The sequence below is a fragment of the Vulpes lagopus genome, chromosome 5 (assembly GCF_018345385.1).
Source record: "Vulpes lagopus strain Blue_001 chromosome 5, ASM1834538v1, whole genome shotgun sequence".
In the NCBI taxonomy this organism is placed as follows: Eukaryota; Metazoa; Chordata; class Mammalia; order Carnivora; family Canidae; genus Vulpes; species Vulpes lagopus.
The window spans coordinates 52,757,194-52,812,207 of NC_054828.1; the positions used below are offsets into that span (position 1 = coordinate 52,757,194).

General features: G+C 51.1%; 1 protein-coding gene and 1 long non-coding RNA gene across 12 annotated transcripts; both read right to left on the reverse strand.

Moving 5' to 3' along the window:
* Positions 1-15,322: 15,322 nt before the first annotated feature.
* Positions 15,323-24,070, reverse strand: LOC121491979. The gene is made up of 3 exons (XR_005988089.1): positions 18,792-24,070; positions 17,406-17,511; positions 15,323-15,660 (listed from the first exon to the last, which is right to left on the reverse strand). It is a non-coding gene; the product is annotated as an uncharacterized LOC121491979 (long non-coding RNA).
* A 2,328-nt stretch (positions 24,071-26,398) lies between these two features.
* C5H2orf42 (chromosome 5 C2orf42 homolog) lies at positions 26,399-53,189 on the reverse strand. 11 transcript variants are annotated; one of them, XM_041756430.1, is made up of 11 exons: positions 53,131-53,145; positions 51,634-51,731; positions 43,121-43,399; positions 41,867-42,701; positions 41,036-41,146; positions 38,511-38,615; positions 36,193-36,297; positions 33,616-33,723; positions 32,085-32,185; positions 30,543-30,705; positions 26,399-27,080 (listed from the first exon to the last, which is right to left on the reverse strand). In XM_041756430.1, exons 4-11 carry the CDS (start codon positions 42,687-42,689, stop codon positions 26,872-26,874), a joined length of 1,725 nt encoding a protein of 574 aa, XP_041612364.1. In that variant the 5' UTR covers positions 42,690-42,701; positions 43,121-43,399; positions 51,634-51,731; positions 53,131-53,145; the 3' UTR covers positions 26,399-26,871. The 11 variants fall into 11 exon arrangements, with proteins under 11 accessions (XP_041612364.1, XP_041612360.1, XP_041612358.1 ...); XM_041756426.1 differs by lacking the exon at positions 53,131-53,145 and adding an exon at positions 52,904-53,101; XM_041756424.1 differs by lacking the exon at positions 53,131-53,145 and adding an exon at positions 52,585-52,861.
* Between the last annotated feature and the right edge of the window lie 1,825 nt (positions 53,190-55,014).

Consider the following 55,014-nt stretch of genomic DNA (forward strand, 5'->3'; position numbering starts at 1 on the left):
CCGCTATTTCAATCGCATTTCTCTGCATCCCTGAGGAAGTTGCTATTATTGTAATCACTTATGGATAAGAAAACTGAGGCACGGAAAAGTTCTGACTTGACCTAGAACAGAATATTGGGAAATCCCAGACAGAGTGGGGACTTGATTTCCGGTCTTCTGACCCAAATCCCAAGCTGATGCATCTTATGATCACTTTCTAACGGATTCATTGTGTCTTTTTCCCCTTTATGTTATCAGCCTTGTCAGAGCAGATTACTGAATGACCTTCTACCTTTACCTGCAGGGGCTGGCTCCTCCACACAGTCTAAATGCTCTTGCAAAGAATGCTCTGGATTAGCTTCTCTGCCCAAGAAAATTGTGTCACTCTTTTCTTGGGCTCTAATTGCAAGAACAGCTGAGCTGGAGCAGATCCAGTTGACCATTTGTTGCCAAATCCCGGATTACACGGCAGACCAGAAGCGTTTTCTAGGACTACATCGAGTGGAGTGTAGTTAGGGTGAGGATTCGGGGACCAAGGTACTAGAAAGAATCTCATTCTAAACCTCAGGATTGAAACCCCAAACCAGAGTTTTTGCTTTTGCCTGTGAGATGTCAATCAGAGCTTAGTTCAGCCTCAGTGCTGATCCACGGGTCCTCGATGTTCCTCTCTGCTCAACATGGGCCTCTCCATCAACCCCCCAGAGGAGGAGATGAATGCAAGGGGCATCGGAGTGGCCACAATTTGAGGAGAGAGAAAATCAGCCTTTTCACGGTTTGGATCTGTGTTTTGCTAACTCTGAGTCAAGATTCCCATTAATGTGTTGTTAAATCAATTTACTGGGTCAAGATCAACACTTTATTTGTTTTATTTTTTTACTTTTTAAGATTTCATTCATTTATTTGAAAGAGAGTGAGTGAGCAAGAGAACACAAGCAAGGGGAGGAGCAGAGGGAGAATAAGAAGCTGAGCAGGGAGCCCCGTGTGGGACCCTGGGATTGTGACCTGAGCCAAAGGGAGCTGCTTAACCCACTGAGCCACCCAGGTGCTCCAATACCTTCTTTCTTTCTTTTCTTTCTTTCTTTCTTTCTTTCTTTCTTTCTTTCTTCTTTCTTCTTTCTTCTTCCTTCTTCTTCTTCTTTTTTTTTTTTTTTATTAAATAAAATAGAGGGATGCCCAGGTGGCTCAGTGGTTCAGCATCTGCCTTTGTACTGGGATCGAGTCCCACATTGGGCCCCCTGCATGGAGCCTGCTTCTCCCTCTGCCTGTGTCTCTGCCTCTCTCTCTGTGTGTCTCTCATGAATAAATAAATAAACTATTTTTAAAAATAAAATAGAATTAATCAAGCAGGAAATATCAAACTATTTCACATAGTTAAGGTAACATAAACTGTATTTTTTACTACAAATCACAGAGAGAGAGTTGGAATGAGAGCTGGAATGTCTAGGTTTATAATCCTCTCCAGTTAAAACAAGGTCTCAGCTGTCAGGGAATATCATGAGGGCTATTTAAAACTTGCCACCTAGAAGCATGAAACCAAAACCAAAAGCTACAGAGGAAAAAATTGAGAAACCTATAAATATTTCTCATTTTTTAAAAAAATATTTTAGTTATTCATTTATTTATTTTAGAAAAAGAGTGAGCAAGCAAGCATGCACATAAGCAGAGGAAGGGGCCGGGGGGGGCATGCTGAGCCCCATGTGGGGATCAATCCCAGGACCCCAAGATCACAACCTGAGCTGAAACTGAGTCAAATGCTTAAACAACTGAGCTACCCAGTCTCCCCTATTTCTAAATTTTCTATGCTAGAACGTGCAAAACAGAATTGAAAGGTAAGAAACAAACTGGAAAAAAAAATACTCCCACAGACATTTCTTTTCTTTTTAATTTTTTTAAATTTTTATTTATTTATGATAGTCACAGAGAGAGAGAGAGAGAGAGAGAGAGAGAGAGAGGCAGAGACACAGGCAAGAGGGAGAAGCAGGCTCCATGCACCAGGAGCCCAATGTGGGATTTGATCCCGGGTCTCCAGGATCGCGCCCTGGGCCAAAGGCAGGCACCAAACCGCTGGGCCACCCAGGGATCCCCCTACAGACATTTCAAATAGTGAATTTGGTTTTTCATTATTTTATTATTTTTTTAATCATTATTTTATTTTTAAGTTATTTCTACACCCAACATGGGGCTCACACTCCCAAGCCCAAGATCAAGAGCTGCATGTGCCACCAGCTGAACCAGCCAGGTGTCCCATAAATATTCTTTCTTTGCAAGGGAGGGGCAGAGGGAGACAGAAAGAGAGACTCTCAAGCAGACTCCCCACTGAGCACGGAGCACGATCTCTTGACCCCGAGATCATGACCTGAGCCAAGATCAAGAGTTGGACGCGCAACCGACTGAGCTACCCAGGTGCCCCCCATAAATACTCTTAATATAAAAATAAGGATTATAAATCAGGAGAAAAACCTAACATCCCGATAGAAAAGGACAGAGGAAAAGGGAAATTAATTATGAATTAACAAAAGAGGGAAACAAAAAAAAATGTCCAACTTCACCGATGTCAAGACAAGATGTAACTTTTTCACCTCCCAGTGTTTTTTAAATCCCCAGTTTTGCTAAGGATGTAAAAAAAGACAAAGGGCATCACACACCAGCTGAGGGGACTATAATTAGATAAACAGGAGGAAAAGTTGGCAACGCTCATCGGGAGCCTAGAAAATCACACACCCTTTGGCTCAGTAGTTCCTCTTCAAATAACTTATCTGAAGGAAGCTGCCGTGGGCGCGCCCGGGCGCCTGCAACAGTAAACACTTGGGAACCATCGCGACTGCCCGACACCGGGACCTTGCGACCTCCTTTGCGCAAGAAGCATGAGGGATAAACGAGCAGGGCAGCCCGGGCAGCCGGCAGAGTCCAGCCTGGGCCTGAGCGGGGCTCCTGGGGAGCTCGTGGGGAGCGGCGGGCGATGGAAGCGTTTGGGGGACGCGGGCTGGGGGGGAAGGGCAGGCAATGGGACTGGTGAATATGGACAGACAGGTTGAGACAGACCTGGAAAAGCTGTTTTCAAGAGAGATTTTGTGAGGTTTTAAATCTGGTAGGAGGGATGGCCATCCTGGCCCAGGATGACAGATATGGGGGGTGGGGAGAAGGGTTCTGGGGAGAAGTAAGGCAGGTAAGAGGGTACGGCGAATGTGGGACATAGGGGAACTGTGCAGGTTCATTTAGGGCGGTCAGGAAAGACCCCTCTGACGAGTGGCCATTTCTCAAAGACCGGAAGGAAAAGTGAGGACTGCCAAGGGCTGCGGGTGGAGGGACATCAAGAGCAAAGGCCCTGAGGCAGCTACATGCTTGGTGTGTTGGAAGAGCAGCAAAGCGGCAGTACGGTTGCAGTCTGGTGAGCCTGGGAGAGCAGGGGCAGGGTCAAGGGCATCAGGTCACGCAGGGCATTGGGACCACTCTAAGGATTTGCCTTTTACGCTGATCGGGATGGGGAGCCACGGGGGGATTTGGGGTAGAGAAAAGATGTGACCTAATTTATGCTTTTAAAGGATCACTCTGGGAAGTGCAGTATAGAGAAGGGACTTGAGAGTCGGTGTAGGGCCTGAAGACAGAAGCTGGGGGCGAGGCGGGAGGCTGCAGCCATAATCCAGGCACAGGCTCCCTGGGGGGCTCAGGTGCTTGAGCATTCGACTCTTGTGGTTGGGGCTCAGGTCATGATCTCATGGGTCCGGGGATCGAGCCGTGCATCAGGCTCTGCACTCAGCGTGGAGTCGGCTGGAAATTCTCTCTCCCTCTCCCTCTGCTCCGCCCCTGCTGCTCACTCTCAAATAAATCAAATCCCACAGGCACACAAAGGGACACCTGGGGGCTCAGCGGTTGAGCACCTGCCTTTGGCCCCGGGCGTGATCCTGGGGTCCCGGGATCGAGTCCCACGTCGGGCTCCCTGCATGGAGCCTGCTTCTCCCTCTGCCTCTCTGTGTCTCTCATGAATAAATAAATAACATCTTTTTTTTTTTTTAATAAATAAAATCTTAAAAAAAAATCCAGGTAGAAGGCAGTGGCTGGGACCGGAATGACAGCCGAGGAGGTGGCAAGAGGGGGTCAGACGCCGGATGTATTCTACGGTAAACAGGTCGGCCTGCTGATGGGCGGGGTGCTGGTGGTGTGTGGGCACCGGGCCCCCCTCATTCCAAGCGCCTCCCACCCGCGGACGGTCCACGGGACTTGCTGCAGCTCCGCAGGCACGAGGCCCCGCTGCTCAGTCAGCGGACCGCGCGGCTCTTGACCTCGGGGCCGTGGGTCTGAACCTGGGATGTGAAACGGGCGGAAATGAGTGAGAGCAGCGCGCAAGGCCGGACCTCAGGACCCGCCGTGGCCGCCCTCGCGCTGCCCTCTGCAGCCCCGGAGCTTCCCAGCCTCCGCGATGGCTCATCGGGCCCCCTCCGTGGCCCAGGCCCCTCATCTGTGCTCCGACGCCTCTTGCTGGCGCGCGGGCCTTCCTCTAAGCTGCCTGGGGCTCGTCCACGCGGGCCCTGGAGGCTCCCGTTCTCTAAAGCCCGAGTTCAGGTGGGAGAAATGGTGCAGAAAACCTTGGAACATGAGGCCACAGGGACATGGAGGCAGACCTGGATCTGGGGCAGGCTGCGGCTCCCCGGAGGCACCAACCTTCTGGTTCCTCCGTCCTGAATCCCCTACTCTTGGGAGGCAAGGACTGAGCTATTTGTGTAAGAGTCAGGCCCTGGAATGTGTCCCGAGTTCTCTGGCCCCAGGTGCCCTGTGTGCAGGCCTAATAAGCTGTGAGGAGCGCTGGAAAAGTCCCTTCCCCTCTCACGTCCCTCTGCACGTACACTACTGAGCATCCAGCTTAAAAAAAAAAGAAAAACAACAAAAAACCTTTTATGTTATAGGGACGCCGGGCTGGCTGGGTCAGTGGAGCATGTGACTCTTGATCTTGGGATTGTGAGTTCCTTTTTTTTTTTTTTTTAACATTTTTATTTACTTTTAAGATTTTATTTATTTATTAATGAGAGATATACAGAGAGAGAGAGAGGCAGACACTCAGGCAGAGGGAGAAGCAGGCTCCATGCAGGGAGCCCTACACGGGACTCGATCCCGGGACTCCAGGATCAGGTGGGATTGTGAGTTCTTTCACTACTACCTGTAATATTACCTGGTAACTGATCCAAAATGAATAATTAGAATCCAGTTTAATTCTAATGCAGCTGACACTGCAGCTAAGAGGAAAAACTCATTTTCCATATATATATATATATATTTTTTTTTTTAATTTTGCTTTGGAAAGGCATCACTGTCTCCAGCATCTGAGTAACATTTATCTTTCTTATTTGGATCTACAGCAGGAGACAGCCTTGCAGCCCACAACGCACTTTCTCACACATTATCTAAGCAACACAGCATGTGATGATAAAGTAGGTTCTTATTCCCATTTTACATTTGGGGAAATTGAGGCTGAGGAAGGGTGTGCGACATGTCCAAGGTAACACAATTATTCGGTGTCAGAGCTGGGACTTGGGCACAGGTCCTGGGCCTTAGGCAGCGGCCCTCCAGCGTGCCTGTCCCCTGCTGGGGTCTGGGAGGGGGTGAGGCCCGGGCCGGGGAGCCAGGGAACTGGCTTCGAGGCCCAGCGGGGAAGCGAGCCGATGTCACTGGGGTGCGCAGCTCAACGCTTTTCAAGAGAAATGACTGAAGTCAGGTCCACATAGGTCAGATGTGGACCCCCAGGAGCGGGACTGTCTCGGCACCGTGAGTGGGAAGGGCGGGGGTGGGCAGGCTGGGAGAGGGCCAGGGGGTGAGGGCAGAACAGGTAGCGGTGCCCCCCCCACTGCAGCCCCAAGGGCCTGGGAGAGCAGCCACGGTGTAGACGGACACGATCTGCAAGAAAGGGCGGGGGCCTGATGCTGCCCGGACCTGGGTCAGGGGGGCCTGATGCTGCCCGGACCTGGGTCACGGGGGCCTGATGCTGCCCGGACCTGGGTCAGGGGGGCCTGATGCTGCCCGGACCTGGGTCAGGGGGGCCTGATGCTGCCCGGACCTGGGTCACGGGGGCCTGATGCTGCCCGGACCTGGGTCACGGGGGCCTGATGCTGCCCGGACCTGGGTCAGGGGGGCCTGATGCTGCCCCACCTGGGTCACGGTGTCCTGATGCTGCCCCACCTGGGTCAGGGGGGCCTGATGCTGCCCGGACCTGGGTCACGGGGGCCTGATGCTGCCCCACCTGGGTCAGGGGGGCCTGATGCTGCCCGGACCTGGGTCACGGGGGCCTGATGCTGCCCCACCTGGGTCAGGGGGGCCTGATGCTGCCCGGACCTGGGTCACGGTGTCCTGATGCTGCCCCACCTGGGCCACCGGGCGCAGCGCTCCCTCCACGCAGCATCCGATACCACGAGGCCCTCGCGGGGGCTTTGCAGGGGTGCGGGGTCAGCAGGCGGGGCGGCCGCGGGGTCGCCGGAGGCCACTGCGGCAAGGTGACCCCCGAGGCCCAGCGCGCAGAGCCGGGGGCAGGGGCGGGGCGGGGGGGACGGGCTGGGCCTCGGGGCCAAGGTCGCGGGTCCCCAGTTGGCAGGTTCAGGGCGAGAAGGGCCGGGCGGGGGGGGGATAGTTGGGGGGACGTGGGGGGCGGCGAAGCAGGCGGATCCGCAGATCTGCGCCCCCACACACCCGTCCCCGAAAGACCCCCCAGTGGCCTCGGTGGTGCCCTGGGGCCGCCCCCTCCCTGCGCCGCATCGTCCACGTGCAAGGGCCGCGGGAGAACGTGCGGGAGCAAGGGGGGGGGCGGAGGGGCGCGGGGGGCGGTCGGGGTCGGTGCAGGGAAGGGGGGGTCGGCGCGCGGGGGCGGGGGGCACAGCCACGCAGGCCCGGGCCGCGACCGGGTGGTCGGGGGCGCCCGTCCTCGCTGTGGGTCGCGACAGGGAGACGCGGGGCGGGAGAACAATAGGACCCGGCGAGGGCGGGGGGAGGGGGGAGGGGGGGGGGGAGGGGGAGGGGCGGGGGCTCGGCCCAGCTGCCCAGGTCGGGGACCCCGTGGCCCGCGTCCGGCCTGGCTCCCGCCCCCCCGCGCCCCCCCCGCGCCCCCCCCCGCTCCCCCTGCCCCCCCCGCGCCCCCCCCGCTCCCCCTGCCCCCCCCGCGCCTCCCCCCGCTCCCCCCTGCCCCCCCCGCGCCTCCCCCCCGCTCCCCCGGGCTCCCCCCCCGCTCCCCCTGCCTCCCCCGCGCCCCCTCCGCAGCGGGGCGCCCCCACTTCCCACCCCCACGAGGCTGCCCGCCGCGTCACCTCCTGGAGCTGGGATCCCCGCGGCCTTCTCCAGGCCCAATCACCTGTGAAGGTTCCTCCGCTGTAAGGCGGGACCTTCCCACTGTTGTCCGTAAACTGCCCCCGCGCTCCGGCGCACCAGGCTCCAGTGCACACTTCGCGGGCCTAAGCACCTCCCCGTGGGCTGCAACCTGCCACTAGGCCAGTATGACCGGGCAATGCTTCCCACAGCCACACCCAAACCATGTCCCCCCTAAACTGCCCCAGGCCCTGGCAACCCCCACTCCACTTTCTGTGAATTTGGAGGCATCACCTTTGTCTCTGCAAAGGCCGGATTCCCCCTTTAGGAGGTTGGGGCCCTGGCCAGGCCCTGGCCCCGAGAAGAGCCAGTTACCAGCTGTGGGTGTCCAGGTGGAGAAACCTGGTCCAGTGAGAAAGACGGAAGGGAACGGAGAATGCTCAAGTGAGTGAGGTGCCGGGATGATGTTAGGTCATGTTAGAAGAAAAAAAAAGACAAAACCGGGACGCCTGGGTGGCTCAGCAGTGCAGCGTCTGCCTTTGGCTCAGGGCGTGATCCTGGAGTCCAGGGATCGAGTCCCACATCGGGCTCCCTGAATGGAGCCTGCTTCTCCCTCTGCCTGTGTCTCTGCCTCTCTCTGTCTCTCATGAATAAATAAAATCTTTAAAAAAAAAAAGACAAAACCCCAAACTGGAGGTTTTAGTTTAACAACAAATTTAAAGGAAACAACAACAATCATGAAAGGCTCAAAGGACCACAAAGCCTGCCTTCACCCACGTAGAGAATGCAGGGCTGGAAAGTGGCTAGAACTGTCCTGGCTCGCATTCAGAGGGTTCTACCAGCTACATGAAAAAAAAAAAAAAAAAAAAAAAAACTAAAACGCTCAGCCGAATTTATCAAAAATACTGTTTCAACATGTAATCCACTTAAAATTGATGGTCTCTCTCTCCCACCCTTTCCTTCCTACCTGGTCTTTCCGTCAGGCTAGCCACAGGCGAGTGCACAACAGCCATTTAGGGCTACGGTGTTGGAACACGGCGCAGGTGTCAGGTTTGGGATCAAGACCCACATTCCAGGGCGCCTGGGGGGCTCAGTTGGTTAAGTGTCTGCCTTCAGCTCAGGATGGGGCCCCTGAGCCCCGAGTTGGGCTCCCTGCTCAGTGGGGAGCCTGCTTCTCCCTCTCGTCCTTGCTTGTGCTCGCTCCGTCACTACGTCTGTCTCTCAAATAAATAAAACCTTTAAATAAATAAATAAGACCCATATTCAGTTCCTTTCTGGCTGTGTGGTTCCCTCATCTCTGTTCCCGCGCCCGCCCTGTAGGCTGCGAGGGTCGCGACAGGTTCAGCACATGTGATCACTATTAGTGGCAAATAAGGTGATTATTAATGTGAGATGAGATTTCGGCATTACTGTCGGCACGACCTCGACCTCACTCATTTCCATCAGATAATGTGGCTTGGAGACGTCGCGGAGGGACGAAAGTCAAAGACAAACCGGGGAAACCTCTGCGGCACGCGGGTAACGCGTCATTCTGACGAGCAGGAGGGCTTGCAAGTGAGAACGTGGGGAACACGGATGGGACATTCACAGAAGACGAGCATCTGAGTGACTTTTCCCCTAAAGGCCCATTTGAAGTTCAACTCTCCTCAGAATCGAGTGAAAATAAACCGAAGACGGTTGCTGAGTAGTAAATTGCCAACAAGCAGGTTTTTGTCGCATCTAATACTGAGGAAGCGTGAAGGGGCAGATCTGGTCAAATCCAGACACCTGGGGCCCGACGGCCGGGGAGCGGGCGATCGGGCGCCAGGCTGAGCTCCAGCCGCAGGGGCACCAGCCGGCAGCCTCCCCCCGTTTCCCCTCCAGATGCGGCTGGACGGCGCCGCGCACCAGCAGCTCTGATGTTCTTATCCCAGGTGCAGTCACCTCGTTTTTGCTTTGCTCATCGTCCCTCGCCACTAGTGTTGACATTTCTCGTGGCTTCAAGTAGCCCCAACATTGCTGCAGATCTGGGCAGGCCTAACGCCCACTCACTGGAGCCGTAACCGTCCGGATCATTCTCAGAGCTCTGCTAACTCCTTCGAGAAGGCCCTGCCTGCCAGCGCACGAATGGAAACGTGGGGCCCCTTTTCCATAAAACAAGGGAAGTGGCTTTTCCTTTTCTTCTGCAATGTCTCAGTCTCAGGGTTTTCCATTTGCTATTTACTGCTGTGCCCTCAGGTATGGGGACACCGGGGCGGCAGGTGTAGACCCTCGCAGGTGCGGGGTGCCGGGTGCCGCCCTCAGACCGCCCATTTCCCAGTCTGGGAAGCTTCGTCCCGTGGGGGGAACAGTCAGGGTGACCTAGGTGCTGGGCTCCTGCTCCCTGCGCCCGAGGCGAGGATGCCCGCACAGCGGCTGCGGGACGGGGTGGGGCAACGGGGCAGCAGAGCACAGTACTGTCCCCTGTCCCCGGGGCCGCGGAGCCGATCGGGCCTCGCTGCTAATAACCTGGGTCTTTTTTTTTTTTTTTAAGACTTTATTTATTTATCCATGAGAGACACAGAGAGAGGCAGAGACACAGGCCAAGGGAGAAGCAGGCTCCATGCAAGGAGCCCGACGTGGGCCTCCATCCCGGGACTCCAGGGTCACACCCCGCCCGAAGGCAGGTGGCAAACCATTGAGCCACCCAGGGATCCCCCATAACCCGGGTCTTGAGCCAGGGGGCGTGGGGCCAGTCAGACCCACTCGAGGGGAGCTGACTGTGTGGGATCTCTGTCTCGGCCTCTCTCTCTGTGTCTCTCATGAATAGATAAATAAAATCTTTTTTAAAAAAGAAGAATTTGTTATGTCTCTGCCATGGTATGCTGAAAAGAGCCCCCGAGGGATGGGATCTCCTAATCCCCAGGACCTGTGACTATGTTACCTTCTAGAGCAAAAGTGACTTTGCAGTTTATTTAATTTATTAATGAGAGGGATATACAGAGAGAGAGAGAGGCAGACACTCAGGCAGAGGAGAGAAGCAGGCTCCATGCAGGGAGCCCTACACGGGACTCGATCCCGGGACTCCAGGATCAGGTGGGATTGTGAGTTCTTTCACTACTACCTGTAATATTACCTGGTAAACTGATCCAAAATGAATAATTAGAATCCAGTTTAATTCTAATGCAGCTGACACTGCAGCTAAGAGGAAAAACTCATTTTCCATATATATATATATATATATTTTTTTTTAATTTTGCTTTGGAAAGGCATCACTGTCTCCAGCATCTGAGTAACATTTATCTTTCTTATTTGGATCTACAGCAGGAGACAGCCTTGCAGCCCACAACGCACTTTCTCACACATTATCTAAGCAACACAGCATGTGATGATAAAGTAGGTTCTTATTCCCATTTTACATTTGGGGAAATTGAGGCTGAGGAAGGGTGTGCGACATGTCCAAGGTAACACAATTATTCGGTGTCAGAGCTGGGACTTGGGCACAGGTCCTGGGCCTTAGGCAGCGGCCCTCCAGCGTGCCTGTCCCCTGCTGGGGTCTGGGAGGGGGTGAGGCCCGGGCCGGGGAGCCAGGGAACTGGCTTCGAGGCCCAGCAGGGAAGCGAGCCGATGTCACTGGGTGTGCGCAGCTCAACGCTTTTCAAGAGAAATGACTGAAGTCAGGTCCACATAGGTCAGATGTGGACCCCCAGGAGCGGGACTGTCTCGGCACCGTGAGTGGGAAGGGCGGGGGTGGGCAGGCTGGGAGAGGGCCAAGGGGGTGAGGGCAGAACAGGTAGCGGTGCCCCCCCCACTGCAGCCCCAAGGGCCTGGGAGAGCAGCCACGGTGTAGACGGACACGATCTGCAAGAAAGGGCGGGGGCCTGATGCTGCCCGGACCTGGGTCACGGGGGCCTGATGCTGCCCGGACCTGGGTCAGGGGGGCCTGATGCTGCCCGGACCTGGGTCAGGGGGGCCTGATGCTGCACCGGACCTGGGTCAGGGGGGCCTGATGCTGCCGGACCTGGGTCACGGGGGCCTGATGCTGCCCGGACCTGGGTCACGGGGGCCTGATGCTGCCCGGACTGGGTCAGGGGGGCCTGATGCTGCCCCACCTGGGTCACGGTGTCCTGATGCTGCCCCCACCTGGGTCAGGGGGCCTGATGCTGCCCGGACCTGGGTCACGGGGGCCTGATGCTGCCCCACCTGGGTCAGGGGGGCCTGATGCTGCCCGGACCTGGGTCACCGGGGGCCTGATGCTGCCCCACCTGGGTCAGGGGGCTGATGCTGCCCGGACCTGGGTCACGGGGGGCCTGATGCTGCCCCACCTGGGCCACCGGGCGCAGCGCTCCCTCCACGCAGCATCCGATACACGAGGCCCTCGCGGGGACTTTGCAGGGGTGCGGGTCAGCAGGCGGGGCGGCCGCGGGGTCGCCGGAGGCCACTGCGGCAAGGTGACCCCCGAGGCCCAGCGCGCAGAGCCGGGGGCAGGGGCGGGGGGGGGGGGGGGACGGGCTGGGCCTCGGGGCCAAGGTCGCGGGTCCCCAGTTGGCAGGTTCAGGGCGAGAAGGGCCGGGCGGGGGGGGGGGGGGGATAGTTGGGGGGACGTGGGGGGCGGCGAAGCAGGCGGATCCGCAGATCTGCGCCCCCACACACCCGTCCCCGAAAGACCCCCCAGTGGCCTCGGTGGTGCCCTGGGGCCGCCCCCTCCCTGCGCCGCATCGTCCACGTGCAAGGGCCGCGGGAGAACGTGCGGGAGCAACGGGGGGGGGGGGGCGGTCGGGGTCGGTGCAGGGAAGGGGGGTCGGCGCGCGGGGCGGGGGGCACAGCCACGCAGGCCCGGGCCGCATCGCCGGGTGGTCGGGGGCGCCCGTCCTCGCCGTGGGTCGCGACAGGGAGACGCGGGCGGGAGAACAATAGGACCCGGCGAGGGCGGGGGGAGGGGGCGGGGGGAGGGGGAGGGGCGGGGGCTCGGCCCAGCTGCCCAGGTCGGGGACCCCGCGGCCCGCGTCCGGCCTGGCTCCCGCCCCCCCCCCCGCGCCCCCCCCCCCCCGCCCCCCCCCCGCTCCCCCTGCCCCCCCCCGCGCCCCCCCCCCGCTCCCCCTGCCCCCCCCCGCGCCCCCCCCGCTCCCCCTGCCCCCCCCGCGCCTCCCCCCGCTCCCCCGGGCTCCCCCCCGCTCCCCCTGCCTCCCCCGCGCCCCCTCCGCAGCGGGGCGCCCCCACTTCCCACCCCCACGAGGCTGCCCGCCGCGTCACCTCCTGGAGCTGGGATCCCCGCGGCCTTCTCCAGGCCCAATCACCTGTGAAGGTTCCTCCGCTGTAAGGCGGGACCTTCCCACTGTTGTCCGTAAACTGCCCCCGCGCTCCGGCGCACCAGGCTCCAGTGCACACTTCGCGGGCCTAAGCACCTCCCCGTGGGCTGCAACCTGCCACTAGGCCAGTATGACCGGGCAATGCTTCCCACAGCCACACCCAAACCATGTCCCCCCTAAACTGCCCCAGGCCCTGGCAACCCCCACTCCACTTTCTGTGAATTTGGAGGCATCACCTTTGTCTCTGCAAAGGCCGGATTCCCCCTTTAGGAGGTTGGGGCCCTGGCCAGGCCCTGGCCCCGAGAAGAGCCAGTTACCAGCTGTGGGTGTCCAGGTGGAGAAACCTGGTCCAGTGAGAAAGACGGAAGGGAACGGAGAATGCTCAAGTGAGTGAGGTGCCGGGATGATGTTAGGTCATGTTAGAAGAAAAAAAAAGACAAAACCGGGACGCCTGGGTGGCTCAGCAGTGCAGCGTCTGCCTTTGGCTCAGGGCGTGATCCTGGAGTCCAGGGATCGAGTCCCACATCGGGCTCCCTGAATGGAGCCTGCTTCTCCCTCTGCCTGTGTCTCTGCCTCTCTCTGTCTCTCATGAATAAATAAAATCTTTAAAAAAAAAAAAGACAAAACCCCAAACTGGAGGTTTTAGTTTAACAACAAATTTAAAGGAAACAACAACAATCATGAAAGGCTCAAAGGACCACAAAGCCTGCCTTCACCCACGTAGAGAATGCAGGGCTGGAAAGTGGCTAGAACTGTCCTGGCTCGCATTCAGAGGGTTCTACCAGCTACATGAAAAAAAAAAAAAAAAAAAAACACTAAAACGCTCAGCCGAATTTATCAAAAATACTGTTTCAACATGTAATCCACTTAAAATTGATGGTCTCTCTCTCCCACCCTTTCCTTCCTACCTGGTCTTTCCGTCAGGCTAGCCACAGGCGAGTGCACAACAGCCATTTAGGGCTACGGTGTTGGAACACGGCGCAGGTGTCAGGTTTGGGATCAAGACCCACATTCCAGGGCGCCTGGGGGGCTCAGTTGGTTAAGTGTCTGCCTTCAGCTCAGGATGGGGCCCCTGAGCCCCGAGTTGGGCTCCCTGCTCAGTGGGGAGCCTGCTTCTCCCTCTCGTCCTTGCTTGTGCTCGCTCCGTCACTACGTCTGTCTCTCAAATAAATAAAACCTTTAAATAAATAAATAAGACCCATATTCAGTTCCTTTCTGGCTGTGTGGTTCCCTCATCTCTGTTCCCGCGCCCGCCCTGTAGGCTGCGAGGGTCGCGACAGGTTCAGCACATGTGATCACTATTAGTGGCAAATAAGGTGATTATTAATGTGAGATGAGATTTCGGCATTACTGTCGGCACGACCTCGACCTCACTCATTTCCATCAGATAATGTGGCTTGGAGACGTCGCGGAGGGACGAAAGTCAAAGACAAACCGGGGAAACCTCTGCGGCACGCGGGTAACGCGTCATTCTGACGAGCAGGAGGGCTTGCAAGTGAGAACGTGGGGAACACGGATGGGACATTCACAGAAGACGAGCATCTGAGTGACTTTTCCCCTAAAGGCCCATTTGAAGTTCAACTCTCCTCAGAATCGAGTGAAAATAAACCGAAGACGGTTGCTGAGTAGTAAATTGCCAACAAGCAGGTTTTTGTCGCATCTAATACTGAGGAAGCGTGAAGGGGCAGATCTGGTCAAATCCAGACACCTGGGGCCCTGACGGCCGGGGAGCGGGCGATCGGGCGCCAGGCTGAGCTCCAGCCGCAGGGGCACCAGCCGGCAGCCTCCCCCCGTTTCCCCTCCAGATGCGGCTGGACGGCGCCGCGCACCAGCAGCTCTGATGTTCTTATCCCAGGTGCAGTCACCTCGTTTTTGCTTTGCTCATCGTCCCTCGCCACTAGTGTTGACATTTCTCGTGGCTTCAAGTAGCCCCAACATTGCTGCAGATCTGGGCAGGCCTAACGCCCACTCACTGGAGCCGTAACCGTCCGGATCATTCTCAGAGCTCTGCTAACTCCTTCGAGAAGGCCCTGCCTGCCAGCGCACGAATGGAAACGTGGGGCCCCTTTTCCATAAAACAAGGGAAGTGGCTTTTCCTTTTCTTCTGCAATGTCTCAGTCTCAGGGTTTTCCATTTGCTATTTACTGCTGTGCCCTCAGGTATGGGGACACCGGGGCGGCAGGTGTAGACCCTCGCAGGTGCGGGGTGCCGGGTGCCGCCCTCAGACCGCCCATTTCCCAGTCTGGGAAGCTTCGTCCCGTGGGGGGAACAGTCAGGGTGACCTAGGTGCTGGGCTCCTGCTCCCTGCGCCCGAGGCGAGGATGCCCGCACAGCGGCTGCGGGACGGGGTGGGGCAACGGGGCAGCAGAGCACAGTACTGTCCCCTGTCCCCGGGGCCGCGGAGCCGATCGGGCCTCGCTGCTAATAACCTGGGTCTTTTTTTTTTTTTTTTAAGACTTTATTTATTTATCCATGAGAGACACAGAGAGAGGCAGAGACACAGGCCAAGGGAGAAGCAGGCTCCATGCAAGGAGCCCGACGTGGGCCTCCATCCCGGGACTCCAGGGTCACACCCCGCCCGAAGGCAGGTGGCAAACCATTGAGCCACCCAGGGATCCCCCATAACCCGGGTCTTGAGCCAGGGGGCGTGGGGCCAGTCAGACCCACTCGAGGGGAGCTGACTGTGTGGGATCTCTGTCTCGGCCTCTCTCTCTGTGTCTCTCATGAATAGATAAATAAAATCTTTTTTAAAGAAGAAGAATTTGTTATGTCTCTGCCATGGTATGCTGAAAAGAGCCCCCGAGGGATGGGATCTCCTAATCCCCAGGACCTGTGACTATGTTACCTTCTAGAGCAAAAGTGACTTTGCAGGTGGGATTAAGGATCTTTATTTATTTTAGAACATTTTATTTATTTACTCATTAGAGACAGAGACACAGGCAGAGGGAGAAGCAGGCTCCATGCAGGGAGCCCGATTCGGGACTCCACCCCGGGACCCCGGGGTCACGCCGTGAGCCGAAGGCAGATGCTCTCAACCGCTGAGCCACGCAGGTGCCCTGTGATTAGGATCTTTAAATGAGGATATCCGTGTGGCCAATGTAATCACAAGGGGCTGACGAGGAAGGGAAGAAGGCTGGAGAGAGAAAAAGTGACTGGAAGATGCTATGTCACTGGCTTTGAAGACGGAGGATGGGGCTAAGGAATACAAGTGGCCCCTAGGAGCTAGAAAAGGCAAGGAAGCAGGTTCTCCCCCGGACTTCCGGAAGGAATGCAGACCTGCCGGCACCTTGATTTTTAGACTTCTGGTCTCCAGAACTGTCAGATAATACATCTGTGTTCTTTTAAGCCACTAAATTTATGGTTACGGCAGCAATAGGGAACTAATACATCTGCTGAGAATTATTATTATTTTATATGTTTGTGATATGTGGAGCCCTGTAAAATACAAGTTCCAGAGCAGGGAGCTCTCTTGCTTGGGTCTAAGCCCTAAAAAATATCAGGGCAGTACGTAGGGCAAAAATAAAGCAGGAAAGAGTGAATTAATTGTTTTATTTTTTTAAGCAGTGATCTAATTTCAAATGTAGAATCAAAGGCAATTGATAGAAAACCTCTTTTATCTTTTTCTGTAGGGGAGTGAGAGGCCAAGGGAGAGGGAAAGAAAATCTCAAGCTGACTCTGCATGGAGGTGGGGCTTGATCTCGTGACCCTGAGATCATGGTCTGAGCTGAAATCAAGAGTCAGATGCTTAAACGGCAGAGCCACCCAGGCATCCTCAAACTTTTTTTTAAGGTTAGAAAATCACATAATTTCTTGTTGGAAAAGTTTGCAAACTGATAGCCTGATTAGACTTAATGGAGTAACTCTAGAGCTAGTCCTTTGAAGTCAAGTCCAGAACAAAGAAAGAATGCTCACTGTTTATTTATTGTTTAGTATTTTATTTTTAGGTACTCTCCACACCCAACAAAGGCCTTGAACTTATAACCCTCCCCCCCCCAGATCAAGAGCTACATGCTCTACCAACTGAGCCAGCCAAGTGCCCCAGAATGCTATTTTTTTTTTTTTACTATTTTTATTTCTTATTATTTTTAAAGATTTTATTTACGTATTCATGAGACACAGAGAGAACAAGAGGCAGAGACCCAGGCAGAGGGAGAAGCAGGCTCCATGCAGGGAGCCCGAGAGAGGACTCTGACCCAGGACCCCAGGATCAGGCCCCGGGCTGAAGGTGGCACTAACCCACTGAGCCACCCGGGGCTGCCCTGAATGCTCACTATTTTAAAACATCGGTGGGCTCCATGCTAGGCATAAGAGCCTAGTTAAAAAAAATAAAAATAAAACATTGTTCTAGGAATTTTAGCTACGTAAGACAAGAAAGAGAAATGAGGGATCCCTGGGTGGCGCAGCGGTTTAGCGCCTGCCTTTGGCCCAGGGCACGATCCTGGAGACCCGGGATCGGGTCCCATGTCGGGCTCCCTGCATGGAGCCTGCTTCTCCCTCTGCCTGTGTCTCTGCCTCTCTCTCTCTGCGTGTCTCTCATTAATAAATAAAATCTTAAAAAAAATATGTGCCCTAATTTGTAATTTGAAATAACCTCAGTATCCCTCAGTGGAAACCAGTTAAATTATGGCATAACCATACACTGTAAAGGTGTGTAGCCATAAAAATAACAAGGACAGTGCTCTCTACGTTACTGATAAGGCCAAGTTTCAAAAATATAGTGTTAATTGTGGGGGGGGGGCGACCCCAACAAGGTGTAGAAGATGTGTAGGATACGGTACCTTAGAGTTAAAGTGGAATAAAGAGGAATATATCTTTGTTTTAGCTTGTATATATGTACAAACATTAGAAGGATAAACAAAAACCTAAACACAGGCTCACCCATCTGAGGCGGGAGCAGTGGGCAGGGGGGCATAGGAACCGGCAGCGGCTCTTCATCCTATACCTCTTTGCATTTTTTCAGTTTTGAGTCATGTAGATGAATTACCTGTTTAAGAAGTAAACACATATAAAAGCAAAGTAGGGCAGCCTGGGTGGCTCAGCGGTTTGGCGCCTGCCTTGGGCCCAGGGCGTGACCCCGGGGTCCCTGGATCAAGTCCCACGTCGGGCCCCCTGCGTGGAGCCTGCTTCTCCCTCTGCCTGGGTCTCTGCCTCTCTCCGTGTCTCTCATGAATAAATAAATAAAATCTTAAAAAAAAAAAAAAAAAAAAGCAAAACAAAGTAGAGCGAGGCTCCTGCGCCCTCTCTTCTCCCAGACCCTCGGACGCCCTGCGGGGAGCCTGCGCGCCCTCTTCACCGAGCCCCCCGGTCCGAGGACGGCGTCGGCGCCAGATCGGGGCCCGCCTCCCGGCCAGCAGCAGCAGGCCAGCCGCTCTCTCTCCTCATCCCTGACTTAGAAAAATAAAACCAGGCAAATCCACTCGTCAGCATTTCTGAAGCCAGCTGTTAACCAATCCTCTTGTTGCCCTTTACTTCCTTCCCTCCTTTTTCCAGAAAAACCTGGAAAGCTCTGCTAAACTTTGCAAAATGCTTTAGCAGAGCTGGCGGCCTTGTTTTCCTTCTCCCCTTTGGCCTGTGCCATCCCCACGGGCAAGGACCGCGGTCTGCGTGCTCGCCAGCTCGCCCTGCGGGGCTCATCTCGTGCCTGAAAAAAAAAGATCTGTATTTTCCTGAACCTACAAACCTCAAATTAGAGGTAATTTTGTACAACTCCCGACCCAAAGTGGCACATTCCATGTGTAAAATTCAGCAGAGTAAATGTATCTGGTTTGAGGGCGCACTTGGTTCCTCCGTGGAGCCATTCACCCGGGTGACAGCTCTCAGGAGCGACCTGCTCTTGCTCCGGGTCCACGGGCAGCTCCGCGCTGGAGCCTGAGGCGCGGGGGGCCTGGGACGCCCCGGTCCGGTCGTTCCCCGGCTGTGGGTCGGCACCACCACGCGTCCGTGGCCGTGGCCGAGGGGGCCCTGCGCTGGGGACGGAAAGCCACGCGCAGCCGAGCGCCCGCCTCCAGCCTCCAACAACCCGGTCGGACGCGGACAGCTCAGAAACGTGTCTGGGCTCATTAGTTTTATTCCTTAAATCCACTTGCAAGGTCTCAGCTGCACCACTGACTTGGGGACTTTTTCGTGGCTGAGTCAGAAGTAACATTTACAGCAACGGCTTTCTCCTGTCTCCCCCCCCCCCTTTTTTTAAAGTTCTGGGGAAATCGCTTTTGTGTCGCAAAGACCGCAGCAGCCAGGGGTCGAACTGTAGGTGATGAGACCCACCTAAGACCTTCCAGGGCGTTCGCTCAGCCCCGCGCTGTGCTGGCTTCCGGTTCCCAGCTCTCACCCGCCACGATTCTCTTGCTAACGTGCAGGCAACGGGAGGTGCAGGCAGGCCCGCGTGCTCCACGACACGCTCTGCTTAAGTCACGCGGGAGCCTAAGCGCAAGTCACTCCCGGCGACGCTGAGCCTGGCTGGGGTCCAGGTGCCAGAACCGCAGCACACGGGGGGCTGGGCCCCAACTCCGCCGCTGGGCATGTTGAGTCTGCTAGCACGGAGCCTGCGGGCCGCCCCTCCACGCGTGCACGGGGTCAGCGGGGCCATTCCGCGAATGTATCAGGGGACAGTGGCTGGCGGGGCAGGGCGCTAGCACGTGGCCCGTCGGGGAGAAGAGGCTGCTGCACCCCGGGGCCACCCGAGTCCCCCGGGAAGGAGGAGCCTCCCTGCTCAGTCGCCCGTCGGGACATCCTGGCCCTAACACAGGGTCTTTAACCGAACAGAAGATCACGGACAGGTGCAAACCGCCAGCCCCGGCCTCGAGGAGAGCGTCGAGCGCTTGCAGAGGGCGGCAGGGCAGGTGTGCAGGTGGCCCCTGCGCCCGGGGAGCTCGGCGGGATCGGGCCAGCCCCCGGCGGGGATTCGGGCCCCACGGGCGGCACCCGGCCTGTGACAAGGGGTAGGCTCAGGCTCGGCGCTGCCACCGCAGGGGGAGGCGAACAGGCAGGCAGGTCCTGAGCGTGGGTCACCCGGCCCCAGGGAGACGATCGGGGACAGGCTCCGCGCCGCAGGCGCACCCGTGCCCGGCGCCCGTGCTGTCCCAGCGGCCACGCTTCCCCCTGCACCCCAGGGCCCGCACCGTCAGGGGACGCCAGCCCCCTCGGGCGCCAGGCGGTGCGGTGACCGCGGTGACCTTGGCAGCCCCGAGCGCCTGGCCCAGACGCCGAGCGCAGGTGGGCCCCGCAGGCCTGCAGCACAGCGACCTCCTAGGGCGCCAGAGGCCCGGCCTCCCCTCCTCCGCCGCGGCCCAGCCGCCCCCCGCCACCCCCGGCCCTCGCAGGGGGACGCTCTGCCCCGGCCTCGGCTCCGTCTTCCCGGCCACGAGGCCTGTTCACAGGCCAAGTCTCTCCTGGGCCATAACCACCAACCTCAAGCCACAGAAAAAGACCAAACTCTGTCCTTGCGCCTCTAGGTTACGGGGCCGTAATTCATCTAAAATCGGGAGGATGGGGGCGCCCAGGGGCTCGGCGGTGGAGCGTCCGCCCTGGGCCCAGTGACCCCGGGGTCCCGGGATCGAGTCCCGCGTCGGGCTCCGCGCAGGGAGCCTGCTTCTCTCTCGGTCTAGGCCTCCCTCTCTGGGTCTCTCAGGAATAAATAAAATCTTTTAAAAAAAATTGGTAGTTCAACACCTCAGCACATCCTCCGACTCCCACCCTTTGCTCTAACTTCTCCGTAGCACGTGCCCCCCCCCCCCCCGCCCGGACCGTGACCCTTCCCAGGGAGGGCTCCCACGCCGCGCCCGTTTCTGGACCCGCGGGGCCTCGCCCGCCGCCTGCACGTGGGACTCAATAACTGTCGAATAAACAAACGGTGAATCGAGGCTTGATTTTTCCTTCCTTCCCTCTGGAGCCTGCCACGCCCTCTCCCCCCACGACAGTGTTTTCCCTTTGGCTTAACAGATAAGGGACCGGGCGGCGGGCGGCCCCGGGGCACGATCCGGGGTCCTGGGCCGGAGCCCCCGGTCGGGCTCCCTGCTCCGCGGGCCCTGCTGGTCTTCCTCTCCCTCTGCCCTCCCACCACTCGCACTGCCTCTGTCAGATAAATGCGTAAAATCTTTAAAAAAAAAAAAAATTAAAAGAAACAAAACCAACGAAGGGATCAGCTGACCGCATACTTCCCATCGGCTCTGGAGGGGAACTTCGGTCCGGGGCAGCGGCACGGGTCCCCGACAGCTCCATGTGCTCCAGCCTTCCGGGGGCACCATCCTTGGACCTCCCGCCCCCACCTCACCTTCCTCCAAATCCACGCATGCGATGCCTGTATCACCCAACCACAGCCTGGCACTTTCGGCCTTGGGCTGATGACACAATTTTCCTGGACGTGACAACAGGAAAGCCAACAATGAGACCAGGACAGCATTTCCTTGGAAAGCTGCCGGCCCGGCCCTGCGCCCCTGCCGCCCGCCGGCCCCACCGGCCCCACCGGCCCCACCGGCTCGCAGGCCCCGCGAGGCAGAGCTTACCCTGTGAATCAAAGCAAGGACCCGGACCCGGACCCGAGCCCTGCACCTTCAGGCGGGCCCATCGTCCCACCGCGAGGGGACCCACCCCTCGAACCCCGTTAACTAAGCCCGCGCGGAGGCCGAGGGCCATACAGTGTGGGGTTCCCACGAAGGGCAGCAGACGCTCAAGGGACTGGACCCCTTTAACCGCCCTGACTGGCTCGTCTCCTCCTCAGGTCTCGACTGCTCGCTGAATGTGCAACTTGGAAGGAAAGTGCGGAGCCGAGGTCGCCGCTCGCTTAGGGCACGGCCGCTGTGCCCCTTCAAGAACCGTGTGACCAAGGGAATTCCGGGGCCCAAGTCCCGAGTCAAGGCCTTCGGGTGCTGGGCCTTGCTTCTGTGCCCCAAGGACGGCCAGACCCTGGTGTTCAGGTCTCCGGAACGCAATCCGTCGGGCCCGACCTAGATGGTTTTAAGATTTTATTTACTTATTCATGAGAGACAGAGAGAGAGAGAGAGAGAGAGAGAGAGAGAGAGGGACACAGGCAGAGGGAGGAGCAGGTTCCAGGCAGGGAGCCCGATGCGGGACTCGATCCCTGGACTCCGGGGTCACGCCCTGGGTCACGCCCTGGGCCGAAAGCAGGTGCTCGCCGCTGAGCCCCCAGGGGCCCCACAGACCCAGCCTAAATACAAGGGCTTTCTGGCCCCGAGCCCTGAGACCGCTCTCGGTCGTCCCGTCAGTGGTCGGGGTGTCCTCAAACTTTGGCGACGCGTTTACAACCCGAAGCTTGCGTCCCGGGTAGCTAATCGGCCCGCGCGGATGTCCCCGGCCAGCGAGGAGTCTGTTCCCGGCACCGAGGCGCGCGGCCGCACCGGCCCAGACAGGGGCGGTCCTGGCGGTCCTGCGACTGCAGGCGGGCAGGCGGGCAGGGGGCGGCCGTCTAGCCCGGCCCGGAGATCCGCCCTGAGGCAGCAGCTCGGACGTGCCCTGGCAGCAAGGGGAAGGGAAAGCCAACGAAGGCGCCCACGCAGCGGCCCCTCCTGCGCCGGTGGCTCGCTCCAGCAGCAACCACCTGCCTCGCTCTGAGCCGCGGCACTGACGACAAACCCCGGGGTCTTGGTCCTTGTTGGCCCGCCTCAGCCTGGAGCTCTCTCTTGCACTGGCCGAGCTCAAGATTAAAAAGAAAAAAAACCCACATGGAAACGGACACGGACATGGCATTTCTGCCTTCGTAGCCTTCCTCCGGGTCTTGCAGTGCCGCCTCCCCCCGCAGCAGCGGTGCGGCCGCCGTCCCTGTCGGAGAACAGGCCACCCCAGGACGTCAGCGCCGGAGGCCACGGGCGCCCGTTTCTGCCTTCTGCGTTGCAGACTGCGAATGAGCAGCGCTTGCGGCGGCAGCAGGTGCAGGGGGAGGTGGCTCCTGCCAGACGGAGGGTCCACAGTCCTCCCCTGGACATCCCCGGGACGGGCCAGGCGGGGAGGCTGCCCTGCTTCCTTCGGCCTTCGGAGCCACAGATGCTGCCCTTTGTCCGTCCCTCAACCCGGTTTAGCTTTGATGGCCAGGGAGGGGGGTTTCCAAGGTGAGGCGGGGGGGGGGGTGTGTGTGTGTGCCAACCTCACCTGTGCCCCGAGGGTGTCCCAGGGCCCCAAGCGTCCCTAGCCCAGGGGAGAGCCCAGCACGTGGCCCTGGGGCGCCCGGACACCGGCTCGTCCCCTTGCTGGGGGGCACGCAGCTCCCCCCCAGGTGCAGGCGGGACCTCCCCTAGCGGCACCGCGGGGGAAACCAAGACGGTGACTTGTGAAAACCCTAACACAGCGGGTGGCACATGCTGCAGAAGCATCCGGGGACACGTCAGGTGCGCTCCTTCCACGTCAGGTGTGCTCCTTCCACGAGACGCCGCGTCTTTACTCGGTTAGGAGGTTAGGACGAGGCTAGGACGGCCTCGCGGAAGCTGCGGGGGCTCCCCGGCCCGGCCTCCCGCCTAACACGCGGGACTCTGAGAAGGCACCGGGGCAGGGCTGCCCTCCCGGCGGCTGCCTTCACGGTCCCGGCAGGTGCCTTCACGGGGCTCCCGGCAGGTGCCTTCACGGGGGGTGCGCAGGTGCCTTCACCGGGGGTGCGCAGGTGCCTTCCCGGGGTCCCGGCAGGTGCCTTCACCGGGGGTGCGCAGGTGCCTTCACGGGGCCCCGGCAGGTGCCTTCACCGGGGGTGCGCAGGTGCCTTCACGGGGTCCCGGCAGGTGCCTTCCCGGGGTCCCGGCAGGTGCCTTCACCGGGGGTCGGGCCGCGGAAAACCCCAGTACACACCCCCTTCTCAGGAGGCCCCGGGTTCCACCGACTGGGTCATGGGTGACCCCTGGCCGGGGTCTTCCTCCAAAGCCGGGCAGGCCGTGAGCTCCGCCTCCTAAAGACCTGCACGCGGGGCCACCCGGTCCTTACGGGCCCGGGGATTAGGGCCAGAGCCGGGCAGAGCGTGGAGACCGACTTGCACGTTTCGACGGACCATCACCTGCCCCGCGCCGGGCCGACCGCCGTATCCGGGGCGGGGCGGGGCGGGGCGGCCCGTATTTTACAGGAAAACACCGACGTTGCAGATAAGCGAACGCCTCGCCCCCGGCACACGGGCAGCCGCCGAGCCGCGGCCGGGCCTGGAACCCGCGCCCTCCCCGCGCCCGCCTCTCCCTCCCGCGCCGCGGGGCCCGCAGGCCGGGGGCGGGGCCATCGGGGCGGGGGCGGGGCCAGCGCCGTCTGGGGGCGGGGCCAGCGCGGCCGAGGAGCCGCCCGACCCCACGTGCCCGCGCCCCCGCCGCCGTCCCCAGGACGCGCCGCCGCAGCGCGGGCTCCGACCCGACGGTGCCCGGAAGTCGGGGCCCAGCCCGCGGCGGGTCGGGAGGCGCCGGGCTCCCCGGAGCCCGTCCGAGGGCGGCGGGGGCAAAGGACGGTGTCGGAGCGGCCGCGCCCGGCGACGCCCCCCGCCCCCCGCCCGCCCCGTCAGCGCGTCTGCCGCGTCCGGCCCCGCGGCGGGTCACGAGGCGGGTGTGGCGCAGTCAGCCCCCGCCCCCGCCGCCACCGCCCTCCCGCGCGCCACGTCCGCGGCCCCGCCCCGCCCCGCCCCGCCCCGCCCCCCGCGCGGGGAACCCCGCTGTCGTCACCCCGCCGCGCGCTCGCCTTCCCGCGCGCTCCAGAAAGGACGCGAAGCCGGTGACGTGTCGCGGGCGCCCGAGGCTGCGCACACGGCGTGGACGCAGGATGCTCCGCGGCGCCGCCTGGCGGGGGAGCGCGCGGCCGCCGCGGCCGGAAGCGGGGCTGCGTGACGTCACCGCGGGGGGGCCGCCGCGTGATTCGCCGCGAGGCCGGGCGGCGCTGCTGTGCCTGCGGAGCGGGGCCCGGTGCCGCGTCCGTGCGGACGGGCCGAGGGCGGGAGGGGAGGTCAGGGCGGCGCGCGCAGCCCAGCCCCGCGGGGCCGCCTCCAGCCTCCCGGCGGGGCCGCCTCCAGCCTCCCGGCGGGGCCACGCGCGGGCACGTGCGGCGAGCTCGCCCCGCTGGAGGCCCGGGCGGGGACGGGGGGGGGGGGGGCTCTGCGGGGCGGCGGAGCCCCAGGCTGCGCGCAGCCGCTACTTACATAAAACACTAAAAAAAAGAATAAAAAGCGTCCAATAAGGAGTATCAGGAAATACGACAAAATGCAAAGGCAGAAAACCAGGAAATCAACCCGGGGGATAAGGAACAGACCCAGGGTCCGGGCGAGGGCCGCCCTCCCACCGAGGTACACGCGGGCTGCTCCGACGGGCACCCACGCTGACCCGGCCCGAGGCCGAGGATGGGGTCGCCGGCAGGAATCAGCCCGCAGGCGGCCGCAGCCAGCGCACCGGGCCGAGGCCCTCGCACCCACCGTGTCTCTGCAGGTGACCACGCTCGGGCGGCCGCTAGCCTGGAGGGTGGCGGAGACGTGAAGGAAACCGGATACTCCCACAGATAGAGGACATGCATCTGGAAGGGCTCAGCATCACTGTTCAAAACCTCCAGATTCTGTGATCTGACATCCAGAGTCCACAGGGACCATCACCAGTCCCTTAAGGCTCTGCTTCACCTATTTTAATTTCCCCTCTTCATATCTAGGCAAACCTTTTCTCCTCCAAAGCCCAGGGCAAGCTCTGAGTTCTCTGCGGGCCTCTCCGCAGTCTCCTCCAGGAACTCCGCCAGCGTCTAAAGCGTCTGTGAGCTCCCCACACAGGTGTCCCCCAACCACACAGGACAGACGCTTAATTTGCCCCGTGGAGGGGCACAGCTCTCGCTTTTACCAAAACGCCAGTCTTCCTTGTGGGTCTTTGCCCTTTGGATGAGAGACAGAGCACAGCGGCCGGTCCCTGCTCTAGCGTGGAAGTCACACTTCAGGTGCCTCAGGAGCCAGAATTCGGGCCAGAAGGAGCTGCTTGGTGCCAAGAGTGAGTGAAATCCCAGGACAGAGTGATGGGTCAGACAGACACGGCTGCAGGGTTCCTGAGGCCTAGTCCCACCCCCAGCTGTCCCAGGACGGCTGTCCAGCCCTAGTTTAATTTTTTTTTTTTTTTATGATAGTCACAGAGAGAGAGAGAGGCAGAGACACAGGCAGAGGGAGAAGGAGGCTCCATGCACCGGGAGCCCGACGTGGGATTCGATCCCGGGTCTCCAGGATCGCGCCCTGGGCCAAAGGCAGGCGCCAAACCGCTGCGCCACCCAGGGATCCCCAGCCCTAGTTTAGAGTCCACAAGCCAGTCATTCATTCCCATTCTTGCCAGACGTGGTTAGAGTTGGATTTTTGTTACTTGCAGTCTAAAGAAAACCAAGAGCCTTCTTCTTACAGATTTTTCTTATGTTCTTGTGTTCCCAAGGACAACGAATTACAAGGAATTTATATCAAAGCAACATGATAAAGTAGAAAGAATATGTCCTTTGCAGTAAAATGAAATATTTTTAATGCTGTTTCCAGCAAGAGGCCTCAGAGAGGGTATGTGTTTAACTTAAAAGAAGGGGTAATGCCTAAGTTCAAAGAATAATGAGGACTAAACGAGGAAAATGACTGGGAGTGTAAATGAGAGTGCCTGGCACATAGTAGGCATATAGGAAATGTCATTCCCTTCTGTCTCCCTGAAGACAGGCTTTTACTTCTGTGTCTTTCAGTGTCTCCATTCTGTGATCAATGAACTCAGCAATAGGAACGGAATCTTACCAGCTATTAAAACTTTTTGGAGAATAAAGAAGGAAATCACTATCAATGAACTAAGCAATCAGAAGCATTCGTTTGAAATGTCAACATTCCCTTGACATGTGGACCTCTTTCTCCTATTTCACTATTATTTAAATCTCCCCAAAGGTTTATAATTTCATAATCAGGCCAACAGGAGAAATACTTTGGAAAAACTAGTGACACTGTGCTTTATTTGAGAACAGAATAAAAGGGCATGACTGGAACTGTCAGGATGGTCCTTAACATTCTGCCCCAACCAGGGTATTATTACCTTCCAACACTGTTGGGGTTAAGGCGGAGTGCTGCTAACTTCTTAGAGCGTTAGAAAAAGGTTGAAGCAAACTCTAAACGGGAGTCCTTTCAGAAGGAAAGTGAGCTGGTTTCCTTTTAGTTCCTTTAAAACTTCTAGCCAGGAATATCACCCAATTTATGATGAAAACTATACACAGCAGCACCAAAAAGGCCATTTACAAGAAGAGTTCTTCAACAGAAACCACTTGAATGCTCCGAGAAATTGCATCTTAGCTAAGAGCAGTTCACTAAGGAGCAGGGCCATCTAAATGCCTAACTAGTATTTAAAATTGTCAAGGGGTGGGGATGTGCAAATTCAGCAGCAAAAGACTGTTTTGTTTTGCCTCAAGGGAAAGTGATGGTGGTCAGAGGGGCCAGTTCCAAGGGCTGGTCCAGCGGCGGCCGCTGGTCTTGGTACTCCGCCACGTGCCCATTCCGGTGGTGACCATACTCAAATTTAATGCGCAGCTCACCAATCTTGGATTGAGGAAGGATATCTGGGATCCACTCGATGATGAAAGGTGTTGGCTCCTTTTGATCTGGGGAAGTGTTGCCTGAAGACCAAAAACAAAAAAACAAAACAAAAACAATGATTAGTACCATTCCAAAACTTGAGGCTGGCCAGTGTTACTGTGTTCAGGAAGAAAAAAATTTTTAAAAATTAAAATAAGAGAGAAACAAAGGGAAAAACAAGAAAAATCAAGGGAAGGGAAAAGCAATTACTGATCTATCTACCCAAAGAAGATTTCATGGAACTGTCTGGCAGCTCCAAATGAAATAAGACCTAGTCTTTCTGGTAAAACAGCCAAAAGAATGCTAAGGAGAGCCCAGATTGAGAAGAAGAGATAGCTGAATGAGATTAAAAGGGAGACTAGCAAGAAAAGGTCAAGTTTCAAGGAAACCTGAAAGAAACAGAATTAAATTCTACATGGTTCTGGGACGCCTGGGTTGCTCAGTGGTTAAAAGCATCTGCCTTTGGCTCAGGGCATGACCTCGGGGTCCTGGGATCAAGTCCCACATCGGGCTCCCTGTGGAGTGTCTCTGCCTCCCTCTCTCTGGGTCTCTCATGGATAAATAAATAAAATCTTTAAAGAAAAAATCTATATGGTTCTAAAACATATTATAAATCCATAATAACCAAAGGCATGTGGTACTGGCATAGGTCTTGGCAGATGAAAAGAACAAAACAGAAAGATCCTAAGTGAACACACACTTAGAGACAGGAATTTAGTATAAGGTTAAGGTGGCATTTTTTTTTTTTTTAAAGATTTATTTATTCATGAGAGACAGAGAGAGAGAGAGGCAGAGACACAGGCAGGGGGAGAAGCAGGCTCCATGCAGGGAGCCCGATGTAGGACTCAATCCCAGGACTCCAGGATCACACCCTGGGCTGAAGGCGGTGCTAAACTGCTGAGTCACCGGGCTGCCCTAAGGTGGCATTTTTATTTTATTAAGTTTATTTAACTATTCACGAAGATGGTGCCGAAGGCAAAGAAGGAAGCCCCTGCCCCTCCAAAAACCGAAGCCAAAGCAAAGGCTTTGAAAGCTAAGAAAGCGGTGCTGAAAGGTGTGCACAGTCACAAAAAAAAAAGAAGATCCGCACGTCACCTACATCACCTACATTCGTCACCTACCCAAGACCCTGCGTCTCCGAAGGCAGCCCAGATATCCTCGAAAGAGCGCCCCCAGGAGAAACAAGCTTGATCACTATACCATCAAGTTCCCCTTAATTACGGAGTCAGCCATGAAGAAAATAGAAGACAACACACTTGTGTTCACTGTGGACGTCAAGGCCAATAAGCACCAGATCAAACACGCTGTGAAGAAGCTCTATGACATTGATGTGGCCAAGGTCAACACCTTGATCAGACTGGGATCATCTAAACTGAGTCCAGCCGGCTATAAATCTAAATGTAAATTTTTTCACCATAAAAAAAAAAAAAAGTTTATTTAAGTAATCTCTATACCCAGCATCGGACTTGAACTCACAACCCCAAGATCACGGATTGCAAGTTCTACCAACTAAGCCAGCCAGGTGCCCCCAAGGTGGCATTTTTAATTAGTAAAAGAAATACAAGAGTTTCTTATAATAAATGGTATACATCAGAATCATATCTTATACCTTATATCAAAATAAATTCCAAGAGTGCCTGGGTGACTCAGTTGGTTAAGCATCTGACTCTTGATTTCAGCTCAAACTCTGATCTCAGGGTTCTGGGATCGAGTCCCATATCAGGCTTCCCACTCAGTGCAGAGTCTACTTGTCTCCGTTTCCCTCTGCCTCTGTCCCTGCTCTGTTTCTCTCTCTCCCCCTCTTATATAAATAAATCTTTATTTAAAAAAAGTAAATTCCAGAGAATCAAGGATTTAAACATGAAAAACTCAGGTTAAAGAATGCTTTTGAAAACATATAAAACATTAGCAGAATTAAAAATAAAACAGTAGAGCCTTCAAAACTATGGGGCACCTGGCTGGCTCAGTCAGTAAGGTGTGCGAATCCCGATCTCGGGTTCCTGAGTTCAAGCCCCGTGCTGAGTATAGTGCTTGCCTTAAAAAAAAAAAAAAGAAAGAAAGAAAGAAATGACACATGCAGTGTTATGCTGCGTGAAATAAGCCAGTCAGAGAAAAGACAAATCCTGTGTGTCCTGTGTGATTCCACCTACATGAGGTACAGGAAGTAGAATGGTGGTGGCCTGGGGCCAGGGGCAGGGTAAGACTAGGGAGTTACTGTTCAATGGGTACAGTTTCAGTGGAGGAAGAAAAAAAGTTTTGGAGATGGAGGGAGGTGACTGATGGTTGTACAATGTAAATGTACTTAATGCCTGAAAACCAGATACACACTTTAAAAAAATGTTTATATATGTTTTATAACAAAAAAAGTTAAAAAATAACGTTGAAGATAGACATGGAAAGCTGTCCATGATATATTTTTATGTCAAAAAAAGTATGATCCTGGAGCACCTGGGGGCTCAGTGGGTTAAGCGTCTGCCTTTGGTTCAGGTCACGATCCCAGGGTCCTGGGATCGACCCCTGTGTTGGGCTCATTGCTCAGCGGGGAGTTAGCTTCTCCCTAGGCGTGCTACCCCCCACCCCCCCGCTTGTGCTATCAGATAAATAAAATCCTAAAAAAAAAAAAAAAAAAAAAAAAAGTATGATCTCATGTTTTATAAACTCTTCAGGCACAGGAGAGTCTGAAAGGGTATATACCAGAGTCTTAGCAATGATGTCTTCCCTGGTGCATGGGATTATAGGTGGTTGATTTTTCTCCTTTATGCTTTACAATGAAATCTATGCTTTCTCTATGATGAATATATGTTACAAGCTTTACACCCAACATGGGCTCAAAGTTACAACTCTGAGATCAAGTCATGTGCTCCACCAAATGAGCCAGCTAGATGCCCTCTGTGATTCTAATTAATTAATTAATTTTTTGGAGAGAGAGAGAGAAAGAGAGCGCCTGTGTGCAAGCAGAAGGTGTGTGAGGAGGGGCGGAGGGAGACAGAGAATCCCAAGCAGGCTCCACACCCAGCAGAGAGCCCGACACCGGGGCCCAATCTCATGACCCTGAGATCATGACCTGAGCTGAAATCAAGAGTCAGACGCCTAAGCAACTGAGCCCCCCAGGCACCCTGGTAATTTCGTTTTGAAAGTACTGTTTCAAAAGGAACACAACACTTTATTCCATGGTGGCCTGTCCAAGATGAATGAATGTGTCTGCTTTGTTTACGGTCAAGATCCAAAGTGTAGGGATCCCTGGGTGGCGCAGCGGTTTGGCGCCTGCCTTTGGCCCGGGGCGCGATCCTGGAGACCCGGGATCGAATCCCACGTCGGGCTCCCGGTGCATGGAGCCCGCTTCTCCCTCTGCCTATGTCTCTGCTTCTCTCTCTCTCACTGTGTGCCTATCATAAATAAATAAAATTTAAAAAAAAAAAAAAAAGATCCAAAGTGTAGGACAGTGCAGTGCTCACAGCTAACTCTTCGAGGAAGATGTGCTATCGAAAACACAATTCACTTACCAACTTTGAGAAAAGTTTTTAGTTCTAAGGGTCGCAGCACGGGTTGCTTTTCTATACGACCATAGGTTTCTGCTATGCTCTCTACTTCTACTTTAGGGCATTTAAACAGCTCATACGTCCCATCCCGGTTCTGGATAAAACTCCGAGTGATTTCCAAGGGCATCTGGACATGGAGACAACACCAAGAAAGGTGAGAAAGGGAAAACTCAAAGTAGACAAATATTTGGATGACAACAGATCTTTCACTTATTCTTTTTTGTTAAGTACACTCTAATTAACTAAAACTTCCTCTTGTATTTTCAAGTCAATGCTGTCAACACATCTGCCTTTTCTCCTTTACATCGCTCATGGCTTTCATTTTTCCTCTGGAACTTTAATTTGAACCCCAGCCAAAGTGTAGATGAACTGAAGCCCTAATGTCTTCATGGCTACGTGAGGGCTGTGGGCAGAGACCTGCTCTCAGACCAGCTTCATTCCTTCCCCAGACGCTCTGCTAGCATCACTGTCCTAAAGACTCCACTGACCGCGCCTACAGCTGACCTCACACTTGTATGCTTCACGCCGTCCTTGGGACTGAGCCAGACACAACTGGAGCTGGTCTTTGCCACTGAACTGCAGGGTGAGCTGCTCACAGCCCGTTTCTCATCTGCAACATACAGTTCCTACCAACGCATGGCTGTAAGTCTGAATGAGGGGATGCAGTCGTAGTGCCCCGCAGACCAACATTCTAGGGTTCCTAGTATCAGCTCCTTCCCTCACTTAACGGTCCCGCCCTGAACACTTGCTCCAGGCCAGAAGCTGTCTCTGTGACGTCTGATATTTAAAGAAGCTCCTCAAGGGTCTTTAGTGCTAACACAGGCCTTTTCTAGGGTTCACATGTAAGTTCCACAGCTACCAAATAGCTTTTTCTTTTTCTGAAAGTAACAAATGCCTTGCATTTAAGCTCATCTTAATGTATCAAATCACACTATGCTGAGTTTTCTACAATATTCTTTTATTGTAAGAAGGGAAAAACCTCCAATTTTCAGGATCCGGTTGAAAAATGTAAGGTTTAAAACTGTCTAGTATTTCCCTTCCAAAAAAGAATGCAAACTAATTAGGGGTCATTTCTCTAATGAGAACTACGTTGCAGTTTGCGGAGAAGCATTTAATTGTGCTGAGTTCACCGACTTCACGAATAGTGTATCATCTCAAATTATTTATATACTTTTAAGCTTACTGTCAGCTAATCTAGGGCTCACCATAGCTAGAAGGGGTTCATTATTTAATTCATGAGAAAAGTGATCTGTTTTCTGATCCCAAAGGCAAAGGAAAAGGATACTCCAATTTAAGATACCTTTTCAAGCACTAGGGAAAACCCATTAAAATCACAGAACCACACAGCAATAAGTATTTCTGAATAATCTCTTAGTATGAAAGAAAGGAATTCCCTTTGGTGTCTATAACTCAAGGACTCAGAAAACTGGTACAAACAGACTTCCTGCACTTGCTTCTCTCTCTTCCCCTCTTTGCCCTCCTACTATTGTAGAAATACCCTCTTACCTCTGGGGTATCTAAGATTTGTTTAACTTGCAGGATATTAGTGATATGCCAGGTATACTTGGAAAAGGTTCCCAGTGGCAAGGCATCTTTCCGAACAAAAGCTTCAATGTAAAAAGGGAACAAGATTAGACTACCAAAACATAGCATTCTCTTTCATTGTATTTGTTATCCAGTTTCTAGAGGGCTCAGTGCAGTGCTATCCTGTCCTTCAGAATCTCAGCACTTTTAAAAAGAAATTCTAGAGGCAAATCTATAATAGGTTTGGTGAAATGTAATAAATGATATGGATTTCTACTAACTAAAGTTTCTGATGCTTGAGATGCTCTTTATTTTTGTACCTTAGAAACTTACTTCTTTGCTTGGTACAACCATACACACAGGACTCCATTATAAAATAGCTTCTTACGACCTCTTACAACTTTAGTTATATCAGAGGTCAAATTATAATTCTTAAAAGGATTACACGGATTTTAAGCCCATTAGCGTGGTTGCCAATCTACTACCTTGCCTACAGGATTATAAAGGGGTTTCACCAAAGGGCTGGCAAAAATAGCAGAGATCTGGGTTAAAGTTAATGTATTAGGAGGCCTAAAGTTTAATGTAAAAGAAAGAATAGGGCAGCCCCGGTGGCTCAGCAGTTTAGCGCCACCTTCGGCCCAGGGCGTGATCCTGGAGACCCGGGATCGAGTCCTGCATCGGGCTCCCTGCACGGAGCCTGCTTCTCCCTCTGCCTGGGTCTCTGCCTCTCTTTCTCTGTCTCTCATGAATGAATAAATAAAATCTTAAAAGAAAAAAACGGATCAACGCTGCCTCAGTTAAGCTGTGACGACAAATATGTTTAAGGCCCTAAACAGTGATTCACAGCTTGTACTACTCAGAGATACATTTAAACCTCAAACAATCCTTATTATATCATCAAATAACTATTAACTAAAGAAACAGCATTGATTCCCAGCTGTAGCTCCTCTTAGACTACTTACCACTGAGCCGTCCTTTCTTCCTCTTTTTCTCTCCCTTATTTCTTTACACTACCTAAGAAGTATCTTGAAATTTCTAGTAGAAGATATAATAGAAAACCAAGAACTGTGCACCCTAATAATATAATTATAAAGGGTTTCAAGCCTAAGAATTACTCTAAAAATAAAATCGTCCATCAAAAATAGGGAATCATGAAAAACAAGTTTCTGTTTTTGATACATACTATAATATGCTCCCAAGAGGCCAGCCCAAATGACGCTTTTGTTGAAATGGGTAAAAATATCTAAAAAATATCAAACTTCCTGATGGGCACTCTTACTGCACTTTACTGTTCTTATACAAAGTTGGGGCTTTCTGAATCTATTACCTCTTATTGGAGTAAGTATGGGGCCTTTGAGGAGGGTGATCATTACCCTAAGAGCCGGCTGGCTATATCTTCATGCTCTGAGCATGTGACTTGAAGTCCTAATCCTGAAAATTCCACAGTTTTTCTAAACATAATTCTTTAAGGTCAAGACATCTATCACTAATTCCAAAGGGAAAAATCCCATACCTGTGGTGGAGTTGGGAAGCCGTTTCTTTGCACTTCCTATAGATATTCTTTGTTGCAGGGCTTCAAAAAAGGTCTGAGGAATGTGAAACACCAGTGGCTCTGGTTTGCCTACAGCAAATAAGAAGAAACTCACTTAGAGAAACTCAGTGGGCTTTCTGACACATAGGGAGAAGTGGAAGAAATGGAATTGGGTGGCAGTAATAACTACAAATGTCCCTTAGGCTGCTTTATACCGAGACAAAAAGGTGGTTTTGATTGGCCTTTATGAGTCAAGCACTGTCACCTGTCCTACTCTTGATCCCTCACAGACCCTTGTCGTCCACCAAAGATAACTTTTCTTTTTTTAAAAAAAAAAAAAGAATTTACTTGGGCAGCCCGGTGGCTCAGCAGTTTAGCGCAGGCTTCAGCCCAGGCCGTGATCCTGGAGACCCGAGATTGAGTCCCACGTCAGGCTCCCTGCACGGAGCCTGCTTCTCCCTCTGCCTGTGTCTCTGGCCCCCCTCCTATGTCTCTCATGAATAAAGAAATAAAATCTTAAAAAACAAAATAAAATAATTTATTTATTTATTCATGAGAGACACAGAGAGAGAGAGAGACAGGCAGAGACACAGGCAGAGGGAGAAGCAGGCTCCATGCAGGGAGCCCGATGTGGGACTCGATCCCGGAAGAGCTGAAGGTAGATACTTAACCACTGAGCCACCCAGGTGCCCCCAAAGATAACTTTTCAAATTCCCAGTTTCATAAACACCACCACAGCCCAGAATTTTCCCTTTAAAGAGTATATGAAATGAGATGAGAACAATGATGCTGAGTTGAGAAGGTAAACTTGATTCAATCCTGTTCAGCGCCCCCAGGCATTTGCTACATGCATTCATGTCCAAGCAAAGTAACCACAAGCTCCCACTCAGATGGTCTGGGCCATGAGTGCCACAGACCCCAAAGTCAGGACACTGTTTATCCAATAAGCATTGGCCTTTCTCTCTGAAGATGATCTCAAAGCAGGCAAAATGTCTGAAAATACTTAACAAAAACCTTAAAGAAATTTGCAAAACACTAGGGTCAGCAAAATGTCAGGAGAAAGAGTGTTTAGGGGAGGGTTCAGAAGAGTTCAGATTTTTCCTTAAAAATTATCTAAGAGGGATCCCTGGGTGGCGCAGCGGTTTGGCGCCTGCCTTTGGCCCAGGGTGCGATCCTGGAGACCCAGGATCGAGTCCCACATCGGGCTTCCGGTGCATGGGGCCTGCTTCTCCCTCTGCCTGTGTCTCTGCCTCTCTCTCTCTCTGTGACTATCACAAATAAATAAATAAAAATTATCTAAGAGAAGGGGGCCTGGCTGGCCCAGGTGGCAGGGCATGTAACTCCTGATCTTGAAGTCATGAGTTCAAGCTCCACATTGGGTATAGAGCTTACTTAAAACAGGGCATGTAGGTGGCTGCATTGGTTGGGTGTCTGGCTCTTGGTTTTGGCAAGGTTGTGATCTCAGGGTCGTGGGATCAAGCCCCAAATCGGGCTCCGCACTTAGCAGGGAGTCTACTTGGGATTCTCTTTGCTTCTGCCCCTCTGCTCCCAACCCCCACTACAATAAATGGATAAATCTTAAAAAAACAAAAAACAAAACAAAACAAAAACAAACAAAAACACTGCCCAAGATGCTTGCCCCAATAGGGGAAACATCCAGAACCACTACCCGCCTAGATATAACATCAAGAGTGACTCCTAGGGGTATCTGGGTTGCTCAGTCAGTTGAGTGTCCAACAGGTGTTTTCAGCTCAGGTCACAATCTCGGGGTCCTGAGACTGAGCCTCCTGTCGGGATCCACACGTAGTGGGGTATCTGTTTAAGATTCTGTCCCTCTCTGCCCCTCTCCTCTGCTCTCTCTCTCACTCTCTCCCTAAATTAAATAAATAAATCTTAAAACAAACAAACAAAAAAACCCAGAATAGAACTACCATTTGCAATGACATGGATGGAGCTGGAGAGCATAATGCTAAGCAAAATAAGTCAGTCAGAGAAGACAAATACCCTATGACTTCACTCACATATGGGATTTAAGAAACAAAACAGTGGAGCAAAGCAGGGGAATAAAAGACAAACCAAGAACCAGTCTCTCAACTCTAGAGAACAGATGGTTACCAGAGAGGAGGGGGCGAGGGGATGGGGGAAATAGGGGATGGGATTAAGAAGAACACCTGTGATGAGCTCTGGGCATGTGTGGAATCACTGAATTGCTACACTGTACACCTGAAACTAATATAGCATATATGCTAACTATGCTGGAAATAAACTAAAAACTCAATAAACAAACAAACAAACAAACAGGGGGATCCCTGGGTGGCTCAGCGGTTTAGCACCTGCCCTTGGCCCAGGACGTGATCCTGGGATCCTGGGATCGAGTCCCATGTCAGGCTCCCGGGATGGAGCCTGCTTCTCCCTCTGCCTGTGTCTCTGCCCCCTGCCCTATCATGAATAAATAAATAAAGTCTTAAAAAAAAAAACAAAAAACGAGTACATTTATAACACAATTACTTTGATTTCTCCTCCTTTCAGCAATAGCCAAGTCAGGTGACCAGTACTTACCATCAAACTGGTAGTGCATGGTTTGATGGATGCGTTCTGTGACACTGGCCAGCCAGTCTTGGAAGGATAAGGTCACTTGTGCCTCATCTAACAGTTGACCACAGGCTAGGAAAAACAAACAAAAAACTTTTCAGTGACTTTTATCTTTTTTTAACAGAAACAACAATTACCTGGAGTTTGAAAAAGCTGAGCATTTTGTATGGAAAAGAGCAAAAAGTTGAAATTCAAAGGAATTTAGATACATTAAGTGAAATGGAAGATTCTAGGATTTTTTTTTTTTAAGAATACATTTGGAAAAAAAGGGAAAAGCTGTGAAAATGCTAATGTGTTTAAGATTATTAACCATAGTAATTTTTAAAAAGATTTTTATTTAGGTTTAGGCGGCGCTAAACCACTGAGCCACCCGGGCATCCTGCAGTTAGAATATTTTTAACAAATTTTCATCAGTTCCTTTGGTGCAAAGAAAAAATAAAATAGAATAAAATAGCTCTTCATTCAAATTATCACTATATACATTTACCTAATGACAATTTTAGTTTCAAATGAATAGTAGCTATGGCATCATTATCTTTAAAGTAGCCATTAAATAAGGCCTTTCTTCAATTTGCAGTTGACTTTTTTTCAAATACTTTATTTCAGAGGTTTTATTTTAATTTTTTCTTTTTAAGATTTACTTATTTATGAGAGAGAGAGCATGGGCAGAGGGGAGGGGGTAGGGGGAGCAAGCCTCAAGCCGACTCCCACACTAAGTGCAGAGCCCAAGGTGGGGCTTGATCGTACAACTTAAAGATCAGGGCCTGAGCTGAAACCAAGAGTCAGACAGTTAACTGACTACACTACCCAGGCATCTCCTAAAGATTGTATTTTTAAGTTATCTCTGCATCTGACATGGGGCTTGAATTCACAACCCTGAGATCAAGAGTTACACACTATAGGGACGCCTGGGTGGCTCAGCAGTTGAGCGTCTGCCTTTGGCTCAGGGCGTGTTCCTGGGGTCCCGGGATCGAGTCCCACGTTGGGCTCCCTGCGTGGAGCCTGCTTCTCCCTCTGCCTGTGTCTCTGCCTCTCTGTCTCTCTCTCTGTCTCTCATGAATAAATAAATAAAAACCTTAAAAAAAAAATATTCTAACTGGGGTGCCTGGATGGCTCAATGGGTTAAGCTTCTGACTTCAGCTCAGGTCATGGTCTCAGCGTCTTGGGATGGAGCCCACGCCAGGGTCTCTGCTGAGCGGGGGGAGTCTGCTTATCCCTCTTCCTCTCACTCTGTCCCTCCCCCTACTCATGCTCGCTATCTCTCTCAAGTGAATAAATTAAATATTTTAAAAATGTCTTCTACCTGGTATTTTTTATTACACTTCCTGCCATTCCAAAAACGTTTATTCCTGGAATGTGTAAGTTCTTAGTTAATTGGTTAGTTAAGATTTGATCTTAATATCTAGTTGTTTGTTCGTTTGTTTTACGATCTTATTTATTTATTTGAGAGAGAGAGAGAGAGACTGAGCATGTGCACAAGCAGGGGAACAGCAGAGGGAGAGGGAGAAGCAGGGACTCAGGACTCCTCCATCCCAGGACTTTGGGATCATGACCCGAGCTGAAGGCAAATTCCCAACCGACTGAACCACCCAGGCACCCTGATGAAAGCTGGTTTTTAATCACCCAGCTATAATATCTGAGAGTTAAGAAAATGTTGATCCCCAAATGTACAAGCTTAGTTATTCTGAGAAGTAAATATATATTATGTTCAAATTAAGTCATTTTGTCTTATAAGTTCAGAATGTGATAAATTTAACACATGTTGACTTTGATATTATCCATTTATTATTTTTTAAAGTAATCTCTGTGTCCAACGTGGGGCTCGAACTTACAACCCCATGATCAAGAGTCCCATACTGTACCGACGGAGCCAGTCAGGTGCCCTCAAACTGAAATGACTTTGGAGAACAGATTATATTAGTCTTTCTCAACAAATATTTATCACTGCATAGTTCTAAAATCTGTTTCTTCCTCACCGTTCAGGCTCATACTGAGTTGGTATAGCATGTAGGCTATAAGCAACAATAGGAAGATATCATACAGATATGTGTGCTGTGGAAACATGAAGTCATTTTTGCTGCATTTGTTATTTAAAAGATACAGTTTGATTTCGAGTAGGATTTCAAATCAGTGGAACAGCACAGACCTCAGCCTCAATGCCTGCTAGTGTTTATCCCGGCACTCTTTGGGGGATAACATGCAACATTTCTTTTGATTATATTGCTTTGGGCCTCTTTAGGATGATTTCCCACCTCTTTAACCTACCCTGGGGAAGGCAAACTCACCCTGCCTTTTTAATGAAGAAGCAACCACAGGTTTTTTCAGGCCACTTTTCCTTAGATTACTGCTCACTGCATCCTGAGGCAGTAGTGAACTGTTCGTCTGTGCACCTAAACCACAAATCGTTACAGTGTTTAATAGGATTTCTGCAGAATAGAAATCAATTCAATATCGAATTCTGAACAGTCTAAAACATAAAAAGTCTTTGGTAATTTCTAAGTTAGTATCAGTTTCCAGAAGGAATTAGCACTAGGCTTTATACATAACATTTTCAGTTTTATATGCTCTTTACAGGAAATTGGGGTGTGGGTCGGGGGCCTAGAAGTGAAAAGAAGAAACAAATATTCACCCACTGCTCCTCACCTCTCAATCACTATCCCCACCTCAAAATTACTATCAATTTTCTGGTAAACTATTGTGTGGATGTGTGTGTGCATGCGAAAACCGTTGATTTTGCTGGTTTTGTGATTTTAAGTAACTGTGATTGTGTCAGGATTGCCAAATTTAGCAAAAAAAAAAAAAAAAAAATCTGAATTTCAAATAAATGAATAGTTTTTTTAGCCTAAGTATGTTCCAAATGTTGCATGGGACATACTAAAATTCATTGTTTGTACAAAAATCAAATTTAATGGAGCATTCTGTATTTTACCTGAGTTATCTAAACATTTCTTTATAATAATTCTTTTATTTATTTTAGAGTGTGCGCGCGCACATACTTGTGCAAGAGCAGGGGGAGGGGTAGAGGGAGAAGGAGAGAGAATCTCAAGACTCTGAGCCAAGTGCAAAGCCTCACAGGGAGCTCGATCCCAGGGCCCTGAGATCACCGCCTGAGCCAAAACCAAGAACTGGATGCTAAACTGACTGAGCCACCCAGGTGCCCTATAATAATTCTTTACAATAATTTTTATAATTCTTTATAATTGTTTTTAATGGTTGCCTGATAAAGTGATCAAGTCACTTTATCAAGGTTTATTGAATATCCCTAGTGGATGGCCAGTTACAAATAACTGTAAAATGAACACCTGTGAACAAAATGCTTTTCCTGTATCCAGGATTATTTTCTTGGGGAGCCTGCTGGCTCAGTGGTTAAGCGTCTGCTTTTGGCTCAAGTCATGACCTCGGGGTCCTGGGATCGAGTCCCGTATCAGGCTCCCTGCATGGAGCCTGCTTCTCCCTCTATGGAGCCTATGTCTCTGCCTCTCTCTGTGTCTCTGATGAATAAATAAATAAACTCTTTAAAAAGAAAGGATTATTTTCTTATAAAATATTTAGAGGGGTGCCTGGGTGGCTCAGTCGGTTAAGCATCCCACTCTTGGTTTCAGCTCCGGTCATGGTCTCGGTTGTGACAAGCCCTGCTGCTGGCTCCACGCTCAGTGGGGAGTCTGCTTTTTTCCTTCTCCTTCTGCCCCTCTGTGGGTGAGTGTGTGCTCTCTCTCTCTAAAACAAATCTTTAAAAAAAAAAAATTATTTAGAATTAGGACTAAGGATAAGAACTTTCTTTACGTGGGAAAACATAAATAAGTAAACATTTAACAACAATCCCTGCTCTATATTGTTGTCAGAATTACTCCTTTTTTTTTTTTTTAATTTTTATTTATTTATGATAGTCACAGAGAGAGAGAGAGAGAGAGGCAGAGACACAGGCAGAGGAAGAAGCAGGCTCCATGCACCGGGAGCCCGACGTGGGATTCGATCCCGGGTCTCCAGGATCGCGCCCTGGGCCAAAGGCAGGCACCAAACCGCTGCGCCACCCAGGGATCCCCTACTCCTTAAAAACAAATCCCCATGTCACTTTGTTTCTTCATCTTTCTCTAACATCCTCGCACCAAAACTCCTGTGTGTGACCATCTGACCCACCTCTACAAATACTCTACCCACAAAAAGGTTCCTACTCTACATCTGTGAACTGGAATATTTTTGTCTTTTGTTTAGAGTCTAGGCCTTTTAACACTTATTTACTATAATTAGTAAATTTACTAATTTACTTATTTGCAGTATTTTCTTACTAATTTACTTACTCATTTACTTATTTACAGTATTTTCATACTGACTTATCTGACTACTTAACTGACACTAATACACTTGCAGTAAAAAAGAAAAAATATAGATATGTGCCACATATTGAAAATGAAGCTAAGAAACTACAGTCTTAAATTAGTTTGTAAAATACAATTAACCATTGTCACACATTTTAAAAAAACACTCTATGGATGAAACCTTCCTGACACTGTCCTAAACCAGACTGAGGGGTTGGGTTAGTCCAAATGTTTAAGGGATAAACAACACATACGATATAATAAAGGTAGAGTCTGGCTGGACCTTATACTTGGCCAAAAGAAACAAACCTTAGCTCGACAAAGAATCATCAATAGAGGATAAAACTTTTTTCAGGAAACAAACATTAAGAAACATTATTTCAAAAAAAAAAAATTATTTCTGTATTTTCTAAGATTCAGTGAAACACATAATACATAGTAAGACAATCTCTAAAGGCAACATCATCAAACAAACAAATCGAACTGCTTCTTACCAGGTAGTTCGTCCTTTTTCCTCTTCTTTGGCTTAGAGGCAGGAGACTCACAAGCTGATACTGTTGATTCTGAATGGCAACCTAACTGGGGCACAATCACCTCTTTAAGACCTGAAATACAATAGATTTCTTAATTATTAATACCACCCAAGAGTAAGTATGGGCCCCTGCCTAGAGAAAATTAATTTATAAAAAACAAATTATGGAGTGATTGCCTGCTTTAAAATTAATTAAAGACTCCCCAAGACATAGGTTTTTGTTTAAGGATAATTAACATGATAAAAGACTACAGAGAAATAAAACTAAAAAGTTAGGAACTGCCAACTAAAAATCATTAAGAAACGAAAACAAAAAGCATCTAAAAGATAAAACTGTTAATAACCACAAGAAAAGACTTGCTGTGCAGTCCTGAAAGATGTTTTAGCAGGTACTTGCTTTCCTCATCTTTAAAACTAAGACACAAGCAAGCGACCCAAAATAAAAGGTTTTTTTGTTTATTCTTTGTTTTTATTAACATAGGGCATCTGTGAAAGAGTTAAAAAAAAAAAAAAAAAAAAGGCAAAGCAACTGCTAACTTTTGCCAGATTTGTTGTCTCAGAGAAAATGCCCAAGACTCTTGAGCATCTATTTCAACCAACCCACTGACCAACTGACCAACCAACCAACCTTGAGGCAACTGTGCTGAGTGGGAGTAAAAGAAGGAATGCTTTTCATTTGAGTTATCTAGCAACTGCTTCTGAAGGTTGCTAGGACAATCTCCAGATGCCATCAGTGGAACTCTTTCATTGCCATTTTAGAAAAACAGAGTAACTGTGTCAACACACCACCTACCGCTGGAATCAAAATTTAGGAAGTCTGAGAATTCCTGAGCCAATGTCTCATCACTGGCAAAGGCACAGATGCAAGCAAAGAAATGGATACATCTCTGGGCCACCTCATCCTTGGAGGTGGTCGACTTGTGCGCTTTCAGGGCCTGGCAGGAGCAGAAGAACCGGCGCTCAGGCAAGCTTTTGGCACTGATTTTCTGCACAAAGGATGTATGCAAATACCCCAAACTATGCTTCTGGCTTGCCTTGCATTTCACCACCAAAATGTTTTTAGTAATCCTCTGGACAAGGGGACCTGTGGGTTCCGTAGCCAGCTGCCAGATGGTCTGCTTGGTTTCTGGGGAGGCCTGCATTGCGTTCAGGACCGAGCTCTTCAGGGTCAGAGGGGTGGCTTCTGCTTGGCAGTTCACCGCCAGCTTGATGTGCTGGCACTGATTTTCCACTACCCCCTGGGTGGCAGCTTTCAGGCACGAGGGCACATAACAGCGTCCAGAGCTCAACTGAGTGATGATTGTTCCGTCCACGGTCTGTATTGTCGTCTCTGACACACCCAGCTCCACAAAGCAGCGGTGATCCGGGCCCCGGTCTCTCTGCCGCACCGAGTACACCTGCAGGTCGGAGCCCGTTATGATTCTGACAGCTTCCGCACTAGGCTGCTTCCGTGCTCCGCAGCGGAATATGGTTCCACAGGTCTTGTTCTTGCAGCTCAGGCCCCGGGTTCCGTTGTATGTGCCGCATCGGGGACACTTTCTGATTCCCCTTAATGTGGCCTTCCCCAAATCAGACAAGAAGGCTGGGACTTTAGTCCTCAGAGAGCTGGCTTCCATTGTTCAAAGGCCCTAGAAGAAGCAATCAGCCCATCAGCATGGATATACATCCCGACACACAGACACACAGACACACAGACACACACACACACACACACACACACACGCATGCGCGGAGTAAAATCACCTGCGGTATTTTGTACAGAAAGTAAAAGGTTAGCTACCATTTCCAAATTGCACCTGCAAACGGAACAGTCATGTAAGCCATCAAACAAAAGTGAAGGAAATCTTGCTTTTCTAATCATTACACCTTTTTAGAACCATAATATAACTAAACCATTTTTTTGGCTCAACACTGGCTCAATACAACAACCTAGTGAGTTAGCCTAATTTTTACATGCACAGATGTTTCATCCAGACAAGAACTGGAGAGTGGGAAGGAGGAATTCTTTCCTTTCCACCATTCCTGACAAAACCCAGCCTGATCCTACCTGAATCAACCGCCAGCACATCTGGAAAACAGTATAACCTGAATTCATAAGACCCGAGAGGTTGTTCATTAGTTTGTGATGATCATAGAGGATGGGCAAAGACATAATCATTTGCAGAGTAAATGATACTGTTTAACCCAAAGTCTTGTGAAGTTTGAACTCTCTGGTGTAACAATGCAGACATTCCGTCTCCTTCTTGGGCAGCCAATCGCAAAGCTCCTGCCCAGTGTTCCAGAGTCAAAGGAGATTCCCACTGTCCTCAGTGGAGACCTTGGCAATCTACAAGGAAGACAAGAAAAGACACTAAATTTACAAAAATAGCATGACTCTGTCCTCTTAGAAGAGGAATCTTAAGTCTTCCACAGATATTGGAAAAATATTTGACAGAAACTGTCATGGAAACAGTTGTCTTGTACTTCCACCTAAAGCTGGTCAAACAGTGCTGATGTCAGAGGATCCCTGGGGCCTCAGCAGTTTACCACCTGCCTTTGCCCCAGGGCGTGATCCTGGAGTCCTGGGATCGAGTCCCACTTTGGGCTCCCTGCAGGGACCCTGCTTCTCCCTCTGCCTGTGTCTCTGCCTCTCTGTGTCTCTCATGAATAAATAAAATCTTAAGAAAAAAAAACAAAAAACAAAACAGTGCTAATGTCATTACACGGGGAGTGTCATGAACATCCAGAGCCGTGACATATGATTGGCCAAATGTTCATCCTTCTTAATAGTAATGCGTTGTATCTTAGGGTGCTTTCTGCTTTTCTTTTTTTAAAGATTTATTTATTAGGGATCCCTGGGTGGCGCAGCAGTTTGGCACCTGCCTTTGGCCCAGGGCGCAATCCTGGAGACCGGGGATCGAATCCCACGTCGGGCTCCCGGTGCATGGAGCCTGCTTCTTCCTCTGCCTGTGTCTCTGCCTCTCTCTCTCTCTGTGTGTGACTATCATAAATTAAAAATAAAAAAAAAAGATTTATTTATTATTCATGATAGAGGGGGGGGGGGGGGCAAAGACACAGGCAGAGAGAGAAGCAGGCTCCATATAGGGAGCCCAACGCGGGACTTGATCCCGGGACTCCAGGATCACACCCTGGGCCGAAGGCAGGCGCCAAACCGCTGAGCCACCCAGGGGTCTCCTACTTTCTGCTTTTCAAAGTGCTTTCATGTTGTTTCATTTGAACTTCACAATACTAGCATTTCATTTGAGCCAAACAACCATCACACTTTACAGAAATTAAAAAGTTAAGTAACCTGTGGCGCGTAGGTGGTTCAGTCAGTGGAGCGTGTGACTCTTGATCTTGGGTTCATGAGTATGAGCCCCACAGTGGGCATAAAGAATATTAAAAAAAAAAAAAACCTAAAATGCGAAAAAAAAATTTGAGGGGTACACAGGTGGCTCAATCAGTTAAGTGTCTGACTCTTGTATTCAGCCCAAGACATGATCTCAGGGTCTGGGATGGAGCCTCAAGTCGGGATCTCAGCACTTAGCCAGGAGTCTGCTTGAGATGCTCTCTCCCAACTCCCTCAGCCCCTTCCCCTGCTCATGCTCACTCTCTCCCTAAAATAAATAATCTTAAAAAAAAAAAAATCAACATAAAAACAAAGTAACTTCCCTGAGGCCACCCAGCAAAATCAGAAATGTGGTTTCACGCGTCTGTTTATTTTTTTTATTTTTTATTTTTTTAAATTTTTTTTATTATTACTTATTTATGATAGTCACAGAGAGAGAGAGAGAGAGAGAGAGAGAGAGAGAGGCAGAGACACAGGCAGAGGGAGAAGCAGGCTCCATGCGCCGAGAGCCTGATGTGGGATTCGATCCCGGGTCTCCAGGATCGCGCCCTGGGCCAAAGGCAGGCGCCGAACCGCTGCACCACCCAGGGATCCCTCACGCGTCTGTTTAATAAGAGGGTGAATCTCTTTTGATTTCCCCTCTAATATTATGACAATTTTCAAACATATAAAAAAAATATTTATACAGGGGCAGCTGGGTGGCTCAGTGGTTGAGCACCTGCCTTCGGCCCAGTGGGTCCCGGGATCAAGTCCCACATCGGGCTCCCTGCATGGAGCCTGCTTCTCCCTCTGCCTGTGTCTCTGCCTCTGTCTCTCATGAATAAATAAAATCTTAAAAAAAAAAAATTGGTACTTTCACATACCCACTCACCACATTCTACAATTAACGTTTTACTGTATTTACTTTATTACATATCTATTTATCCCTTTCTCCATTCATCAAACCCTCTTACATTTTATTGGATTTCAAAGTAATTTGCAGGCATCAATTCAGCTCTCATTAACTAAAGTTCAGCTTTAAAAAAAAAAGATTTTATTTTAAGATTTTGTATTTTTAAGTAATCTCTATACCCAACATGGGGCTCAATCTCACAACCTCAAGATCACAAGTAAAACAAACAAACAAACAAACAAAAGATCAAGAGTCACATGCTCTACAGACTGAGTCAGTCAGGTTTCCCAAAGTTCAATATATTTTTTAAGGTAATCTGCTTGTGATGTTGAAATAGGCGGTTAGTGCTGTTCTTGTCCCCTGACCCCAGAGGATTACCTGGATGAACTTTTCCACCCACATTTTCTATAGTCTATTTGTTAATCAACAAATTATAAGGTACAAACAAGCAAAGTCTAAGAATGCTCACCCTTTCACTGGTCCTATGAATTAATCTCCCAACTGTAATATTTTTTGAGTATCCACTAAGTGAATAAAGCTTTGTGAAATATAATCTATTGCAGGATTTTTTCACCTTTGGCACTAATGACATTTAGACACAGATAATTCTTTGTTGTGCAGAACCGTCTATACACTGTAAAATGTTAGGTAGCACCCCCGGTCTCTACCCACTAGATGCCAGTAGCAATCAACTCTTCCTCCCCAAAGTGTTAAAAAAAATAAAAATGTCTCCATATATTGCTGGATATCCTGGGGTGGGGGTGGGGTGGGGTGGGGTAAATCATCCATTAAAACCCCCTGATCTAGGGCAGTAGCCTGTTTACGCAGCATTTCCTTTCCAGGTCAATAAACTTCTTTAGTAGGTATTTTCATTCAGCCAGACATGGGATCTTAGAAGAGAATGTTGTTCCAAAGTCAAAAGATGAAATGTTTAGTTTGCCCTTTACCACCAATTATCTCTGTGACCAAATTTAACTTCTGAACTTTAGGTTGTTTTTCATTTGCAAACTAGAAAAATATATATATATACGTATATAAAATACCTATATATGAAAAAGCTTAAAAAATTAATCAATTTTAAAAATTACATTGATGATGATGACTTAACATAGCATTAAAGTAGAAAATAATAAATTTGCTCATTAATGAGGCACTGGTTTGCCAATTACTGTGGCGAAGCCATAACGTGCTATAGTTTTAGCATCATCAAAGGAATTCCATTCTTTCCTCTTATTTTTTCTTTGACTTTTTTTTCAAAGATTTATTTATTCATGAAAGACAGAGAGAGGCAGAGACACAGGCAGAGGGAGAAGCAGGCTCCCTGTGGGGACCCCGAGGTCACACCCTGAGCCGAAGGCAGATGCTCAACCACTGAGCCACCAGGTATCCCCTCTTTTACTTTTTAGATTATTCTCTGCAGAGGGCAATTTGTTAGTGTCTTTCTAAATTACAAATGTACATTTTTTTTTTTTAAAGATTTTATTTATTTTGGGATGCCTGGGTGGTTCAGTGGTTGAGTGTCTGTCTTCGGCTCAGGGAGGTTTTTTTTTTTTTTTAATTTTTTTTTTTTAATTCATCCTTTCTCACTTAACATACTCCAATAAATTCCAGGCAGATAAAACATTCAAGTATGAAAAATGGTACTGTTAACAGAGAATAAAGGGAAGGGATTTAACAATGTTTTTTAAGGATATCAGAATGAGCATTGCCTAAATTATGACAAATCCACAAAATACTGATTGTTCCCCTGACTACATCAGTGCTGTTTTTTTTTTCTTAAGAAGTCTCTTTACTGGGGCACTTGGGTGGCTCAGCTTTTAAGCGTCTGCCTTCAACCCAGGGCATGACTAACCCGGGTCCTGGGATCAAGTCCCCACATCGAGCTGCCTCTCTGTCTCTGCCTCTGTGTCCTCGTGAATAAATAACTAACATCTTTAAAAAAAAGAGAAAGAAACTTTATTGAATACAGACCATAAAATTCACCCACTTTATGTATATGATTCAATGACAGTCATTACATTTGTAGAGTCAGGCATCCACCACTATAACCCAGTTTGAGAACCTTTCTATCATCCTTTATGAAAAGATCCACTAGACGTTTGCAATCAACTACCATTCTCATCCCCAGGCAATCACTACTCTGTTTTCTTGTCTCAATAGATTTAACTTTTCTGGACATTTCATATAGATGGAATCATATAATATGTGGTATTTTGTGTCTGGCTTCTTTCACATGACATGCTGTTTGTTTGTTTTTAAGATTTTATTCATTTATTCCTGAGAGACAGAGAGAGAGGGGCAGAGACATAGGAAGAGGGAGAAGCAGGCTCCATGCAGGGAGCCCAATGCAGGACTCTATCCCAGGACCCCGGATTACAACCTGAGCCAGAGGCAGATAGATGCTCAACCACTGGGCTCCCCAGGTGTCCCTTGCTGTCCTTTTAATTTGCATTTCTCTAATGAATAGTGATGCTGAGCAACACATTACATGCTTATTTAGCCATATCTGTCTCTTTAGAGACATACTATTGAAATGTTTCACCCATTTTATTTTTTTTTAAGATTTTATTTATTTATTAATGAGAGAGAGCAGAGGCAGAGGGAGAAGCACGCTCCATGCAGGGAGCCCGACAAGGGACTCGATCCTGCGTCTCCAGGATCACACCCTGGGCCAAGTCAGCGCTAAACCACTGAGCCACCCGGGCTGCCCTGTTTCATCATTTTATTTTATTTATTTAAACATTTTTTTAAAAGATTTTATTTATTTATTCATAGAGACACACACACAGAGAGAGAGAGAGAGAGAGGCAGAGACACAAGCAGAGGGAGAAGCAGGCTCCATGCAGGGAGCCCGACGTGGGACTCGATCCTGGGTCTCCAGGATCACACCTCAGGCTGCAGGCGGCGCTAAACTGCTGCGCCATGGGGGCTGCCCATGTTTCACCATTTTAAAATTAAGACTGAGGGGTGCCTGGCTGGCTCAGTTGGTAGAGCACATGACTCTTAACCTCAGCATCATGAGTTCGAGCCCCACACTGGACCATAGAGCTCACCTAAAAACAAAAAAACAATTAAATAAAATTAAAACTGGTTATATTTGATATATAAAAATGAAAATTTTCTGCATAGAAAAACGTACCATAAACTAAGTCCAAAGATGAAAACAAAGTGAGGAATAAAAGTGGTGCAGGACTTGTACACTGAAAACTGCAAACATCACTGGAAGAAATTAAAGACCTAATGATTTCTGGGTGGCTCAGGTGGTTAAGCATCCAACTCTTAGTTTCTGCTCAGGTCATTGGGGATCTGGGACCTAGCCCCCAGCCTCAAGTCTGGTTCCATGCTGAGGAGTCTGCTTGAGATTCTGTCTCCCTCTCCCTATCCCTCTGCCCTTACCCCCACTTTTGCTTGCGTATGCTCTCTCCCCCTCTCTAAAATAAATAAAGTCTGGGATCCCTGGGTGGCTCAGCGGTTGAGCCCCTGCCTTCGGCCCAGGGCATGATCCTGGAGACCCGGGATTGAGTCCTACATCGGGCTCCCTGCATGGAGAGTGCTTCTCCTTCAGCCTGTGTCTCTGCCTCTCTGTGTAAATAAAAAATAAATAAATAAATAAATATTTTAAAAATAAAAAATGAATAAAATCTTAAATAATAATTAAAGACCTAATAAAAAATGGAAAGACGTCTCATGTCTGGAGATCAGAAGACTATTATTAAGAAGGTACTACTCTCGGGATCCCTGGGTGGCGCAGCGGTTTGGCGCCTGCCTTTGGCCCGGGGCGCGATCCTGGAGACCCGGGATCGAATCCCACGTCGGGCTCCCGGTGCATGGAGCCTGCTTCTCCCTCTGCCTATGTCTCTGCTTCTCTCTCTCTCACTGTGTGCCTATCATAAATAAATAAAATTTTAAAAAAAATTAAAAAAAAAAAAAAGGTACTACTCTCCAAAATGATCTACAGATACAATGTAATCTCTATCAAAATTCCAGATGTCTTTTTTTTTTTTTTTTAAGATTTTATTTATTTGAGAGAGAGGGAGAGAAAGACAAAGTGGAGGGAGGGGCTCGGGGAGAAGTCGATTCCCTGATGAGCAGGGAGCCCGACTTGGGGCTCAGTCTCAGGACCCTGGGATCATGACCTGAGCTGAAGCAGAAGCTTAACTGACTGAGCCACCCAGGTGCCTTTCTTTGCAAATTGACAAGGTGATCCTAAAATTAACATAGAAATGAAGGCAGAGCCAAAACAATCTTGAGAAAGAATAACAGAATGTAAGAACTCCTACTTTTTGATTTCAAAACTTACTACAAAGCAAATTAAGACAATGTGGGGGGGAAGGGGGGGAAAGACACTGTGGACAGAGAAGACAAACACTGTAGGATTTTACTTATACATATAATTTTAAAAAGCCAAACTGATAAAGACAGAGAATGGAATGGACTGTCAGGGAGTGAGGGGTGGGAGAAATGGGAGATATCAGTTAAAGGTGCAAACTTCCAGTTATAAGATGAATGAGCTCTGGGGATCTATTAGGCAACATGGTGATTATCACTAATGATAGTATATTATATTACTAACATACTTTCCCTAATAGCTGTAAGTTGCTGAGAGAGTAGACATTAAATGTTCTCACCACACCAAAACACGGTAATTATATGACATGATGAAGGTGTTAGCTAATACTTTGGTGGTAATCCTTTTGCTATATATACGTGCATCAAAATGCACTGAACACCTGGGGCCCCTGGGTGGCTCAGTTGGTTAAATCTGCCTTCAGCTCAGGTCATGATCCCAGGCTTCCAAGGATCAAATCCCAAGTAGGGCTCCCTGCTCAGGGGGAGTCTGCTTTTCCTTCTCCCTCTGCCCCTCCCCTTGCTTATGCTCTCTTTCTCTCTCTTAAATAAAATCTTAAAAAAAAAAAAAAAAAAAAGATAAATAACCCAATTTAAAAATGGGCAAAGGGTCTGAATGGTATTTCTCCAAAGAAACAGCCAATAAACATGAAAAATTGTTCAACATCACATAATTAGGAAATTTCAGATCAAAACCACAATGTGATGCCATTTCATAGCCACTAAGATGACTATAAAAGGCAGACAATAACAAGTGTTGTCATGGATATTGAAATACCGGAACCTTCACACAGTTGATAGTATCGTAAAATGGCAGAGTCACTTTGGAAAACTAATGGTTGATGGTTCCTCAAAATGTTAAAGTTAGCATATGACTCACAAGAGCATATACCAAGGCAACTGAAAACATACAAAAATGTGTACTTGTATGTCATAGTAGTAGTATTCCTAATAGCCAGGAGGTGGACTCAATCCAATGTCCATCAACTGACGAATGAACAAACACAACGTGGCATACCCACACAGTGGAATACAGTTTGGCTCCGAGATGAGATTCTGCTACATGCTATATGAATCCTGAAGTATTACACTAAGTGAAAGAAGCCAGACACAAAAAAGCTACACACTGTATGATCACATTTAAATGAAATACGCAGGAGAGGCAAATGCAGAGACGGAAAGTGGTGGTTGCCAAGAGCTGGGAAGAAAGGGAGAAATGCGTGCCTGCTAGTGAGCACTAGTACTAGTACTGCTAGCTTCCTTTCCAAGTGATGAAAGGCTGTGAAATTGTGAATATACGAAAAATTACTGAATAATAACAGTTTAAAGGAGTGAATTCTATGTTATGTGAATTCTATTTAACAAAGTTTTTTTTTTTTTTTTAAGATTTTATTATCTATTTGAGAGAGAGAGAGAGAGAGAATGGGTGGGGGGACAGAGGAAGAGGGACAAGCAGACTCTCCATGCTAAGCATGGAGCCCAATTCAGGGCTCCATCTCATGACCCTGAGATCATGACCTGAGTGGAAGCCAAGAGCTGGACACTTAACTGAATGAGTCACCCAGGGGCTCCTAATAAAGCTGTTACTAAAAGGGGTTCCCCGGGGCAGCCTGGGTGGCTCAGCAGTTTAGCGCTGCCTTCAGCCCAGAGCATGAATCTGGAGACCCGGATCGAGTCCCACATTGGGCTCCCTGTATGTGGGAGCTTCTCCCTCTGCCTGTGTCCCTGCGTCTGTGTGTCTCTCATGAATAAATAAAATCTTAAAAAAAAAAAAATGAAATAAGGGTAGCCAGGTGGCCCAGTGGTTTAGTGCCTGCCTTCAGCCCAGGGTGTGATCCAGGAGACCTGAGACTGAGTCCTGCGTCGGGCTCCCTGCATGGAGCCTGCTTCCCTCCCTCTCCCTCTCCCTCTGCCTGTGTCTCTGCCTCTCATTCCGTCATGAATAAATAAATAAAATCTTTAAAAAATAAATAAAACAAAATAAAAGGGCTACCTGCCTGGCTCAGTCAGTTGAGCATGTGACTCTTGATCTTGGGATTCTGAGTTTGAGCACCACATTGGGTATAGAGATCCCTTAAATACGATAAAAACCTGTCATTAAAAATAGAGGGGAAAATATTTGAAACGTGAATGCCAAAGAGCTCATTTTCTAAAATAAGAGTTGTGTGGGTTTTTTTTTTTAAATCAGTAACAAACCCACTAAAAAAATAAATAAATAAATAAAAAAAGATGAGCAGAGCATGGAAAGCCAGCTTGTGAAAAATAAAACACGAAAGTAATTTTCAACATCCCAAATCCTATCTTAAAATAAGCAAGAGGCAGGGGCACCCGGAGGCTCGGCGGTGGGAGCACCTGCCTTGGGCCCAGGGCGTGACCCCGGGGTCCCGGGATCGAGTCCTGCATCGAGCTCCCCGCAGGGCGCCTGCGCCTCCCTCTGCCTGGGTCTCTAGAGGCCTCTCAGGAATAAACAGAATGTTCTTAAGAAGAAGCGTGTGTGGCTATACATGGAATTCTCTGCTGGAAAACCACGGAATCCCCGAGACCTGGGAAGGCGGGCCTGCCACTGCGATCGGCAGGTGGGCCGCAGGGGTACGATGCTAAGACGGAGAAAGACAAAAACCGTATGATTTCACTTAGACGTGGAATCTAAGAACCCGACAGGCAAGAAAGCCCCAAGGTCCGACCCGGAAGGCAGGCGGGGCTGCCGGGGCTGCCGGGGCTGCCGGGGCGCAGGGGCAGGAGACGGTAGGCGCAGGGCGTCTCCGGAGCCGCGGACTTGGGGCGCGGCGCGGGGGCCCGTGAGGCTGCTGGGTCGCACGTCCGCTTTACCTCCACGGCCTAAGGTTAGGACAATGGCCTGCGCCTGAACCCCGCCCGCGGCGGTCGGTCCCGGGCGGGTCTGCAGCTGAGCCCGGGCGGCGGCGGCGGCGGCGGCACAGCTCACCCAGGGCGGCTTCCTGGAGGCGGCGCAGGTTCCCGCAGGCCCCGGCCGGCCGCGGGGGCCAGGGGCGGCCTCGCGTCGCCGCGGTCACGTGGGCACCGTCCGCCCGCTCGGCCCCGCGGGGCCTGACGCGGCCGGACGCAGCCGCTCCACCTACCAGGCGCCGCTCCTCTACCGGGTCCCCGCGCCGAGCACGGGCGCCGGGCGGGGGCACGCCCACAAGCGGGCATCCCCGCGACTGCCCCTCCGCGGCCCGCGCCCGCACGCCCGGCTTCCGGCCCCGCCCCCCGGCTTCCGGCCCCGCCCCGCAGCTCCCGGAGACCTGCTTCCCGGCATCCTCCGCGCGCGGCGGCTCCCTTCCGGTGCCAAGCAGGCCCGGCCTCGGCCCCGCCTGGCCGGCACCCCGCTCCTCGGACACGCTCTCCGCCTGCATTCCCGGCTCGACGCCGCGCGCGCCTTCTGTCAGCGCGGCCCCCTTAGCTGCCCCGCGGCGCCCCTCTCCCTCCGCCGCCCGCGGCCGCGGGGCCCCAGGCCCATGGCCGCCCTCACCTCCTCTCTCTTCGCCTGCCGCGGCCTTTTACAAACGCGGCCAAACTGTTGGCTGTAACGACGGTCGTTATTGGTCGGCGCCGCCCACGCGCGGCGGATGCCCGCCCCCTCGGCTCGCGTTGTCCGATGGGAGTTGTAGTTCGCTCCCGTAGGCGGCGGAGTCTGCGCGAGCGGGCGGCGGGGATGCTGCGCGGCCTCCCGTGCGGTTGCCGGCGGGGCGTGAGGCTTCAGCCCCGGGAGCGCTCTGTCTGGTGTAGGATTCGCCGGCAACCGCAGCACAAGCCGTCATAAAGTCTGTGCATTATCAGCAGGCGTTGGCTGCGACGCGGCGTCTCGGGGAAGACTCGCCCCGCGGGGCGTTGGCTGTAAAACCTGCGTGTCCGCCCAGCCGGGCCCCCCGGCCTAGCTGCCCCGGTACCCCGGGGGGAGGGCAAGGCCGGCGGGTCCCTGCGGCCTGCTGATGGGAGCCGGGGGCCAGACTGGAGGAAACGGGACAAGGGCACGCTGCCACGAGGTGTTTCCAGCTCAGCGTTTCTGCTTTGATTGTATATGTATATTTTTAATATTTTATTTGTTCATTTATTCATGAGAGACACAGAGAGAGAGAGAGAGAGGCAGAGACCCAGGCAGAGGGAGAAGCAGGCTCCTCGCAGGGAGCCCGACGGGACTCGATCCCGTGACCCCGGGGTCACGCCCTGGGCCCCAGGCAGACGCTCCACCGCTGGGCCACCCCCGGCTGCCCGAAAATCCTCATTTTAAAGGTACTTCCTCATTGCTAAATCCAGTGGAGTTTTCCCCCCCCACACACACAGCTCTTGTATTTTTCCTTCCTGCAGTATTTGACACACTTGACTGCTACTATTTCCTCGAAGTGCTTCCTCCGTGATTTCTGCCACAGCCAGGACCCTCTTTCCCCCACCCCTCAGGTAGCTCCTTCTCATTCTCCTTTGCAAGCTTCTCTGCCTCTGCACCCAAAACACTGGCGGGCCTAAGAGTTTTTCTCCCTCTAGCATCTCTGGGCGATTTCCATTCCACGGATTTCCAACTGTCACCTAAATGCTGAAGACTCAGAGGCCCATATTCAGCCTGGATCTCCCTCCTGAATTCCCTATCCTTACACAGATCTGAGCTGCACATGCTGAAGGCGGCAACTCCCCGGCTCTCTTCTGCCCTCTAACTAGCTTCTAGTCTTATTGGCCCTCACGGTGGTGCCTTTTCCTTTCCCTACCCCGCCATCCATCTGATTGCTCAAGCCAGGAGCCTGGGACACATCTTGACCTAAACACAAATTAGATCAATGGATCCCTAGGATCTTCAGGATTAAAAAAAGTCCAAGTTACTTGGCATAGCACAAAGAATCGGCCCTGACTTGGTCTTTCAGTTTTAGCTCTTCTCACCTCCCACCCAGTGTTCTAGCCCGTGGTAGCATCAGCATCAGCACACGGTAGGAAAGCCATTTGGTCACAATCAGATTGTGCGAGATAGCAATCGATTAAACTCAACAAACATGTGCTGAGCAAGCACCTATTATTTAGCAGGTTCCCGGACATATACGGTATTGGAGGAAATGGACGCCAGCTTTCCGTTTACTGAAGAACACAAGTTTATTTTGAAGGACACAAGTTTAAAAATATAATCGAAAAAATGAAAACACCAATTGGCCCTTGAACGTGGTTAAATAGTCACTTATATGCACGTTTTTTTCAATACAGTGTGGTACTGTATTTTCTCTTACGATTTTTTTTAATTCAATTTGCCAACATACAGTAGAACACCCAGTGCTCACCCCATCACATGCCCTCCTTAGTGCCCGGCCCTGTCACCCCATCCGCATGCTTCGTTTCCCAGGGTCAGGAGCCTCTCATGGTCTCTAGCTTTCTTTGT

What these genes read in the sequence shown, in the direction of transcription:
- C5H2orf42 (XM_041756432.1), bottom strand. Translation starts at nt 42,689, where the DNA reads ATGGAAGCCAGCTCTCTGAGGACTAAAGTCCCAGCCTTCTTGTCTGAT. An exon ending in GAAAAAGGACGAACTACCTG is followed by an intron (nt 38,616 to 41,035) that starts GTAAGAAGCAGT and finishes TTTGTGGTTTAG; the next exon opens with GTGCACAGACGAACAGTTCA. An exon ending in AAAAACTTTTCTCAAAGTTG is followed by an intron (nt 27,081 to 30,542) that starts GTAAGTGAATTG and finishes TTTGGTCTTCAG; the next exon opens with GCAACACTTCCCCAGATCAA.